The 54,672-nt window shown below is 40.7% G+C and overlaps 4 non-coding genes and 8 pseudogenes across 4 annotated transcripts; all 12 read left to right on the forward strand.

Moving 5' to 3' along the window:
* Positions 1 to 184: 184 nt before the first annotated feature.
* Positions 185 to 299, forward strand: LOC120041933 (annotated as a pseudogene).
* Positions 300 to 993: 694 nt separating this feature from the next.
* LOC120041928 lies at positions 994 to 1,143 on the forward strand (annotated as a pseudogene).
* A 672-nt stretch (positions 1,144 to 1,815) lies between these two features.
* On the forward strand, positions 1,816 to 1,934 carry LOC120041932. Its single transcript, XR_005475991.1, has one exon. It is a non-coding gene; the product is annotated as a 5S ribosomal RNA (ribosomal RNA).
* A 1,464-nt stretch (positions 1,935 to 3,398) lies between these two features.
* Positions 3,399 to 3,517, forward strand: LOC120041931. The gene has a single exon (XR_005475990.1). It is a non-coding gene; the product is annotated as a 5S ribosomal RNA (ribosomal RNA).
* Positions 3,518 to 4,983: 1,466 nt separating this feature from the next.
* On the forward strand, positions 4,984 to 5,102 carry LOC120041921. Its single transcript, XR_005475987.1, has one exon. It is a non-coding gene; the product is annotated as a 5S ribosomal RNA (ribosomal RNA).
* Positions 5,103 to 6,588: 1,486 nt separating this feature from the next.
* Positions 6,589 to 6,707, forward strand: LOC120041927. Its single transcript, XR_005475989.1, has one exon. It is a non-coding gene; the product is annotated as a 5S ribosomal RNA (ribosomal RNA).
* Positions 6,708 to 7,414: 707 nt separating this feature from the next.
* LOC120041924 lies at positions 7,415 to 7,564 on the forward strand (annotated as a pseudogene).
* A 7,033-nt stretch (positions 7,565 to 14,597) lies between these two features.
* On the forward strand, positions 14,598 to 14,747 carry LOC120041923 (annotated as a pseudogene).
* Positions 14,748 to 23,542: 8,795 nt separating this feature from the next.
* On the forward strand, positions 23,543 to 23,696 carry LOC120041926 (annotated as a pseudogene).
* Positions 23,697 to 29,321: 5,625 nt separating this feature from the next.
* LOC120041922 lies at positions 29,322 to 29,470 on the forward strand (annotated as a pseudogene).
* A 1,456-nt stretch (positions 29,471 to 30,926) lies between these two features.
* On the forward strand, positions 30,927 to 31,075 carry LOC120041925 (annotated as a pseudogene).
* Positions 31,076 to 32,533: 1,458 nt separating this feature from the next.
* Positions 32,534 to 32,683, forward strand: LOC120041929 (annotated as a pseudogene).
* Positions 32,684 to 54,672: the final 21,989 nt, after the last annotated feature.

Raw genomic sequence — 54,672 nt, forward strand, 5'->3', positions numbered from 1 at the left:
TGTTTGCAAGGTTTGTTTGTATTTCATCCCAACTATCTGTGCTAAAAGTGATGGCTACAGTATATGTAATTTCTTCCACTTTTTGAGTGAGCAAAGTTCAAGCTGCTTATCTAATTGGTGAGAATGCATGTCTGTTTATCAGACTCACTTTGACTTTATATGGTGTGCCAAGAGATGCACCTTCGCTTACGCCATACCAGCCTGAATACGCCCGATTCGCGATCTCGGAAGCTAAGCAGGGTCGGGCCTGGTTAGTACTTGGATGGGAGACCGCCTGGGAATACCAGGTGCTGTAGCCTTTTGTCCACTAGGGGGTGTGGGCATTATTTCATCAGCAACACTGCCTTGTAGTAAGCATTTGATGCTGAATTGACTAAATGCAGCTTCTATGGGCTAGTCTCCCCTGCACTTTTAATACGATCAAAGTTCCTTGTGTTGTCAGGGAGCAACTGCCTTTTATTTATAAGACAAATAAGAATATTGTTACTGAATGCAGCTTGTGTGTGCTCTGTGCTCCCTCGCCTGTTCAAATGATCAAAGGAAATAATGCTGGTGAGGAGTGGAACTGGACTGGGGTCTGATGGCCCTGTGTTTTCCATGTTGGAATTACAACCCTTCTTTATGGAGTAAATCAAAAGCACAAGAGAATCTGAGATGTTTATCGATAATAAATCAATTGGTTTCATGCATTTGTCTGTGTTGTGTGTGTGTGTGTGTGTCTGAATGTGATTGTATTTTGTCATATCGCAAACATTTGTGATATCAGATAGGTTAAGATATTAAAAGTAATTGGTGATTTTTTCGACAGTGTTGCATGATGGGAATCTAGTGGTTCACTGATATAATCTAGTAAACAAAATAACTACTTTTTCACTACTCTGTGTGCAAGTGCATTCCTAAACGGCTTTAACGCAGGTCGATGTGATATGATATTATCAGAACACAAAGTGGTTACCGTTAGCGGAAAATGTTGGCACTGGAGAGACTTTTCCTCCACTAAGCAGAAGAGATACCGTGAAAAATAAGGTGGTTCACCCGGTGTGGGGCTCAGCTATTGCACTCTGGCTGTGCTGACCCCTTGTGAATTTTCCAAATGTGGGAATCTTGATTGCAAAATTTATGGTAGTGCTCGTTTGCGCTTTACCCTGATGTCTTTGTTAATGATAAACCGTTGCTTGGCGGCAGGCTTAAGGATGACTTGATTCAACTGACTGTGCTTATGGAGATCTTTGAAGTCAGTTGTGAAGGAGACTTTGTGGACCAATCGAAAGGTGGAAACATTTGTTTGTAGCAAAATATTGTTGGCATTTTGTCAAAACATTATGTTGCGAAATGCAGCATTGTATTTATGCCACGCTGGTACTTCAATCAGGAGATAGTTGAGAAGCCACTCTAACCCCCCCCCCGGTCATGATGTGTCATGCGCTTCCAATATGAAATTGTCCATACATGCGTTCCTCCTTAGCACAGAACAATGCAATAGGTTTTCAACATCCAGAGCTTTTGTGTATTTATTGTGGCTAGTAGGATAGCTGCATGGGAAACTGTTGCTGATGATGTATTTGTCAGAAGTCATTGTATTTGTCCGTTTTTTCCCACAAGGCTGAAATATGTGCCCTCGCTTAGAAATGTTAGCAAGGTTTGTTTGTATTTCATCCAACTATCTGTGCTAAAAAGTGATGGCTACAGTATATGTAATTTCTTCCACTTTTTGAGTGAGCCAAAGTTCAAGCTGCTTATCTAATTGGTGAGAATGCAATGTCTGTTTATCAGACTCACTTTGACTTTATATGGTGTGCCAAGAGATGCACCTTCGCTTACGGCCATACCAGCCTGAATACGCCCGATCTCGTCTGATCTCGGAAGCTAAGCAGGGTCGGGCCTGGTTAGTACTTGGATGGGAGACCGCCTGGGAATACCAGGTGCTGTAAGCTTTTTGTCCACTAGGGGGTGTGGCATTATTTCATCAGCAACACTGCCTTGTAGTAAGCATTTGATGCTGAATTGACTAAATGCAGCTTCTATGGGCTAGTCTCCCCTGCCCTTTTAATACGATCAAAGTTCCTTGTGTTGTCAGGGAGCAACTGCCTTTTATTTATAAGACAAATAAGAATATTGTTACTGAATGCAGCTTGTGTGTGCTCTGTGCTCCCTCGCCCTGTTCAAATGATCAAAGGAAATAATGCTGGTGAGGAGTGGAACTGGACTGGTGTCTGATGGCCCTGTGTTTTCCATGTTGGAATTACAACCCTTCTTTTATGGAGTAAATCAAAAGCACAAGAGAATCTGAGATGTTATCGATAATAAATCAATTGGTTTCATGCATTTGTCTGTGTCTGTGTGTGTGTGTGTGTCTGAATGTGATTGTATTTTGTCATATCGCAAACATTTGTGATATCAGATAGGTTAAGATATTAAAAAGTAATTGGTGATTTTTTCGACAGTGTTGCATGATGGGAATCTAGTGGTTCACTGATATAATCTAGTAAACAAAATAAACTACTTTTTCACTACTCTGTGTGCAAGTGCATTCCTAAACGGCATTTAACGCAGGTCGATGTGATATGATATTATCAGAACACAAAGTGGTTACCGTTAGCGGAAAATGTTGGTTCACCCGGTGTGGGGCTCAGCCATTCCACTCTGGCTGTGCTGACCCCTTGCGAATTTTCCAAATGTGGGAATCTCAATTGCAAAATTTATGGTAGTGCTCGTTTGCGCTTTACCCTGATGTCTTTGTTAATGATAAACCGTTGCTTGGCGGCAGGCTTAAGGATGACTTGAGTCAACTGACTGTGCTTATGGAGATCTTTGAAGTCAGTTGTGAAGGAGACTTTGTGGACCAATCGAAAGGTGGAAACATTTGTTTGTAGCAAAATATTGTTGGCATTTTGTCAAAACATTATGTTGCGAAATGCAGCATTGTATTTATGCCACGCTGGTACTTCAATCAGGAGATAGTTGAGAAGCCACTCTAACCCCCCCCCCCGGTCATGATGTGTCATGCGCTTCCAATATGAAATTGTCCATACATGCGTTCCTCCTTAGCACAGAACAATGCAATAGGTTTTCAACATCCAGAGCTTTTGTGTATTTATTGTGGCTAGTAGGATAGCTGCATGGGAAACTGTTGCTGATGATGTATTTGTCAGAAGTCATTGTATTTGTCCGTTTTTTCCCACAAGGCTGAAATATGTGCCCTCGCTTAGAAATGTTTGCAAGGTTTGTTTGTATTTCATCCAACTATCTGTGCTAAAAAGTGATGGCTACAGTATATGTAATTTCTTCCACTTTTTGAGTGAGCCAAAGTTCAAGCTGCTTATCTAATTGGTGAGAATGCAATGTCTGTTTATCAGACTCACTTTGACTTTATATGGTGTGCCAAGAGATGCACCTTCGCTTACGGCCATACCAGCCTGAATACGCCCGATCTCGTCTGATCTCGGAAGCTAAGCAGGGTCGGGCCTGGTTAGTACTTGGATGGGAGACCGCCTGGGAATACCAGGTGCTGTAAGCCTTTTGTCCACTAGGGGGTGTGGCATTATTTCATCAGCAACACTGCCTTGTAGTAAGCATTTGATGCTGAATTGACTAAATGCAGCTTCTATGGGCTAGTCTCCCCTGCCCTTTTAATACGATCAAAGTTCCTTGTGTTGTCAGGGAGCAACTGCCTTTTATTTATAAGACAAATAAGAATATTGTTACTGAATGCAGCTTGTGTGTGCTCTGTGCTCCCTCGCCCTGTTCAAATGATCAAAGGAAATAATGCTGGTGAGGAGTGGAACTGGACTGGTGTCTGATGGCCCTGTGTTTTCCATGTTGGAATTACAACCCTTCTTTTATGGAGTAAATCAAAAGCACAAGAGAATCTGAGATGTTATCGATAATAAATCAATTGGTTTCATGCATTTGTCTGTGTGTGTGTGTGTGTGTGTGTGTCTGAATGTGATTGTATTTTGTCATATCGCAAACATTTGTGATATCAGATAGGTTAAGATATTAAAAAGTAATTGGTGATTTTTTCGACAGTGTTGCATGATGGGAATCTAGTGGTTCACTGATATAATCTAGTAAACAAAATAAACTACTTTTTCACTACTCTGTGTGCAAGTGCATTCCTAAACGGCATTTAACGCAGGTCGATGTGATATGATATTATCAGAACACAAAGTGGTTACCGTTAGCGGAAAATGTTGGTTCACCCGGTGTGGGGCTCAGCCATTCCACTCTGGCTGTGCTGACCCCTTGCGAATTTTCCAAATGTGGGAATCTCAATTGCAAAATTTATGGTAGTGCTCGTTTGCGCTTTACCCTGATGTCTTTGTTAATGATAAACCGTTGCTTGGCGCCAGGCTTAAGGATGACTTGAGTCAACTGACTGTGCTTATGGAGATCTTTGAAGTCAGTTGTGAAGGAGACTTTGTGGACCAATCGAAAGGTGGAAACATTTGTTTGTAGCAAAATATTGTTGGCATTTTGTCAAAACATTATGTTGCGAAATGCAGCATTGTATTTATGCCACGCTGGTACTTCAATCAGGAGATAGTTGAGAAGCCACTCTAACCCCCCCCCCCGGTCATGATGTGTCATGCGCTTCCAATATGAAATTGTCCATACATGCGTTCCTCCTTAGCACAGAACAATGCAATAGGTTTTCAACATCCAGAGCTTTTGTGTATTTATTGTGGCTAGTAGGATAGCTGCATGGGAAACTGTTGCTGATGATGTATTTGTCAGAAGTCATTGTATTTGTCCGTTTTTTCCCACAAGGCTGAAATATGTGCCCTCGCTTAGAAATGTTAGCAAGGTTTGTTTGTATTTCATCCAACTATCTGTGCTAAAAAGTGATGGCTACAGTATATGTAATTTCTTCCACTTTTTGAGTGAGCCAAAGTTCAAGCTGCTTATCTAATTGGTGAGAATGCAATGTCTGTTTATCAGACTCACTTTGACTTTATATGGTGTGCCAAGAGATGCACCTTCGCTTACGGCCATACCAGCCTGAATACGCCCGATCTCGTCTGATCTCGGAAGCTAAGCAGGGTTGGGCCTGGTTAGTACTTGGATGGGAGACCGCCTGGGAATACCAGGTGCTGTAAGCCTTTTGTCCACTAGGGGGTGTGGCATTATTTCATCAGCAACACTGCCTTGTAGTAAGCATTTGATGCTGAATTGACTAAATGCAGCTTCTATGGGCTAGTCTCCCCTGCCCTTTTAATACGATCAAAGTTCCTTGTGTTGTCAGGGAGCAACTGCCTTTTATTTATAAGACAAATAAGAATATTGTTACTGAATGCAGCTTGTGTGTGCTCTGTGCTCCCTCGCCCTGTTCAAATGATCAAAGGAAATAATGCTGGTGAGGAGTGGAACTGGACTGGTGTCTGATGGCCCTGTGTTTTCCATGTTGGAATTACAACCCTTCTTTTATGGAGTAAATCAAAAGCACAAGAGAATCTGAGATGTTATCGATAATAAATCAATTGGTTTCATGCATTTGTCTGTGTGTGTGTGTGTGTGTGTGTGTGTGTGTGTGTGTGTGTGTGTCTGAATGTGATTGTATTTCGTCATATCGCAAACATTTGTGATATCAGATAGGTTAAGATATTAAAAAGTAATTGGTGATTTTTTCGACAGTGTTGCATGATGGGAATCTAGTGGTTCACTGATATAATCTAGTAAACAAAATAAACTACTTTTTCACTACTCTGTGTGCAAGTGCATTCCTAAACGGCATTTAACGCAGGTCGATGTGATATGATATTATCAGAACACAAAGTGGTTACCGTTAGCGGAAAATGTTGGTTCACCCGGTGTGGGGCTCAGCCATTCCACTCTGGCTGTGCTGACCCCTTGCGAATTTTCCAAATGTGGGAATCTCAATTGCAAAATTTATGGTAGTGCTCGTTTGCGCTTTACCCTGATGTCTTTGTTAATGATAAACCGTTGCTTGGCGCCAGGCTTAAGGATGACTTGAGTCAACTGACTGTGCTTATGGAGATCTTTGAAGTCAGTTGTGAAGGAGACTTTGTGGACCAATCGAAAGGTGGAAACATTTGTTTGTAGCAAAATATTGTTGGCATTTTGTCAAAACATTATGTTGCGAAATGCAGCATTGTATTTATGCCACGCTGGTACTTCAATCAGGAGATAGTTGAGAAGCCACTCTAACCCCCCCCCCCGGTCATGATGTGTCATGCGCTTCCAATATGAAATTGTCCATACATGCGTTCCTCCTTAGCACAGAACAATGCAATAGGTTTTCAACATCCAGAGCTTTTGTGTATTTATTGTGGCTAGTAGGATAGCTGCATGGGAAACTGTTGCTGATGATGTATTTGTCAGAAGTCATTGTATTTGTCCGTTTTTTCCCACAAGGCTGAAATATGTGCCCTCGCTTAGAAATGTTAGCAAGGTTTGTTTGTATTTCATCCAACTATCTGTGCTAAAAAGTGATGGCTACAGTATATGTAATTTCTTCCACTTTTTGAGTGAGCCAAAGTTCAAGCTGCTTATCTAATTGGTGAGAATGCAATGTCTGTTTATCAGACTCACTTTGACTTTATATGGTGTGCCAAGAGATGCACCTTCGCTTACGGCCATACCAGCCTGAATACGCCCGATCTCGTCTGATCTCGGAAGCTAAGCAGGGTTGGGCCTGGTTAGTACTTGGATGGGAGACCGCCTGGGAATACCAGGTGCTGTAAGCCTTTTGTCCACTAGGGGGTGTGGCATTATTTCATCAGCAACACTGCCTTGTAGTAAGCATTTGATGCTGAATTGACTAAATGCAGCTTCTATGGGCTAGTCTCCCCTGCCCTTTTAATACGATCAAAGTTCCTTGTGTTGTCAGGGAGCAACTGCCTTTTATTTATAAGACAAATAAGAATATTGTTACTGAATGCAGCTTGTGTGTGCTCTGTGCTCCCTCGCCCTGTTCAAATGATCAAAGGAAATAATGCTGGTGAGGAGTGGAACTGGACTGGTGTCTGATGGCCCTGTGTTTTCCATGTTGGAATTACAACCCTTCTTTTATGGAGTAAATCAAAAGCACAAGAGAATCTGAGATGTTATCGATAATAAATCAATTGGTTTCATGCATTTGTCTGTGTGTGTGTGTGTGTGTGTGTGTGTGTGTGTCTGAATGTGATTGTATTTCGTCATATCGCAAACATTTGTGATATCAGATAGGTTAAGATATTAAAAAGTAATTGGTGATTTTTTCGACAGTGTTGCATGATGGGAATCTAGTGGTTCACTGATATAATCTAGTAAACAAAATAAACTACTTTTTCACTACTCTGTGTGCAAGTGCATTCCTAAACGGCATTTAACGCAGGTCGATGTGATATGATATTATCAGAACACAAAGTGGTTACCGTTAGCGGAAAATGTTGGCACTGGAGAGACTTTTCCTCCACTAAGCAGAAGAGATACCGTGATCAAGAAGTTGTTTCACCCGGTGTGGGGCTCAGCCATTGCACTCTGGCTGTGCTGACCCCTCGCGAATTTTCCAAATGTGGGAATCTCGATTGCAAAATTTATGGTAGTGCTCGTTTGCGCTTTACCCTGATGTCTTTGTTAATGATAAACTGTTGCTTGGCGGCAGGCTTAAGGATGACGTGAGTCAACTGACTGTGCTTATGGAGATCTTTGAAGTCAGTTGTGAAGGAGACTTTGTGGACCAATCGAAAGGTGGAAACATTTGTTTGTAGCAAAATATTGTTGGCATTTTGTCGGAACATTATGTTGCGAAATGCAGCATTGTATTTATGCCACGCTGGTACTTCAATCAGGAGATAGTTGAGAAGCCACTCTAACCCCCCCCCACCCCGGTCATGATGTGTCATGCGCTTCCAATATGAAATTGTCCATACATGCGTTCCTCCTTAGCACAGAACAATGCAATAGGTTTTCAACATCCAGAGCTTTTGTGTATTTATTGTGGCTAGTAGGATAGCTGCATGGGAAACTGTTGCTGATGATGTATTTGTCAGAAGTCATTGTATTTGTCCGTTTTTTCCCACAAGGCTGAAATATGTGCCCTCGCTTAGAAATGTTTGCAAGGTTTGTTTGTATTTCATCCAACTATCTGTGCTAAAAAGTGATGGCTACAGTATATGTAATTTCTTCCACTTTTTGAGTGAGCCAAAGTTCAAGCTGCTTATCTAATTGGTGAGAATGCAATGTCTGTTTATCAGACTCACTTTGACTTTATATGGTGTGCCAAGAGATGTACCTTTGCTTACGGCCATACCAGCCTGAATGCGCATTTCCTGATTGGAGAAGTGACGACAGGTGCGAGTGTCTGAGCTGTGAGTGAGTGTTTGCTGGAGAGTGTTTGCTCGAGAGCTATTTTTGTTAATTAATTGGTTTTTGCAATATAATTTATTATTTTCTTCAGTTGAATAGTTTAAAGTTTGGTTAGTCTTCCCCCTTGCAGTTTTTCTGCTTGGGGGAGAGTTTTTTTTTTGGATTCATTTTTACTATGACGGACAACATGGAAAAGACAAACGGAATGGACAAAGACAACGAAAAGGCGCAACGGATGAAAAAGGAAGATAAAGAAGGGATGAAATATGGAAAAGAATACACGGTGGCAATTGAGTTGGAAGGAGAAGACAAAGTGACGACAATGGAACTACTAAGAGCAATTAAGGAGGTGTGTGGAGAGGTGGTGGGATGCCGAATGAAAGGAGAAAAGAAGTACGAAATTACGATGAGAAATGAAAAAGGAAAAGAACGGTTAATGGATGGATTGCGAATAAAGGACACAAGGATTCTGGCGAGAGATATTAATGTGAAGGAATTGGTGGTGTCTTTTATGAATCTCCCAGTATACGTAGAAGATGGTGTGATACTGGGCAAGCTGAGTAGCTGGGGAGTGGCGGCCGTCTCGGAGATAAGGAGGAGAGTTTGGCCAGGAACGGAGGTGGTTGACGGGACACGTTTCTGCAACGTCAAGTTCACAGAAAAAGTGACATCATTACCTTATTCTACAAGAATTGAGACGTTGGAGGGAGCAGAATATTTCAGAGTCATTCATGACAAACAGGTCAGAGTGTGTCGGTTGTGCATTCAACCCGGGCACATAGTAAAAGACTGCCCGGAATTTAAGTGTTTTAAGTGTGGCAATCAAGGACACTATGCGAGAGAATGTGATGGAGAGAAGGAAAGGAATTTTTGTGGTGGATGTAGAAAGAGATTGGCGGAGTGCAACTGTGGAGAGGTTAGGGCTGAAGAGGAGAGTCAAACAATATTCGAGGAAGCAGTGGTATTGTCGCAAGAAGGAGAAGAAGATGGAGGAGAGGACGTGGTGGAAGGTGGAGAGACGGAGGAAGGAAGAAGGAAGAAGGACCAGAAGATAAATGAAATTGGGAGCAGTATGGACTCGGAAATAAGAAGAGGGAGTTTTCAGGAGGAGGGGGGGAGTGGACTGGGGGGAAGCACGGGGGACTCACAGGTTTTGGGGGAAAGCACAGCACTAACAAGTACCTCGGGGGGTGAAGAAATGGAGAGGGTTTTGGGTTTGAGGAAAATAACGGAGGCGGAGATGAGCACGGGGAGCACAACGGCGACTGTACATGAGATGGAGACGAGCACGGGGAGCACAGCGATGACGGTGGCAGAAACGGAGATGAATACGGGGAGCACAACGGAGGTGGATGCCAAGAGTGGGTGTTGGCTGGATAGCATGGACTTGGAGGAGATATCGGACACAGAAGATGGGGAAAAGATTGAAAGAACGAGGGAAGGATACAGGAAGAGGAAAGCGGTGGGAAGAGGGGGAGAGAAAGGGTGGAAGAGGAAAGAAACTGGATAATAGGTAAAGGATAATGGAATTATATTTTATTATTTTATTATTTATTAGAATGGTTAATTTAATGTCGATAAATGCAAATGGTTTGAGAACAATGGGAAAATTTAATAGAATAGTACAAATGAAGAATTCAGATATTTTATGTATTCAAGAAACACACTGGGATAATGTATGTGTTTTAGAAGTAAAAAAAATATGGAGGGATTTTATTTATGTAAACAATGGCAGAGGGAATTCAAGTGGGGTTACAATTTTATTAAGGAAGGATGTAGTAGAAAATGTGAAGAAGATATATAATGATAATAATGGGAGGATTTTAATATTGGATTTTGAATATATGAATAGGGTTTTTAGGATTATAAATATTTATGCGCCGAATAATGAGATAGAGCGGAGGGATTTATTTTTAGAAATAGGGAAATGGTGCAGGGGTAACTGTATTTTAGTTGGGGATTTTAATGTTAAAATGAATAGATTAGATATGGCAAGGGGAGCTATTTTTAGAAGTGACGTATCTAGGGGGGTTTTAAGGAAGATTATGTTGGAAAACAATTTGATTGATATATGGAGGGATGAGAATCCGAACAAGAGAGAATTTTCTAGAAGGCAGGTGGTTTTAGGGGAGTTGAAACAGACACGGATAGATCTGGTTTTAGTAAATGAAGGGTTAAGGAATTTTATGAAGGATATTAAGTATATTTTTACAACTTTTAGTGATCATGCTGGGTTAACATTTTCGGTGGGGTTAGATAGGGAGGGGAAAGGGGGGGGAGTGTGGTGTATGAATGCAAGGTATCTAGGTGATGAGGAATATGGAATACAACTTAAATCTTTGATAGAACATGAAATGGAGGATAAGCAAAAAGGGAATGATAAGTGCCAGTGGTGGGAAAATGTTAAGAAAAAAATAAAAGATTTTAGTATTAGATATGCAAGGAAGAAGAGGAGTAGGATGACAAGAGAAGAAAATTATTTAAGAGCAACATTGAATGAAGAAATGAGGAAATGTGATATTGATCCTATTTATAATATTGAAAGGTTTTTAGATTTAAAGGCACAATTGAGCAAATGTGAAATAGATAAATGTAAGGGGGCATCTATTAGAAGTAGGGCAAAGTATGTTTTAGAAGGGGAAAAATGTACGTCTTTTTTTCTTGGTTTAGAGAAAACTAAACAGACGAAATCATATATTAGTGAGATAGAAAATGTAAAGGGTGAAGTGGTAAATGATTATGTTGAGATATTAGAAACTGTACAGAATTTTTATAAGGATTTATTTAAGAAAGGGGAGGTGGATGAAGAGTGTGTAAAGGAGATTTTAGGTAGTGTGGATGTGCAAATTGGTGTTGAGGATAAGCAAATATGTGATAGGAAGATAACAGTGGATGAAGTGAAAGATGCAATTAAGGGATTACAAATAAATAAAAGTCCTGGAGTAGATGGACTAATTGCAGAGTTTTACAAAATGTATGAAAGTTTTTTAGCACCGATTTTAATGGAAGTGTATCAATACATGGAAGATAATAATACTGTTTCAGACTCCATGGTGACAGGACTGATATCGGTTTTATATAAAAATAAGGGGAGCAAAATGAAATTAGAAAATTATAGGCCAATTAGTTTATTAAACTCAGATTACAAGATTTTAGCTAAGATATTGGCGAATAGGATGAAGATGGTTTTAAATGATATTATAGCACCTACACAAAATTATAGTGTGCCTGGAAGAGACATAGCTGATACCATCATTACACTTAGAGATGTGATAAATAAAATGAATAGCGATAAGAGAGGGGGAATTGTTTTAAGTATAGATTTTAATAAAGCTTTTGACAGGGTGGAACATGATTTTATGTTTAGGGTACTGGAAAAATATGGGTTTGGAAATAGAATAATAGGATGGATAAAATTATTATATAGAAAGGCAAAAAGTAGGGTAAAATGTAATGGGGTTTTAACAGATTCTTTTATTATTGAGAGATCAGTGAGACAGGGGTGCCCTTTATCAGCATTATTGTATGTTTTATCGGTAGAACCCTTAGCGGCATACCTTAAAAAAGATCATTTTATAAATTGTGTAGAGACTCCGCAAGGAGGTTTTAGTTTAATTCATCAATATGCAGACGATACCACAATAACAGTTAGAGACGAGGAAAGTGTTAAAAGGGTGATGGAGTGTTTTAAAGTATATGAGAAAGCCTCAGGAGCAAAAGTGAATATGGAGAAGTCAGTAATAATGTACGTTGGAAAGATTAATGAGGAGATTTTTCCTTTTAAAATGGTAAATGATTATTTTAAGGTGTTAGGTGTGTTTTTAGGGGTGAAGGAACAGGAAGCTAGGGATATGACATGGAGTGGAGTTATAAACAAAGTTAGGAAGGTGGTAAATATGTGGAGGGGGAGGTCTTTGAAATTAAAAGGGAAAGTAATTGTCATAAATTCATTGTTGATGTCAATTTTTAATTATGTAATGAATGTTTTGGATATGCCAGAATGGGTTTTATCTGAAATGAATAAAATTGTAGTTGATTTTTTATGGGAAGGGAAGGGGGTGAAAATAGCTTTTAAAACTTTGATTGCAGGTTATGAGGAGGGGGGTTTGAAGTTGGTGGATTTAAATGTGAGGAAAACAGCAATTAGAGTCAAAATGGTACGTAAATATTTATATGGGGAATTAGATTATGGATGGAAAAGATTTTTTAAGGAGTATTTGCAGGAGGTTGGGAGGATGGGGGACAATGGTTTATTGATGTGTATGAAAAAGGAAATGTTAGGTAATATACCTTTGTTTTATAGAGAAGTGTTTGAGGCTTGGGGGGAGTTTTTACCAAAGATTTATTATGAGTGTACCATTTTAGACAATATTTTAAATCAGCCAATTTTTTTAAATCCCAAGATACAGTATAATAATAAGATGTTGTTTTGTAAATATTTTATGAGGGCTGGGATGAGACAGATTGGGGACATCTTATATGAGGTCATTCCGGGGTTCCTTCCATGTCAGGCAATATTTGATAATGTGGTTGAAGAAAATGATGAAATAAGTAGAACTACTGTGGAGAACATGTATAAGAGAATATTAGGATGTCTTCCTGGGGAATGGGGTGTTTTAATAAATAAAGAGGTGGCTACAAGAGCTAGGGGTTTACCGGTTTTATATTATGAAAGTAATGGGAAGAAGTATGATTTGTCAGGTTTGAAAGTTAAAAAGGTATATGAAAAATGTATTTTAAGAGAGATAAAAACTCCTGCTTCGGAAAAAGTGTGGTCTAGGGTGTTTGCAAATATAGATGTGAAATCAATATGGAAGAATGTAAATGTAAAATATAATTCTATAGAATGTGAAGACAATGATTTTAAATTGAAACATAATAGGATTTTTACGAACGTGGTTTTACATCAAATAAATAGAGATATTAAAAGAGAATGTGATATTTGTGATACGGGGGTGGAAAATTTTATGCACTTTTTTGTTGAATGTAGTAGATTAGAAGAGTTTCATAAGTTTTTAAAGAGGATTTTAGTACAACATTGGGGAGAAGAGATTGTTGATGGGGTTGAGTGGAGGAGGTTGTTTCTTTTTGGGTTAACTGGGAAAAGCAAAGTTTTTAATTTTAATTTGATGAATTTTGTTCTTAGTCATGCCAGATACGCTGTAAGACAAAGACGGAATTTGGGACATTATGAAGGGAAAATTGTGAGTGTGGAGGTTTTATTTAGAAGTATTTTAGAGAAAGATATAGAAGTAATATATAAATATGGTGGATGTAATTTTGAAAAATTGTTTGTGTGGGGGAGCACTTTTATTGAAATTGAGTCGAATGGAAAACTTGTTTTTAATTATTAATTGGTTTTGGTGGATGATTGTGTTTTTTTAATAGGTTTCATTTTTCTTTTTTTGATTTTGAAAAGGATGAATTGTTCATCCTTTTTGATTATTGATTGAATGTTGTAAATATTATGTGTTTTTTCATAATAAAAGATAAAAAAAAAAAAATACGCCCGATCTCGTCTGATCTCGGAAGCTAAGCAGGGTCGGGCCTGGTTAGTACTTGGATGGGAGACCGCCTGGGAATACCAGGTGCTGTAAGCCTTTTGTCCACTAGGGGGTGTGGCATTATTTCATCAGCAACACTGCCTTGTAGTAAGCATTTGATGCTGAATTGACTAAATGCAGCTTCTATGGGCTAGTCTCCCCTGCCCTTTTAATACGATCAAAGTTCCTTGTGTTGTCAGGGAGCAACTGCCTTTTATTTACAAGACAAATAAGAATATTGTTACTGAATGCAGCTTGTGTGTGCTTTGTGCTCCCTCGCCCTGTTCAAATGATCAAAGGAAATAATGCTGGTGAGGAGTAGAACTGGACTGGTGTCTGATGGCCCTGTGTTTTCCATGTTGGAATTACAACCCTTCTTTTATGGAGTAAATCAAAAGCACAAGAGAATGTGAGATGTTATCGATAATAAATCAATTGGTTTCATGCATTTGTCTGTGTGTGTGTGTGTCTGAATGTGATTGTATTTCGTCATATCGCAAACATTTGTGATATCAGATAGGTTAAGATATTAAAAAGTAATTGGTGATTTTTTCGACAGTGTTGTATGATGGGAATCTAGTGGTTCACTGATATAATCTAGTAAACGAAATAAACTACTTTTTCACCACTGTGTGCAAGTGCATTCCTAAACGGCATTTAACGCAGGTCGATGTGATATGATATTATCAGAACACAAAGTGGTTACCTTCAGCGGAAAATGTTGGCACTGGAGAGACTTGCCCTCCACTAAGCAGAAGAGATACCGTGATCAAGAAGGTGGTTCACCCAGTGTTGGGCTCAGCCATTGCACTCTAGCTGTGCTGACCCCTTGCAATTTTTCCAAATGTGGGAATCTCGATTGCATAATTTATGGTAGTGGTCGTTTGCGCTTTACCCTGAGGTCTTTGTTAATGATAAACCGTTGCTTGGCGGCAGGCTTAAGGATGACTTGAGTCAACTGACTGTGCTTATGGAGATCTTTGAAGTCAGTTGTGAAAGAGACTTTGTGGACCAATCGAAAGGTGGAAACATTTGTTTGTAGCAAAACATTGTTGGCATTTTGTCGAAACATTATGTTGTGAAATGCAGCATTGTATTTATGCCACGCTGGTACTTCAATCAAGAGATAGTTGAGAAGCCACTCTAACCCCCCCCGGTCATGATGTGTCATACGCGCCCCATGCGCTTCCAATATGAAATTGTCCATACATGCGTTCCTCCTTAGCACAGAACAATGCAATAGGTTTTCAACATCCAGAGCTTTTGTGTATTTATTGTGGCTAGTAGGATAGCTGCATGGGAAACTGTTGCTGATGATGTATTTGTCAGAAGTCATTGTATTTGTCCGTTTTTTCCCACAAGGCTGAAATATGTGCCCTCGCTTTGAAATGTTAGCAAGGTTTGTTTGTATTTCATCCAACTATCTGTGCTAAAAAGTGATGGCTACAGTATATGTAATTTCTTCCACTTTTTGAGTGAGCCAAAGTTCAAGCTGCTTATCTAATTGGTGAGAATGCAATGTCTGTTTATCAGACTCACTTTGACTTTATATGGTGTACCAAGAGATGTGCCTTCGCTTACGGCCATACCAGCCTGAATGCGCATTTCCTGATTGGAGAAGTGACGACAGGTGCGAGTGTCTGAGCTGTGAGTGAGTGTTTGCTGGAGAGTGTTTGCTCGAGAGCTATTTTTGTTAATTAATTGGTTTTTGCAATATAATTTATTATTTTCTTTAGTTGAATAGTTTTAAGTTTGGTTAGTCTTCCCCCTTGCAGTTTTTCTGCTTGGGGGAGAGTTTTTTGGATTCATTTTTTTACTATGACGGACAACATGGAAAAGACAAATGGAATGGACAAAGACAACGAAAAGGCGCAACGGAAGAAAAATGAAGATAAAGAAGAAATGAAATATGGCAAGGAATACACGGTGGCAATTGAGTTGGAAGGAGAAGACAAGGTGACGACAATGGAACTACTAAGAGCAATTAAGGAGGTGTGTGGAGAGGTGGTGGGATGCCGAATGAAAGGGGAGAAGAAGTACGAAATTACGATGAGAAATGAAAAAGGAAAAGAACGTCTAATGGATGGATTAAGAATAAAGGATACAAAGATTCTGGCGAGAGATATTAATGTGAAGGAAGTGGTGGTGTCGTTCATGAATCTCCCAGTATATGTAGAAGACGGTGTGATACTGGGCAAGCTGAGTAGCTGGGGAGTGGCGGCTGTCTCGGAGATAAGGAGGAGAGTTTGGCCAAGAACAGAGGTGGTTGACGGGACACGTTTCTGCAAGGTCAAGTTCACAGAAAAAGTGACATCATTACCTTATTCTACAAGAATTGAGACGTTGGAGGGAGCAGAATATTTCAGAGTCATCCATGACAAACAGGTCAGAGTGTGTCGTATGTGTATTCAACCCGGGCACATAGTTAAAGACTGCCCGGAATTTAAGTGTTTTAAGTGTGGCAATCAAGGACACTATGCGAGGGAATGTGATGGAGAGAAGGAAAGGAATTTTTGTGGTGGATGCAGAAAGAGAGTGGCGGAGTGCAACTGTGGAGAGGTTAGGGCTGGAGAGGGGAGTCAAACACTATTCGAGGAAGCAGTTGTATTGTCGAAAGAAGGAGAAGAAGATGGAGGAGAGGACGTGGTGGAAGGTGGAGAGACGGAGGAAGGAAGAAGGGAGAAGGACCGGAAGATGAATGAAATTGGGAGCAGTATGGACTCAGAAATAAGAAGAGGGAGTTTTCAGGAGGAGGGGGGGAGTGGACTGGGGGGAAGCACGGGGGACTCACAGGTTTTGGGGGAAAGCACAGCACTAACAAGTACCACGGGGGGTGAAGAAATGGAGAGGGTTTCGAGTTTGATGACAATAACAGAAACGACAACGATGACAATACCAGAGACGGAGATGAACACGGGGAGCACAACAGATGTGGATGTCAAGAGTGTGAGTTGGCTGGATAACATGGACTTGGAGGAGATATCGGACACGGATGATGGGGAAAAGATTGAACGAACGAGGGAAGGATACAGGAAGAGGAAAGCGGGGGGAAGAGGGGGAGAGAAAGGGTGGAAGAGGAAAGAAACTGGATAACAGGTAGAGGATAATGAAATTATATTTTATTATTTTATTATTTATTAGAATGGTAAATATAATGTCAATAAATGCAAATGGTTTGAGAACAATGGGAAAATTTAATAGAATAGTACAAATGAAGAATTCAGATATTTTATGTATTCAAGAGACGCACTGGGATAATGTATGTGTTTTAGAAGTAAAAAAAATATGGAGGGATTTTATTTATGTTAACAATGGCAGGGGAAATTCAAGTGGGGTTGCAATTTTATTAAGGAAGGATGTAGTAGAAAATGTGAAGAAGATATATAATGATAATAATGGGAGGATTTTAATTTTGGATTTTGAATATATGAATAGGGTTTTTAGAATAATAAATATTTATGCGCCGAATAATGAGATAGAGCGAAATAATTTATTTTTAGAATTAGGGAAATGGTGCAAGGGTAACTGTATTTTAGTAGGGGATTTTAATGTTAAAATGAATAGACTAGATATGAAAAGGGGAGCTATTTTTAGAAATGACGTATCTAGGGGGGTCTTAACAAGTCCAATACAGCATATGAAAGGTACACATCTTGTGAATCAAGCCAACATGTCCGATTTTTAAAATGTTTTACAGGGAAGACAAAATATGTAAATCTATTAGCTAACCACGTTAGCAAAAGACACCACTTTTCTAACTCCATCAGTTTCTTACTCCATCAGGTGCTATCACCAATTCGACCAAATAAAGATATAAATAGCCACTAACCAAGAAAAAACTTCATCAGATGATAGTCTGATAACATATTTATTGTATAGCATAGGTTTTGTTAGAAAAATGTGCATATTTCAGGTATAAATCATAGTTTGCCATTGCAGCCACCATCACAAATCTCACCAAAGCGACTAGAATTACTACAGAGAGCAACGTGTATTACCAATTTACTCATCATAAAACATTTCTTAAAAATAGACAGCGCATAGCAATGGAAAGACACAGATCTTGTGAATTCAGACAACATTTCAGATTTTCTATGTGTTTTACAGCGAAAACACAATAAATCGTTATATTAGCATACCACATGTGCAAACGTTACCCGAGCATTGATTCAAGCCAAAGAGAGCGATAACGTAATCATCGCCAAAATATATTAATTTTTTCACTAACCTTCTCAGAATTCTTCCGATGACACTCCTGTAACATCATATTACAACATACATATAGAGTTTGTTCGAAAATGTGCATATTTAGCCACAAAAAAACGTGGTTATACAATGACAATACTAGCAAAACTGGCCTGAAAATGTCGGGCGCCATCTTTCACAGTGATCTTGTCTCATGAATAACTATTCATAAACTTGACTAAAAAAATATAAGTTGGACAGCTATCGAAAGACAAATTAGTTCTTAATGCAATCGCTGAATTACATTTCTAAAATTATCCTTACTGTGCAATACAGGGTTCGCCAAGCGAAGCTATACCAAAAAAAATGGCGGAATGTGCGTTTAACATTTTTCTACAGAACAACGATTTATCATCTTAAATATTTCTTACTATGAGCTGATCTTCCATCAGAATCTTGGGCAATGTATCCTTTCTTGGGTCTAATCTTCTTTTGGTCGAAAGATGTCCTCTTGTCCGTCGAAATGCCCACTAACGTTCGACCGGTACTGGAAACGTGCCCGGCGCTTCAAAGTGCATCACAAAGCAATGCCTCAAAATCGCACTAAACGGATATAAATTGCTATAAAACGGTTTAAATTAACTACCTTATGATGTTTTTAACACCTATAACGAGTAAAAACATGACCGGCGATATATAAGTGGCTAAACCAACGCTTGGAAAGAGAGCCAGTCCGACGTCCATCGTGCGTCAGGCGCAGCAGGAAAAGAAAGCAACTTCCGCCTTGTGCTCTTTTATACAGGCCCTGATTGCGCAATCGACTCCATTCAAATTGTCACCTCTTACTGACATCTAGAGGAAGGCGTGGGCAGTGTTTGTATCCTCATAGCATTTACAGGGACTTTAAAACTGACCTGGGACCAGAGGCCAAGATTTCTGAAATCTCACTCCCTGTCAGGAAAAGTGCTGTAGAATGAGTTCTGTTTCACTCAGAGACATAATTCCAACGGTTATAGAAACTAGAGAGTGTTTTCTATCCAATAGTAATAATAATATGCATATTGTACGAGCAAGAATTGAGTACGAGGCCGTTTGAAATGGGCACCTTTTATCCGGCTACTCAATACTGCCCCTGCAGCCCAAACAGGTTAAGGAAGATTATGTTTGAAAACAGTTTGATTGATATATGGAGGGATGAGAATCCGAACAAGAGAGGAATTTCTAGAAGGAAGGTGGTTTTAGGGGAGTTGAAACAGACGCGAATAGATCTGGTTTTAGTAAATGAAGGTTTAAGGGATTTTATGAAAGAAATTAAGTATGTTTTTACAACTTTTAGTGATCATGCTGCGTTGGTATTTTCTTGTGGAGTAAGGACACCTACTAAATCTGGTGGGCTGTGGTGTTTAAATAATAGCTTGCTAGAGGAGGAAAATTATATTGAGATGATATCAGAATGCATTGGGAAGGCCAAAAGACAACAGTTAATGGAGGAGAATATGGGGTTGTGGTGGGAGGAGCTGAAAACCAAATGTAAGGAATTGACTATAAAATATGCTGTTAAGAGGAATTATTTTTTGAAAAAGAAGGAGAGGGAACTACGTAAGAAGGTTCAACATGAACTTGAGTGTATAGAAAAGGATGAAGGTCATGGGGTGGAGGATTATTTACTGGCTAAGGATGTACTTGATGAATATGAGAAGAAGAAATGTTATGCGGCGATTGTAAGGAGTAGAGTGCAATATGCGATAGAGGGGGAAAGGTGTACTTCATTGTTCTTGAATTTAGAAAAAAGAAGACAAGAGAAGATTTATATTACGGAGTTAATTAATGATAAAGGGGAAAAGGTAAATGATTTGGTGGGGATTCTGGATACGGTCGAGAGATATTATGAATGCTTATTTAAAAAAGAAGAGGTTAATGATTCCTGTATGGATAAGGTGCTTGAACATGTGGATACTAAGTTAACAGAAGGGGAAAAAAACATGTGTGACGAAGATATGAGTCTAACTGACATTAAGGAGGCCATATTAGCTGCTAATTGCAATAGGAGTCCGGGGTCTGATGGCCTAACTGCAGAATTTTATAAATCTTTTGCAGATTTGTTGGCTCCAATTTTAAGAAAACTGTATGAATATATTGAAAAGACTCAAGTGGTGCCAGATTCGCTGGCCACAGGAGTTTTAACCATACTGTATAAAAATAAAGGGAGTCGTGTAAATTTGGATAATTATCGACCGTTGACACTTTTAAATTGTGATTATAAGATCTTAGCCAAGGTCTTAGCTAATAGAGTTAAAAAAGTTATGGGAGAAGTAATAGCAGAGACACAAGGATATAGTGTACCAGGGAGGGATATTTCTGACACAGTGGGAACAATAAGGGATGTGATAAAGCATATGGGGGAGGAAGGGGGGTTTGTGATGAGTTTGGATCTAAATAAGGCTTTTGATAGAGTTGATCATTCCTTTTTATTGCGTACACTTGGGAAATTTGGTTTTGGTGAAAGAATGATAGGTTGGATTAGATTACTGAATGGATCTGCAAGGAGCAGAGTAAAATGTAATGGGATTTTAACAGATTCTTTTCCTCTGGAGAGATCTGTTAGGCAGGGATGTCCGTTATCAGCTGCTCTTTATAGTTTATCGGTGGAGCCGCTTGCAGCAATGATTAAAGCAAACAAATTAATTAGAGGTATACGGATACCGGATGGGGGGGGAGAGTGTTATACAGCAATATGCGGATGATACTACATGTACTGTGATAGATGTTGAAAGTGTGAAGAATGTAATGGAGTGTTTTGAGGTATATGGCAAGGCATCAGGGGCAAAACTTAATGTTGAAAAATCTGAAATAATGTATGTGGGGATAGATGAAAAAGTGGACTGTGGATTCCCTTTCAAAAAGGCTGAAGGTTATATAAAGACTTTAGGGGTGGTTTTGGGGGTGGATAAAGAAGGGACGAGAGATGAGACATGGACTGGGGTTTTGAATAAAATAAAACATACTCTATCCTATTGGAAGGCAAGAAAACTGTTTTTGAGGGGGAAAGTGGTGGTGATTAATTCATTGGTGGCATCCAAATGTATCTATGTTTTAGGCTCGTTGGATATGCCACAATGGGTGTTAAAAGAATTCAATGGTTTGGTTACAGATTTCCTATGGGAGGGGAAGGGGACTAGGATTGCAAGGGCAACTCTTATCTCGGATTTAAAGGATGGGGGGTTGAAATTGGTGGATTTGGATGTGAAGAGAAAAGCAATGAGAATAAAAACTGTGCAAAAATACTTATATGGGGAGGTAGATTATGGATGGAAAAGGTTTTTTAAACATTTTTTGTACAGAAGTGGGGGTTGTGAAGAAAGTGGATTATTGATGTCATGGAAGAAGGATATGTTGGAGGGTTTGCCTGAGTTCTATAAAGAGGTGTTCTTGGCATGGGGGGAATTTCTTCCTCAGATTGAGTACACATGTACAAATAAGGACAACATATTTAATCAGCCTGTGTTTTTGAATCCGAAAATAGAGAGTGGTGGGAAGGTGCTGTACAACAAAATGTTTATGAAGGCTGGGTTAATATTGGTAAAAGATTTTCTTTATGAGGTTATACCGGGTTTTTTAAGGGGGCAGGCAATTCTGGATACTGTGTGGGAGTTTGATGATACAGTGGAGAGAAAATTAGTATTACAGATATACGAAAGAATTAAATTATGCATTCCGGGTGAGTGGATAAAAGTGATAAATGGGGAGGGGGAATATGAGGACTTGTATGTGCTGCCAAGTCTCTATGTGGGTAAAGGATCGGGGAAACAATTATTATCAAAAGTAACACAGAAAAGATTGTACAAGTGTATGTTGAAGTCTGTGTGTGTGAGGCCTGCGGCTGAGAGGATGTGGATAAAAATGTTTATTGATTTGGATGTTTCTTTGATGTGGGAGAATTTGGTTTTGTTTGGGAATAAACGAAATTGTGAGAACATGGATTTTATGTTACGGCATAATCGTATATACACAAATATTATTTTACATCAGATAAACCGCGATGTACGGCGGGAATGTGATGTGTGTATGATGAAGCCAGAGTCTTTGTTGCATTTATTTGTTGAATGTCCATGTCTGACAGATTTTTTCAATGAAGTAAAACTTTTGTTGTGGAGGCACTGGAGAAAATAGTTTTTAGAAAGCTTTGCATGGGATAGGTTAATATTATTTGGAGTAGTGGGGAAATGTTTGGGTGTGAATGTGTACCTGTTGAATCTTGTTTTGAGTTTTGTGAGGTATGCAATTTACTGTAGAAGGAATATGAAACATTTTGAAGGGAAAAAGGTGAATGTCTGGGTAATCTTTAAAGCAGGTTTAAGAAAGCAGGTGGAATTAATGTATAATGCAAAACTAGAGAAATTTGAAAGTATGTTTATAAAGGGGAGTACTTTAGTGTCTATGGAGGAGGGAGGAGAGGGAGTTAGGGTTAACTTCTGAAATGGTGTATGTCTAATGTCTATATTAGATTATGTATTTTATGTTGATTAGTGAATAAGGATGGTGTAATTATGTTTTATTTGTTGTATTGTTTTGTTGATTTTGTTTTTTGTTATTTGGGTTGTTGGTGTTTTGGAAAATGTTTTTTTTTTGCTGATGTACAAGGATTGTTAGTATTAATGTGAATTGGTTGTAAATTACTTTGACATTATTATAATAAAAAAATAAAAAAAAAATAATAAATACGCCCGATCTCGTCTGATCTCGGAAGCTAAGCAGGGTCGGGCCTGGTTAGTACTTGGATGGGAGACCGCCTGGGAATACCAGGTGCTGTAAGCCTTTTGTCCACTAGGGGGTGTGGCATTATTTCATCAGCAACACTGCCTTGTAGTAAGCATTTGATGCTGAATTGACTAAATGCAGCTTCTATGGGCTAGTCTCCCCTGCCCTTTTAATACGATCAAAGTTCCTTGTGTTGTCAGGGAGCAACTGCCTTTTATGCATAAGACAAATAAGAATATTGTTACTGAATGCAGCTTGTGTGTGCTTTGTGCTCCCTCGCCCTGTTCAAATGATCAAAGGAAATAATGCTGGTGAGAAGTGGAACTGGACTGATGTCTGATGGCCCTGTGTTTTCCATGTTGGAATTACAACCCTTCTTTTATGGAGAAAATCAAAAGCACAAGAGAATGTGAGATGTTATCGATAATAAATCAATTGGTTTCATGCATTTGTCTGTGTGTGTGTGTGTCTGAATGTGATTGTATTTCGTCATATCGCAAACATTTGTGATATCAGATAGGTTAAGATATTAAAAAGTAATTGGTGATTTTTTCGACAGTGTTGCATGATGGGAATCTAGTGGTTCACTGATATAATCTAGTAAACAAAATAAACTACTTTTTCACCACTCTGTGTGCAAGTGCATTCCTAAACGGCATTTAACGCAGGTCGATGTGATATGATATTATCAGAACACAAAGTGGTTACCTTCAGCGGAAAATGTTGGCACTGGAGAGACTTGCCCTCCACTAAGCAGAAGAGATACCGTGTTCAAGAAGGTTGTTCACCCAGTGTGGGCCTTAGCCATTGCACTCTGGCTGTGCTGACCCCTTGCGAATTTTCCAAATGTGGGAATCTTTATTGCATAATTTATGGTAGTGGTCGTTTGCGCTTTACCTTGATGTCTTTGTTAATGATAAACCGTTGCTTGGCGGCAGGCTTAAGGATGACTTGAGTCAACTGACTGTGCTTATGGAGATCTTTGAAGTCAGTTGTGAAAGAGACTTTGTGGACCAATCGAAAGGTGGAAACATTTGTTTGTAGCAAAACATTGTTGGCATTTTGTCGAAACATTATGTTGTGAAATGCAGCATTGTATTTATGCCACGCTGGTACTTCAATCAAGAGATAGTTGAGAAGCCACGCTAACCCCCCCCGGTCATGATGTGTCATACGCGCCCCATGCGCTTCCAATATGAAATTGTCCATACATGCGTTCCTCCTTAGCACAGAACAATGCAATAGGTTTTCAACATCCAGAGCTTTTGTGTATTTATTGTGGCTAGTAGGATAGCTGCATGGGAAACTGTTGCTGATGATGTATTTGTCAGAAGTCATTGTATTTGTCCGTTTTTTCCCACAAGGCTGAAATATGTGCCCTCGCTTAGAAATGTTTGCAAGGTTTGTTTGTATTTCATCCAACTATCTGTGCTAAAAAGTGATGGCTACAGTATATGTAATTTCTTCCACTTTTTGAGTGAGCCAAAGTTCAAGCTGCTTATCTAATTGGTGAGAATGCAATGTCTGTTTATCAGACTCACTTTGACTTTATATGGTGTGCCAAGAGACGTACCTTCGCTTACGGCCATACCAGCCTGAATGCGCATTTCCTGATTGGAGAAGTGACGACAGGTGCGAGTGTCTGAGCTGTGAGTGAGTGTTTGCTGGAGAGTGTTTGCTCGAGAGCTATTTTTGTTAATTAATTGGTTTTTGCAATATAATTTATTATTTTCTTCAGTTGAATAGTTTAAAGTTTGGTTAGTCTTCCCCCTTGCAGTTTTTCTGCTTGGGGGAGAGTTTTTTTTGGATTCATTTTTTACTATGACGGACAACATGGAAAAGACAAACGGAATGGACAAAGACAACGAAAAGGCGCAACGGAAGAAAAATGAAGATAAAGAAGGAATGAAATATGGAAAAGAATACATGGTGGCAATTGAGTTGGAAGGAGAAGACAAAGTGACGACAATGGAACTACTACGAGCAATTAAGGAGGTGTGTGGAGAGGTGGTGGGATGCCGAATGAAAGGAGAAAAGAAGTATGAAGTTACGATGAGGAATGAAAAAGGAAAAGAACGGCTAATGGATGGAATACGGATAAAGGACACCAAGATACTGGCGAGAGATATTAATGTGAAGGAAGTGGTGGTGTCGTTCATGAATCTCCCAGTATATGTAGAAGATGGTGTGATACTGGGCAAGCTGAGTAGCTGGGGAGTGGCGGCTGTCTCGGAGATAAGGAGGAGAGTTTGGCCAGGAACGGAGGTGGTTGACGGGACACGTTTCTGCAAGGTCAAGTTCACAGAAAAAGTGACATCATTACCTTATTCTACAAGAATTGAGACGTTGGAGGGAGCAGAATATTTCAGAGTCATTCATGACAAACAGGTCAGAGTGTGTCGTATGTGTATTCAACCCGGGCACATAGTTAAAGACTGCCCGGGATTTAAGTGTTTTAAGTGTGGCAATCAAGGACACTATGCGAGAGAATGTGATGGAGAGAAGGAAAGGAATTTTTGTGGTGGATGCAGAAAGAGATTGGCGGAGTGCAACTGTGGAGAGGTTAGGGCTGAAGAGGGGAGTCAAACAATATTCGAGGAAGCAGTGGTATTGTCGCAAGAAGGAGAAGAAGATGGAGGAGAGGACGTGGTGGAAGGTGGAGAGACGGAGGAAGGAAGAAGGAAGAAGGACCATTAGATAAATGAAATTGGGAGCAGTATGGACTCAGAAATAAGAAGAGGGAGTTTTCAGGAGGAGGGGGGGAGTGGACTGGGGGGAAGCAAGGGGGACTCACAGGTTTTGGGGGAAAGCACAGCACTAACAAGTAGCTCGGGGGGTGAAGAAATGGAGGGGGTTATGGAGTTGATGACAATACCAGAGACGGCGATGAGCACGGGGAGCACAACGGATGTGGATGTCAAGAAGGGGAGTTGGCTGGAAAACATGGACTTGGAAGAGATATCGGATACGGATGATGGAGAAAAGATTGAAAGAACGAGGGAAGGATACAGGAAGAGGAAAGCGGGGGGAAGAGGGGGAGAGAAAGGGTGGAAGAGGAAAGAAACTGGATAACAGGTAGAGAATAATGAAATTATATTTTTTTATTTTTTTATTTATTAGAATGGTTAATATAATGTCAATAAATGCAAATGGTTTGAGGACAATGGGAAAATTTAATAGAATAGTAAAAATGAAGAATTCAGATATTTTATGTATTCAAGAGACGCACTGGGATAACGTATGTGTTTTAGAAGTAAAAAAAATATGGAGGGATTTTATTTATGTAAACAATGGCAGAGGGAATTCAAGTGGGGTTGCTATTTTATTGAGGAAGGATGTGGTGGATAATGTGAAACAGATATATAATGATAATAATGGGAAGATTTTAATTGTAGATTTTGAATATATGAGTATGGTTTTTAGAATTATAAATATTTATGCGCCTAATACTGAAATAGAGCGCAAAGATTTATTTTTAGAAATAGGGAAATGGTGTGAGGGAAACTGTATTGTAGTTGGGGATTTTAATGTTAAAATGGATAGACTGGATATGACAAGAGGAGCTATTTTTAGAAGTGATGTATCTAGGGGGGTTTTAAAGAAGATGATGTTAGAAAAAGGAATAATTGATATATGGAGAGAGGAAAATCCAGAAAAAAGAGAATTTTCTAGAAGGCAGGTGGTTTTAGGGGATTTGAAACAAACGAGGATAGATCTGGTTTTAGTAAAAGAAGGTTTAAGGAATTTTATGAAAGATATTAAGTATGTTTTTACAACTTTTAGTGATCATGCAGGTTTAACATTTTCAGTGGGATTAGATAAGGAAAGAACAGGGGGTGGAATATGGTGTATGAATGCAGGGTATTTGGGAGATGAGGAATATGGGAAACAACTTAAATCTTTGATAGCATGTGAAATGGAGGATAAGCAGAAAGAGAATGATAAGTGTTCATGGTGGGATAAGGTTAAGGAAAAAATAAAAGTTTTTAGTATAGGATATGCAAGGAAAAAGAGAGGTAGGATGAAAAGAGAAGAAAATGAGTTGAGAGCTAAATTGGATAAAGAAATGAGGAAGTGTGACAGTGAACCTAATTATAATATAGGAAAGTTTTTGGAATTAAAAGCACAATTGACTAAATATGAAATAGATAAGTGTAAGGGTGCAATTATAAGAGGTAAGGAAAAGTATGTTTTGGAGGGGGAGAAATGTACTTCATTTTTTCTTGGTTTAGAGAAGAATAAACAGAGGAGAACATATATTAGAGAGATCGAAAATATAAAGGGTGAAGTTGTCAATGATTATGTAGAGGTTTTAGAAACAGTGCAGAATTTTTATAAGGATTTATTTAAGAAAGGGGAGGTGGATGAGGGGTGTGTAAAGGAGATATTGGATAGTGTGGATGTGCAAATTAATGTAGAGGATAAACAAATGTGTGATGGGAAGATAACATTGACTGAAGTTAAAGATGCGATTAAGGGTTTACAAGTAAATAAGAGTCCTGGAGTAGATGGAATAATTGCAGAGTTTTATAAAATATATGCCAGTTTTTTAGCACCTATTTTATTGGAAGTTTATCAATATATGGAGGATAATGATAGTATTTCTGAATCTATGGTGACAGGACTGATAACGATTTTATATAAAAATAAGGGGAGTAAATTAAAATTGGAGAATTATAGGCCAATTAGTTTATTAAATTCGGATTATAAGATTTTAGCAAAGATACTGGCAAATAGAATGAAGCAAGTTTTAAATGATATTATAGCACCTACACAGAATTATAGTGTGCCTGGTAGAGATATTGCGGATACAATTAATACAATTAGAGATGTGATAAATAAAATGAATCATGATAAGATGGGGGGAATTGTTTTAAGCATAGATTTAAATAAAGCTTTTGATAGGGTGAAACATGATTTATCAGGTCTAAAAGTTAAAATGGTTTATAGAAAATGTATTTTAAAAGAGATAAAAAGTCCTGCTGCGGAGAAAGTGTGGTCTAGGGTGTTTCCAAACATGGATGTAAAATCAATATGGAAAAATGTAAATGTAAAATATAATTTTATAGAATGTGAAGACAATGATTTTAAATTGAAACATAATAGGATTTTTACAAATGTGGTTTTGCATCAAATAAATAGGGATATTAAAAGAGAATGTGATATTTGTGGTAGGGGGGTGGAAAATTTGATGCACTTTTTTATTGAATGTAGTAGGTTGAAAGATTTTCATGAGTTTTTAAAAGGACTTTTAGTAAAACATTGGGGAGAAGAGATTTTTACTGGGGTGGAGTGGAGGAGGTTGTTTCTTTTTGGTTTAAATGGGAAAAGTAAAGTTTTAAATATTAATTTGGTGAATTTTGTAATAAGTCATGCTAGATATGCGATAAGATTAAGAAGGAATTTAGGTCATTATGAAGGGAAAATTGTGAGTGTGGAAGGTTTTTTTAGGAGCATATTAGAGAGAGATATAGAGATAATATATAGATACGGTGGAGGAAATTTTGAAAAATTGTTTGTGTGGGGGAGTACTCTTATTGAAATTCTGTCAAATGGGAAACTTGTATTTCATTATTAAGTGGATTTAGTGGATGATTGTGTTTTTTAATAGGTTTTATTTTATTTATTTTTGATTTTTTGATTTTGTAAAAGGATGAATTGTTCATCCTTTTCTATTATTGATTGAATGTTGTAAATATTATGTGTTTTTTCATAATAAAAGATAAAAAATAAAATAAAATACGCCCGATCTCATCTGATCTCGGAAGCTAAGCAGGGTCGGGCCTGGTTAGTACTTGGATGGGAGACCGCCTGGGAATACCAGGTGCTGTAAGCCTTTTGTCCACTAGGGGGTGTGGCATTATTTCATCAGCAACACTGCCTTGTAGTAAGCATTTGATGCTGAATTGACTAAATGCAGCTTCTATGGGCTAGTCTCCCCTGCCCTTTTAATACGATCAAAGTTCCTTGTGTTGTCAGGGAGCAACTGCCTTTTATGCATAAGACAAATAAGAATATTGTTACTGAATGCAGCTTGTGTGTGCTTTGTGCTCCCTCGCCCTGTTCAAATGATCAAAGGAAATAATGCTGGTGAGAAGTGGAACTGGACTGGTGTCTGATGGCCCTGTGTTTTCCATGTTGGAATTACAACCCTTCTTTTATGGAGTAAATCAAAAGCACAAGAGAATGTGAGATGTTATCGATAATAAATCAATTGGTTTCATGCATTTGTCTGTGTGTGTGTGTGTCTGAATGTGATTGTATTTCGTCATATCGCAAACATTTGTGATATCAGATAGGTTAAGATATTAAAAAGTAATTGGTGATTTCTTCGACAGTGTTGCATGATGGGAATCTAGTGGTTCACTGATATAATCTAGTAAACAAAATAAACTACTTTTTCACCACTCTGTGTGCAAGTGCATTCCTAAACGGCATTTAACGCAGGTCGATGTGATATGATATTATCAGAACACAAAGTGGTTACCTTCAGCGGAAAATGTTGGCACTGGAGAGACTTGCCCTCCACTAAGCAGAAGAGATACTGTGTTCAAGAAGGTTGTTCACCCAGTGTGGGGCTTAGCCATTGCACTCTGGCTGTGCTGACCCCTTGCGAATTTTCCAAATGTGGGAATCTCGATTGCATAATTTATGGTAGTGGGCGTTTGCTCTTTACCCTGATGTCTTTGTTAATGACAAACCGTTGCTTGGCGGCAGGCTTAAGGATGACTTGAGTCAACTGACTGTGCTTATGGAGATCTTTGAAGTCAGTTGTGAAAGAGACTTTGTGGACCAATCGAAAGGTGGAAACATTTGTTTGTAGCAAAACATTGTTGGCATTTTGTCGAAACATTATGTTGCGAAATGCAGCATTGTATTTATGCCACGCTGGTACTTCAATCAAGAGATAGTTGAGAAGCCACTCTAACCCCCCCCCCCGGTCATGATGTGTCATGCGCTTCCAATATGAAATTGTCCACACATGCGTTCCTCCTTAGCACAGAACAATGCAATAGGTTTTCAACATCCAGAGCTTTTGTGTATTTATTGTGGCTAGTAGGATAGCTGCATGGGAAACTGTTGCTGATGATGTATTTGTCAGAAGTCATTGTATTTGTCCGTTTTTTCCCACAAGGCTGAAATATGTGCCCTCGCTTTGAAATGTTAGCAAGGTTTGTTTGTATTTCATCCAACTATCTGTGCTAAAAAGTGATGGCTACAGTATATGTAATTTCTTCCACTTTTTGAGTGAGCCAAAGTTCAAGCTGCTTATCTAATTGGTGAGAATGCAATGTCTGTTTATCAGACTCACTTTGACTTTATATGGTGTACCAAGAGATGTGCCTTCGCTTACGGCCATACCAGCCTGAATACACCCAATCTCGTCTGATCTCAGAAGCTAAGCATGCTCGGGCCTGGTTAGTACTTGGATGTAAGCCTTTTGTCCACTAGCGGGTGTGGCATTATTTCATCAGCAACACTGCCTTGTAGTAAGCATTTGATGCTGAATTGACTAAATGCAGCTTCTATGGGCTAGTCTCCCCTGCCCTTTTAATACGATCAAAGTTCCTTGTGTTGTCAGGGAGCAACTGCCTTTTATTTACAAGACAAATAAGAATATTGTTACTGAATGCAGCTTGTGTGTGCTTTGTGCTCCCTCGCCCTGTTCAAATGATCAAAGGAAATAATGCTGGTGAGGAGTGGAACTGGACTGGTGTCTGATGGCCCTGTGTTTTCCATGTTGGAATTACAACCCTTCTTTTATGGAGTAAATCAAAAGCACAAGAGAATGTGAGATGTTATCGATAATAAATCAATTGGTTTCATGCATTTGTCTGTGTGTGTGTGTGTGTCTGAATGTGATTGTATTTCGTCATATCGCAAACATTTGTGATATCAGATAGGTTAAGATATTAAAAAGTAATTGGTGATTTTTTCGACAGTGTTGCATGATGGGAATCTAGTGGTTCACTGATATAATCTAGTAAACAAAATAAACTACTTTTTCACCACTCTGTGTGCAAGTGCATTCCTAAACGGCATTTAACGCAGGTCGATGTGATATGATATTATCAGAACACAAAGTGGTTACCTTCAGCGGAAAATGTTGGCACTGGAGAGACTTGCCCTCCACTAAGCAGAAGAGATACTGTGTTCAAGAAGGTTGTTCACCCAGTGTGGGGCTTAGCCATTGCACTCTGGCTGTGCTGACCCCTTGTGAATTTTCCAAATGTGGGAATCTTGATTGCATAATTTATGGTAGTGGGCGTTTGCTCTTTACCCTGATGTCTTTGTTAATGACAAACCGTTGCTTGGCGGCAGGCTTAAGGATGACTTGAGTCAACTGACTGTGCTTATGGAGATCTTTGAAGTCAGTTGTGAAAGAGACTTTGTGGACCAATCGAAAGGTGGAAACATTTGTTTGTAGCAAAACATTGTTGGCATTTTGTCGAAACATTATGTTGTGAAATGCAGCATTGTATTTATGCCACGCTGGTACTTCAATCAAGAGATAGTTGAGAAGCCACTCTAACCCCCCCCCCCCCGGTCATGATGTGTCATGCGCTTCCAATATGAAATTGTCCACACATGCGTTCCTCCTTAGCACAGAACAATGCAATAGGTTTTCAACATCCAGAGCTTTTGTGTATTTATTGTGGCTAGTAGGATAGCTGCATGGGAAACTGTTGCTGATGATGTATTTGTCAGAAGTCATTGTATTTGTCCGTTTTTTCCCACAAGGCTGAAATATGTGCCCTCGCTTTGAAATGTTAGCAAGGTTTGTTTGTATTTCATCCAACTATCTGTGCTAAAAAGTGATGGCTACAGTATATGTAATTTCTTCCACTTTTTGAGTGAGCCAAAGTTCAAGCTGCTTATCTAATTGGTGAGAATGCAATGTCTGTTTATCAGACTCACTTTGACTTTATATGGTGTACCAAGAGATGTGCCTTCGCTTACGGCCATACCAGCCTGAATACACCCAATCTCGTCTGATCTCAGAAGCTAAGCATGCTCGGGCCTGGTTAGTACTTGGATGTAAGCCTTTTGTCCACTAGCGGGTGTGGCATTATTTCATCAGCAACACTGCCTTGTAGTAAGCATTTGATGCTGAATTGACTAAATGCAGCTTCTATGGGCTAGTCTCCCCTGCCCTTTTAATACGATCAAAGTTCCTTGTGTTGTCAGGGAGCAACTGCCTTTTATTTACAAGACAAATAAGAATATTGTTACTGAATGCAGCTTGTGTGTGCTTTGTGCTCCCTCGCCCTGTTCAAATGATCAAAGGAAATAATGCTGGTGAGGAGTGGAACTGGACTGGTGTCTGATGGCCCTGTGTTTTCCATGTTGGAATTACAACCCTTCTTTTATGGAGTAAATCAAAAGCACAAGAGAATGTGAGATGTTATCGATAATAAATCAATTGGTTTCATGCATTTGTCTGTGTGTGTGTGTGTGTCTGAATGTGATTGTATTTCGTCATATCGCAAACATTTGTGATATCAGATAGGTTAAGATATTAAAAAGTAATTGGTGATTTTTTCGACAGTGTTGCATGATGGGAATCTAGTGGTTCACTGATATAATCTAGTAAACAAAATAAACTACTTTTTCACCACTCTGTGTGCAAGTGCATTCCTAAACGGCATTTAACGCAGGTCGATGTGATATGATATTATCAGAACACAAAGTGGTTCCCGTTAGCGGAAAATGTTGGCACTGGAGAGACTTGCCCTCCACTAAGCAGAAGAGATACTGTGATCAAGAAGTTGGTTCACCCAGTGTGGGGCTCAGCCATTCCACTCTGGCTGGGCTGACCCCTTGTGAATTTTCCAAACGTGGGAATCTTGATTGCAAAATGTATGGTAGTGGTCGTTTGCGCTTTATCCTGATTTCTTTGTTAATGATAAACCGTTGCTTGGCGGCAGCCTTAAACAAGCTTATATTTTGGGTTCTGAAAGAGAATGACAGTTGAACTAAGTTCATGAGGCATTTATAAATTATATAATTTTCTGAATCAGTGGGTAGATATCATTCATTTCTAAGTTCAAAAATTTATGTGGATCCAAAAATGCACCTTTAACATAAACACAGACACTAGACACAGACACTGGAAATTAGATGTATATACAGTGGGGCAATAAAGTATTTAGTCAGCCACCAATTGTGCAAGTTCTCCCACTTAAAAAGATGAGAGAGGCCTGTAATTTTCATCATAGGTACACTTCAACTATGATAGACAAGATGAGAAAAAAAAATCCAGAAAATCACATTGTAGGATTTTTAATATTTTTATTTGCAAATTATGGTGGAAAATAAGTATTTGGTCAATAACAAAAGTTTATCTCAATACTTTGTTATATACCCTTTGTTGGCAATGACAGAGGTCAAAGGTTTTCTGTAAGTCTTCACAAGGTTTTCACACACTGTTGCTGGTATTTTGGCCCATTCCTCCATGCAGATCTCCTCTAGAGCAGTGATGTTGTGGGGCTGTTGCTGGGCAACACGGACTTTCAACTCCCTCCAAAGATTTTCTATGGGGTTGAGATCTGGAGACTGGCTAGGCCACTCCAGGACCTTAAAATGCTTCTTACGAAGCCACTCCTTCGTTGCCCGGGCGGTGTGTTTGGGATCATTGTCATGCTGAAAGACCCAGCCACGTTTCATCTTCAATGCCCTTGCTGATGGAAGGAGGTTTTCACTCAAAATCTCACGATACATGGCCCCATTCATTCTTTCCTTTACACGGATCAGTCGTCCTGGTCCCTTTGCAGAAAAACAGCCCCAAAGCATGAGGTTTCCACCCCCATGCTTCACAGTAGGTATGGTGTTCTTTGGATGCAACTCAGCATTCTTTGTCCTCCAAACACAACGAGTTGAGTTTTTACCAAAAAGTTATATTTTGGTTTCATCTGACCATATGACATTCTCCCAATCTTCTTCTGGATCATGCAAACGCTCTCTAGCAAACTTCAGACGGGCCTGGACATGTACTGGCTTAAGCAGGGGGACATGTCTGGCACTGCAGGATTTGAGTCCCTGGCGGCGTAGTGTGTTACTGATGGTAGGCTTTGTTACTTTGGTCCCAGCTCTCTGCAGGTCATTCACTAGGTCCCCCCGTGTGGTTCTGGGATTTTTGCTCACCGTTCTTGTGATCATTTTGACCCCAAGGGGTGAGATCTTGCGTGGAGCCCCAGATCGAGGGAGATTATCAGTGGTCTTGTATGTCTTCCATTTCCTAATAATTGCTCCCACAGTTGATTTCTTCAAACCAAGCTGCTTACCTATTGCAGATTCAGTCTTCCCAGCCTGGTGCAGGTCTACAATTTTGTTTCTGGTGTCCTTTGACAGCTCTTTGGTCTTGGGCCATAGTGGAGTTTGGAGTGTGACTGTTTGAGGTTGTGGACAGGTGTCTTTTATACTGATAACAGGTGCCATTAATACAGGTAACGAGTGGAGGACAGAGGAGCCTCTTAAAGAAGAAGTTACAGGTCTGTGAGAGCCAGAAATCTTGCTTGTTTGTAGGTGACCAAATACTTATTTTCCACCATAATTTGCAAAAAAAATAATAAAAAAAATAAATTCATTAAAAATCCTACAATGTGATTTTCTGGATTTCTTTTTCTCATTTTGTCTGTCATAGTTGAAGTGTGCCTATGATGAAAATTACAAGCCTCTCTCATCTTTTTAAGTGGGAGAACTTGCACAATTGGTGGCTGACTAAATACTTTTTTGCCCCACTGTACAGTACCAGTCAGACATTTCCACCGGTCTAATGTGCAATACTAATTTCTTGGCCCAAGTAAGTCGCTTCTTCTTATTGGTGTCCTTTAGTAGTGGTTTCTTTGCAACAAGTTGACCATGAAGGCCTGATTAATGGAGTCTCCTCTGAACAGTTGATGATGAGATGTGTCTGTTACATTTATTTAGGCTGCAATCTGAGGCTGGTACTGTAACTCTAATGACGTTAGAGGTTCTTCCTTTCCTGTGGCGGTCCTCATGACAGCCAGTTTCATCATAGCGCTTGATGGTTTTTGCGAATGCACTTGAAGAAACTTGACATTTTCCGTATTGACTGACCTTCATGTCTTAAAGTAATGTTGGACTGTCATTTCTCTTTGCTTATTTGAACTGTTCTTGCCATAATATGGACTTGGTATTTTACCAAATAGGGCTATCTTCTGTATACCACTCCTACCTTGTCACAAAACAACTGATTGGCTCAAACGCATTGAGAAGGAAAGAAATGCCACAAATTAACTTTTAGCAAGGCACACCGGTTCATTTAAATGAAGCTGGTTGAGAGATTGACCACTACCGGTGTAGTCTCCGGGAGGACGTCCGCAGGGAGCTAGCGTGTCGGGACACCGCTCTTTCCCTGGATGAGCTGATTGACATGTCCATCCGACTGGACAATCTGCTGGCTGCCCGCGGGCGTTCGGAGAGGGTCCTGTGCGTTCCACCACCCAGCACCTCCGCTCCCATTCCGATGGAGTTGGGAGGGGCCGTGCCGAGGGGTACCTGAGGAGGAGGCTCCCCCTGCACCAGCTGTGGTCGGAGAGGACACACGGCCGATCGGTGCTGGGGGGGTCCGTCTGGGAGTCGAGATGGCAGGCGGAACGCTTCTCGATCACCCCAGGTGAGTCAGCACCAAACTCACCCAGAACCCCCTGTTGGTCACATGTTTGATTGAATTTTTTCCCTTACATTTTTTCCCTCTTCCCAGCATAGGGCGCTAGTCGATTCAGGCGCAGCTGGGAACTTTATGGATTGCGGACTCGCTCTTAAGTTAGGTGTTCCGCTTGTGCCGATAGATTCTCCCTTTCCCGTGCACTCCCTAGATAGCCGGCCATTAGGGTCAGGGGTGGTCAGGGAGACCACGGTTCCCCTGGACATGGTGACGCAGGGGAATCATAAGGAGCGTATCAGTCTTCATATTATTGATTCGCCTGCGTTTCCAGTGGTGCTAGGGACTCCCTGGCTGGCCCGGCACAATCCTAAAATTTCGTGGAGACAGGGGGTTCTCCAGGGGTGGTCAGAGGAGTGTTCTGGAAGGTGTCTGGGAGTTTCCATCGGTGCCACGTCGGTGGAAAGTCCAGACCAGGGTCCCACGCTGTGCATTCCCCCCGAGTATGCCGATTTTGGCAATCGCTTTCAGTAAAAAGAAAGCGACTAAATTACCACCTCATCGACTGGGAAGGGATTGTGCGATAGATCTCCAGGTAAACGCTGCGCTTCCCAAGAGTCACGTGTACCCATTGTCCCAAGAGGAGACGTTGGCTATGGAGACATATGTCACTGAGTCTCTGGGACAGGGGTACATTCGGTCCTCCATCTCACCCGTCTCCTCGAGTTTCTTTTTTGTGAAGAAAAAGGAGAGAGGTTTACGTCCGTGTATTGATTATAGAGGTCTAAATGCCATCACAGTGGGGTTTAGTTACCCACTACCTCTCATCGCTACGGCTGTGGAATCATTTCACGGAGCGCAGTTCTTCACAAAACTGGATCTCAGGAGCGCGTATAGTCTGGTGCGTATTCGGAAGGGAGACGAGTGGAAAACTGCATTTAGTACCACATCGGGCCATTATGAGTACTGCGTCATGCTGTATGGGTTAAAAAATGCTCCAGACGTTTTCCAATCCTTTGTAGATGACATTCTCAGGGACCTGCACGGGCAGGGAGTGGTTGTTTATATCGATGACATTCTGATCTACTCAGCCACTCACGCCGTGCATGTGTCTCTGGTACGCAAGGTGCTTGGTAGACTGCTGGAGCATGACCTATATGTCAAGGCTGAGAAGTGTGTGTTCTCCAAACGAGCCGTCTCCTTTCTGGGTTATCGCATTTCCACCTCGGGGGTGGTGATGGAGGGTGACCGCATTAACTTCTTATCCTGTTTGGGCTGCAAGCCCGAGGTCGGTACACTTATGACAACATCCAGCTCAATTGCAGGGCGCGAAATTCAAAATCTATTTTTTTTTAATATTTAACTTTCACACATTAACAAGTCCAATACAGCATTTGAAAGATAAACATCTTGTAAATCCAGCTAACGTGTCCGATTTTTAAAATGTTTTACAGCAAAAACACCACGTATATTTATGTTAGTTCACCACCAAATACAAAAGAGGACAGACATTTTTCACAGCACAGGTAGCATGCACAAAGCCAACCTAACTAACCAAGATCCAACCAAACAAACCTAGAAACAACTTCCTCAGATGACAGTCCTATAACATGTTACACAATAAATCTATGTTTTGTTCGAAAAATGTGCATATTTGAGCTATAAATCAGTTTTACATTGATGCTACCATCATAGCTACAGTCAGAAATAGCACGGGAGTAGCCAGAGTAAATACAGACACCAACGTCAACTACCTAATTACTCATCATAAAACATTTCAGAAAAATATATGGTGTATAGCAAAATGAAAGACAAAGATCTTGTGAATACAGACAATATTTCCGATTCTTTAAGTGTTTTACAGCGAAAACACAATATATCGTTATATTAGCTTACTGCAATAGCTAACACACAACAGCATTGATTCCAAGTAATCGGTAGCGATAGCACAGTTCGACAGATATATGAAATAGCATCCCAAATTGGGTCCTTATCTTTGTTGATCTTCCATCAGAATGTTGTAAAGGGGTCCATTGTCCAGAACCGTCTTTGTTTGGATCCAGAACGAACTATTTCCCTCTTGAATTAGCAAGCACACTGGCCGTGCGGCGCTAACCTCTCCTTCTTGAACAAATTCTTCCAACGCATCACGTCTAAAGTCCCGAATAAATTTCAATAATATAATTAAACTATATTGAAAAAACATACTTTAGGATGATATTGTGACATGTATCAAATAAAATCGAAGCCGGAGATCATATTCACCTATAACGACGGTTTTCCAGGAGGCAATTCCAGGTCCAACTTCGCGCCTTCGGAAAAAAAAATAATGGCGCACCTCTCACTCCAAGAGGCTGTATTCAATCCCAGAACGAGATAATCAAGTCATTTCTGCTCTCACTTCCGCATGACACCCAAGGGAAGGTGTATGACGTGTTTCTATAGTCCCAAGTGACATGCCCTTTTATAGACAAGCTCTTGAAAAAAGACCTCGCTTTTGGAAATCTCACTTCCGGATAGGAAATGGGCTGCAGAAAGAGTTCTGGTTCACTTAGAGAAATAATTCAAACGGTTTAAGAAACTAGAGAGTGTTTTCTATCCAATAGTAATGATAATATGCATATTGTACGAGCAAGAATTGAGTAGGAGGCCGTTTGAAATGGCCACCTCTTTCCAGGTTACTCAATGCTGCCCCTTGCAGCCATAAGAAGTTAACTCCAATGTTTGTAATTATTGTTTTTAAAAGACTGTAAATGCTCCAAACATGGTTAAAACTATAATTTTTGTACCATGGACGGTCAGTCCTTGCATCTGTAACTCTGTCTAAACATTTTAGTGGTTACATTTCTCCAGCCCCATGACAGATTTTTACCAAAACAGTGTCTGGAGAGCACTATGTTATTGTTTCAACGCCTCATTAAGGGGTTGTTACTTTGGAAGATATTGGTACCCATCATACGGAAGAGAATTTTTATAATTAACAAAATGTATGGTGTTTAAGGTATATGGACAATTGTTGCATTGTCTATTGTTATGCTGTCAATTGATTTTTAATGGTTGCAACAAAATGAACTAACAAATATTGTATATTTTGCAATTCGGAGTAATTACTACTTCAGTAAGGATATACACTTTATTCAGTGACCTTAGGTATAGAAACTGATGGTCAGTTCAACACATGGATTCAATTTTTTTTATTGCAATTGCTAAATCATTCCAATAGATGACAGCCTAAGACCATGAATGAAATCTCAGAAGATCCGTTTTCACTCTGGATACATCACGCTCTCCCCCTCCCCCCTCACAGAAAAACTCCTGAGTGCACTTTTTTCTGTCCCTTTCCACACTGTTAACGCAAGAGGAAGGACCAACACATAATTTTTAACAGATAACTGTGAATTACTATAATGATGATTCATGTTTATTATTACATATTTTCATGCTCATGTTTTACAATTATACTTGAATACTATTTCAATAACGGAGATCAATAAGCCTGAACATTAATTCAGTCACCTCTGGTCAGTAAACGTATTTTCCTAGTACATTCATTGTCTAATTCATCAAGCATGCTGCCATCTATTGGAGATATTTAGCAATTAAACGTTTTTAATTCACATAAAGACATTGGTGAGGCATCTGAGAAATAAAGTGTATTTCTCTTATTAATTCCTCAGATCAGTCTCAAAACTACGACACCTATTCCACACCAATTTCTGGACTTTCACATGGAGGTTACTAGGTCACACCCAGTTTAAACCCCATTTGAAAAATAAAACATAACATTTGGCAATAATAAATATAATAAAAAAACTAATAACAAAAATGCTTACATAGGTTTTGAAGTAAAACATTTAAATACATTTTTTGTACTATTTAGTACTATTTACTCTTGTTTAGTACTATTTACCTTTTAGTACTTTAATGGTATATACTAACATGATATTATTACTAAAATTGCTTCCAAAAGTGTTCTAGGCTACCCTACCCTAGAATTAGGTTTAGGATTTAGGGTTACGGTGTTACGGTCGTTGTAATCCTCCTCCTCGGACGAGGAGGAGAGGCGAGAAGGATCAGACCAATATGCGGAGTGGTTTGTGTCCATGATTATTTTAATGAACAAATCACTGAACACTTACACATACAAAACAACAAACGTGACAAAACCGAAACGAACCGACAAACAGTCCCGTGTGGCACGAATACAGACACGAGATACAAACACCCACAGCAACCACGTGAATCACAGGCTGCCTAAGTATGATTCTCAATCAGGGACAACGATTGACAGCTGTCTCTGATTGAGAATCATACCCGGCCGAACACAAACAACCCAACAAGAAAATAACACCTCGACAACCCACCCCAACTCACGCCCTGACCAACTAAATAAACACAAGAAAAAGGAAAAACAGGTCAGGAACGTGACATAACCCCCCCCTTAAGGTGCGAACTCCGGGCGCACCAGCATAAAGTCTAGGGGAGGGTCTGGGTGGGCGTCTGTCCACGGTGGCGGCTCTGGCGCTGGTCGTGGTCCCCACCCCACCATAGTCAAACCCCGCTTCCTTGGCCTCCTCCCAATAACCACCCTCCATGTCAATCCCACTCTACCAAAGGGCAGCACCGGACTGAGCGGCAGCACCGGACTGAGGGGCAGCACCGGACTGAGGGGCAGCACCGGACTGAGGGGCAGCACCGGACTGAGGGGCGAATCCTGGCTGGCTGGCTCTGGCGGATCCTGGCTGGCTGGCTCTGGCGGATCCTGGCTGGCTGGCTGGCTCTGGCGGATCCTGGCTGGCTGGCTCTGGCGAATCCTGGCTGGCTGGCTCTGGCAGCTCCTGACTGGCTGGCTCTGGCAGCTCCTGACTGGCTGGCTCTGGCAGCTCCTGACTGGCCGGCTCTGGCAGCTCCTGACTGGCCGGCTCTGGCAGCTCCTGGCTGGACGGCTCTGGCAGCTCCTGGCTGGACGGCTCTGGCTGGTGCTGGCTGGACGGCTCTGGCTGGTGCTGGCTGGACGGCTCTGGCTGGTGCTGTCTGGACGGCTCTGGCTGGTCCTGGCTGGACGGCTCTGGCTGGTCCTGGCTGGACGGCTCTGGCTGGTCCTGGCTGGACGGCTCTGGCTGGTCCTGGCTGGACGGCTCTGAAGGCTCAGTACAGACGGACAGCGCTGGGCAGGCAGACAGTTCAGACAGCGCTGGGAAGGCAGGCAGTTCAAACAGCGCTGGGCAGGCAGGCAGCTCAAACAGCGCTGGGCAGGCAGGCAGCTCAAACAGCGCTGGGCAGGCAGGCAGCTCAAACAGCGCTGGGCAGGCAGGCAGCTCAAACAGCGCTGGGCAGGCAGGCAGCTCAGACAGCGCTGGGCAGACGGGCAGTTCAGGCGCCGCTGGGCAGACGGCAGACTCTGGCAGGCTGAGACGCACTGTAGACCTGGTGCGTGGTGTAGGCACTGGCTGCGCTGGAGAGGAGGAAGGCTCTGACAGCGCTGGACAGGTGGGAGCAGCTGGAGAGAGAACCCGGAGAGACAGCCTGGTGCGGGGGGCTGCCACCGGTGGACTGGTACGTGGAGGTGGCACCGGGTATACCGGACCGTGAAGGAGGACACGCGCTCTTGAGCACCGAGCCTGCCCAACCTTACCAGGTTGAATGGTCCCCGTAGCCCTGCCAGTGCGGCGAGGTGGAATAGCCCGCACTGGGCTATGCTGGCGAACCGGGGACACCATTCGTAAGGCTGGTGCCATGTATGCCGGCCCGAGGAGACGCACTGGAGGCCAGATGCGTTGGGCCGGCTTCATGACATCCGGCTCGATGCCCAACCTAGCCCTACCAGTGCGGCGAGGTGGAATAGCCTGCACTGGGCTAAGCACGCGTACTGGGGACACCGTGCGCTTTACCGCATAACACGGTGTCTGACCAGTACGACGCCCTCTCACTCCATGGTAAGCACGGGGAGTTGGCTCAGGTATCCTACCCGGCTTTGCCACACTCCTCGTGTGCCCCCCCCAAGAAATTTTTGGGCTGACTCTCGGGCTCCCAACCGCGTCGCCGCGCTGCCTCCTCATACCAGCGCCTCTCTGCCTTCGCTGCCTCCAGCTCCGCCTTGGGACGGCGATATTCCCCTGGCTGAGCCCAGGGTCCTTTGCCGTCGAGGATCTCCTCCCAAGTCCAGGAGTCCTGGGTTTTTCCCCACTGCTGTCGCCTCCCTTCTCCACTCCGCTTGGTCCTTTGGTGGTGGGTGTTTCTGTTACGGTCGTCGAAATCCTCCTCCTCGGACGAGGAGGAGAGGCGAGAAGGATCAGACCAATATGCGGAGTGGTTTGTGTCCATGATTATTTTAATGAACAAATCACTGAACACTTACACATACAAAACAACAAACGTGACAAAACCCGAAACGAACCGACAAACAGTCCCGTGTGGCACGAATACAGACACGAGATACAAACACCCACAGCAACCACGTGAATCACAGGCTGCCTAAGTATGATTCTCAATCAGGGACAACGATTGACATACCCGGCCGAACACAAACAACCCAACAAGAAAATAACACCTCGACAACCCACCCCAACTCACGCCCTGACCAACTAAATAAACACAAGAAAAAGGAAAAAACAGGTCAGGAACGTGACATACGGCTAAAATAGATTATACCTATTGTTAGGGGTTAGGGCTAAAATAGGTTATACCTAGGGCTAAGGTTAAAACTAAACTAGGTTATGCTTCACTATATGGATCACTCCAATATATTGGTATCACTCCGCAGCGGAGGGATACATCCGAGATGAGGATTTACAGATTTAGGTTTCATGCATGTTAACATTAGAAGCCTCCTCCCTAAGTTTGTTTTATTCACTGCTTTAGCACACTCTGCCAACCCGGATGTCCTAGCCATGTCTGAATCCTGGCTTAGGAAGACCACCAAAAACCCTGAGATTTCCATCCCTAACTATAACACTTTCGGACAAGATAGAACTGCCAAAAGGGGCGGAGTTGCAATCTACTGCAGAGAAAGCCTGCAGAGTTTTGTCTTACTATCCAGGTCTGTACCCAAACAATTCTACTTTAAAAAATCCACCTTTCCAGAAACAAGTCTCTCACTGTTGCCACTTGCTATAGACCACCCTCTGCCCCCAGCTGTGCCCTGTACACCATATATGAATTGATCGCCCCCCCAGCTATCTTCAGAGCTAGTGCTGCTAGGTGACCTAAACTGGGACATGCTTAACACCCCGGCCATCCTACAATCTAAGCTTGATGCCCTCAATCTCACACAAATTATCAATGAAGCTACCAGGTACAACCCCAAATTCGTGAACACGGGCACCCTCATAGATATCATCCTAACAAACTTGCCCTCCAAATACACCTCTGCTGTCTTCAACCAAGATCTCAGCGATCACTGCCTCATTGCCTGCATCCGTAATGGGTCTGCGGTCAAACGACCACCCCTCATCACTGTCAAACGCTCCCTAAAACACTTCTGCGAGCAGGCCTTTCTAATCGACCTGACCCGGGTATCCTGGAAGGATGTTGACCTCATCCCGTCAGTCGAGGATGCCTGGTTGTTCTTTAAAAGTAATTTCCTCACCATCTGAACCTGTTTGGGCTGCAGGGGCAGTATTGAGTAGCCAGATAAAAGGTGCCCATTTCAAACGGCCTCGTACTCAATTCTTGCTCGTACAATATGCATATTATTATTACTATTGGATAGAAAACACTCTCTAGTTTCTAAAACCGTTTGAATTATATCTGTGAGTAAAACAGAACTCATTTTGCAGCAAACTTCCAAACAGGAAGTGGAAAATCTGAAATCGATGCTCTGTTCTAGGGCCTGCCTATAAATGTCCATGATATATATCAGTATACATGCACTTCATACGTCTTCCACTAGATGTCGACAGGCAGTGAGAGAAGAAATGGAGTGTATAACTTGATCTGGGGTCAAATAAATGCTCTTTGTATGACGTGTCACCAGTTTCCTGTTTTCTGGAGAGCGCGTGAAGGGACCTGGTTTTGCCTTCTGTACAGCTGTCGTTATAGACGACTAATATCTCCGGCTTTGATTTTATTTGATACGTGACAATATCATCGTAAAGTATGTTTTTTCAATATAGTTTTATTAGATTATTGAAATGTTTTCGGGACGTTAGGCGTGTTGCGTTGTCTGCGTTTGTTCACGAAGGAGAGCTTCGCGCCACTTTGCTAGCTTTCTGTGCTAATTGACTGGAGAAGAGGACATTCTAAATCCAAACTACGATTGTTCTGGACAAAGGACCCCTTGTACAACATTCTGATGGAAGATCGTCAAAAGTAGGACCCATTTTATGATGTTATTTCATATATCTGTCGAACATGTTGTGCTAGTAGTTTGCGGCCAGGTTTGGGCACGCTCTCGCCATAACGTAAACTGCATACCGTAATGAAGTTATTTTTAGAATTCTAACACGGCGATTGCATTAAGAACTAGTGTATCTATCATTTCCTATACAACATGTATTTTTTAGTTATGTTTATGAATAGTTATTTGGTCAGAATAGGTGAGTGTCATAAAAATATCCGGACGTTGTGGGAAAAAGATGCTACGTTAGCACAATGTATAACCACTGATTTCAGCTCTAAATATGCACATTTTCGAACAAAACATAAGTGTATGTATAACCTGATGTTATAGGACTGTCATCTGATGAAGCTTATCAAGGTTAGTCAAAAATTATATATATTTTGCTGGTTTGTTACGATCGCTAACTTTTGCTGCTGGGGAATGGCTTGTGTTTCTGGCTATTGTGGTAAGCTAATATAATGCTATATTGTGTTTTCGCTGTAAAACACTTAATAAATCGGAAATATTGGCTGGAATCACAAGATGCCTGTCTTTCATTTGCTGTACACCATGTATTTTTCAGAAATGTTTTATGATGAGTATTTAGGTATTTGACGTATTTGACGTATTTGACGTTGGTGTCTGTAATTACTCTGGCTGCTTCGGTGCCATTTCTGACGGTAGCTGTGATGGTAGCTGCAATGTAAAACTGATTTATAGCTCAAATATGCACATTTTTCGAACAAAACATAGATTTATTGAATAACATGTTATAAGACTGTCATCTGATGAAGTTGTTTCTTGGTTAGTTTGGTTAGTTCTTGGTTAGTTAGGTTGGTTTTGTGCATGCTACCTGTGCTGTGAAAAATGTCTGTCCTTTTTTGTATTTGGTGGTGAGCTAACATAAATATACGTGCTGTTTTCGCTGTAAAACATTTTAAAAATCGGACATGTTGGCTGGATTCACAAGATGTTTATCTTTCAAATGCTGTATTGGACTTGTTAATGTGTGAAAGTTAAATATTTCTAAAAAATATATTTTGAATTTCGCGCCCTGCACTTGAAGTGGCTGTTGTCATATTGTGCCCGGCTTCGGGCTTTTAGCCAGAAGAAGTTAAATAAGCATGCCCCTTTCAAATAATTTAGAAATAAGAACAGATATAGCCCCTGGTTCACTCCAGACCTGACTGCCCTTGGCCAGCAAAAAAACATCCTGTGGCGGACTGCAATAGCATCGAATAGTCCCTGCGTTTTTGCAACTGTTCAGGGAAGTCAGGAACCAATACACACAGTCAGTCAGGAAAGCTAAGGCTAGCTTTTTCAAACAGAACTTTGCATCCTGTAGCTCAAACTCCAAAAAGTTTTGGGACACTGTAAAGTCCATGGAGAACAAGAGCACCTCCTCCCAGCTGCCCCCTGCACTGAGGCAAGGCAACACTGTCACCACCGATAAATCCATGATAATCAAAAATTTCAATAAGCATTTCTCTACGGCTGGCCATGGCTGGCCATGCTTTCCTCCTGGCTATCCCAACCCTGGCCAACAGCCCTGCACCCCCCGCAGCTACTTGCCCGAGCCTCCCCAGTTTCTCCTTCACCCAAATCCAGATAGCAGATGTTCTGAAAGAGCTGCAAAACCTGGACCTGTACAAATCAGCTGCGCTAGACAACCTGGACCCTCTCTTTCTAAAATTATCCACCTCCATTGTTGCAATTCCTATTACCAGTCTGTTCAACCTCTCTTTCGTATCGTCCGAGATCCCTAAAGATTGGATAGCTGCCGCGGTCATCCCCCTCTTCAAAGGGAGTGACACTCTAGACCCAAACTGTTATAGACCTATATCCATCCTGCCCTGCCTTTCTAAAGTCTTCGAAAGCCAAGTTAATAAACAGATCACTGACCATTTCAAATCCCACCGTACCTTCTCCTCTGTGCAATCCGGTTTCCGAGCTGGTCATGGGTGCACCTCGGCCACTCTCAAGGTACTAAACGATTTCATAACCGCCATCGATAAAAGACAGTACTGTGCAGCCGCCTTCATCGACCTGGCCAAGGCTTTCGACTCTGTCAATCACCGTATTCTTATCGGCAGACTCAATAGCCTTGGTCAAATGACTGTCTCGCCTGGTTCACCAACTACTTCGCAGACAGAGTTCAGTGTGTCAAATCGGAGGGCCTGTTGTCCGGACCTATGGCAGTCTCTATGGGGGTACCACAGGGTTAAATTCTCAGGCCGACTCTTTTCTCTGTATATATCAACGATGTCGCTCTTGCTGCGGGGGATTCCCTGATCCACCTCTACGCAGACGACAACATTTTATATACATCTGGCCCTTCTTTGGACACTGTGTTACCCTTTACTGCTCCAGCGTTCCGCCAGCGGAACTCCTCCCACATTCCACTGAAAAGGCAGAGCGCGAAATTCAAAAGATATTTTTTAGAAATATTTAACTTTCACACATTAACAAGTCCAATACAGCAAATGAAAGGCACACATCTTGTGAATCCAGCCAACATGTCCGATTTTTAAAATGTTTTACAGCGAAAACAGCACGTATATTTATGTTAGCTCACCACCAAATACAAAAAAGGACAGACATTTTTCACAGCACAGGTGACAACCTAACTAACCAAGAACCAACCAAACTAACCAACAAACAACTTCATCAGATGACAGTCTTATAACATGTTACACAATAAATCTATGTTTTGTTCGAAAAATTTGCATATTTGAGATATAAATCAGTTTTACATTGCAGCTACCATCACAGCTACCGTCAAAAATAGCACCGAAGCAGCCAGAGTAATTATAGAGACCAACGTGGAATACCTAAATACTCATCATAAAACATTTCTGAAAAATGCATCGTGTACATCAAATGAAAGACAAGCATCTTGTGAATCCAGCCAATATTTCAGATTTTTTAAGTGTTTTACAGCGAAAACACAATACAGCATTATATTAGCTTACTACAATAGACTACCACACTACCGCATTCATTCATCAAGGCACGTTAGCGATAGCAATAGGCACGTTAGCGTTAGCGAATAAACCAGCAAAAGATATTAATTTTCACTAACCTTCATAAACCTTCCTCAGATGACAGTCCTATAACATCAGGTTATACATACACTTATGTTTTGTTCGAAAATGTGCATATTTAGAGCTGAAATCAGTGGTTATCCATTATGCTAACGTAGCTTATTTTTCCCAGAATGTGCGGATATTTCTATTAGACTCTCACCTATTCTGACCAAATAGCTATTCATAAACATTACAAAAAAATACATGTTGTATAGGAAATGATAGATACACTAGTTCTTAATGCAATCGCAGTGTTAGAATTCTAAAAATATCTTCATTACGACATAAGGCTTATGTTATAGCGAGAGAGTGGCCAAAACCTGGGCGCAAAACTACTAGTACACAGTTCGACAGATATATGAAATAGCATCACAAAATGGGGCCTACTTTTGGTGATCTTCCATCAGAATGTTGGACAAGGGGTCCTTTGTCCAGAACAGTCGTTGTTTGGATTTAGAACATCGTTTTTCCCTCTTGAATTAGCAAGTACACTGGCCAAGTGGCGCGAAGCTCTCCATTCTGAACAAAGGGCACACAACGCAACACGCCTAACGTCCCGAATAAATTTCAAAAATCTAATAAAACTATATTGAAAAAACATACTTTACGATGATATTGTCACATGTATCAAATAAAATCAAAGCCGGAGATAGTAGTCACCTATAACGACAGCTTTTCAAAAGGCAATCCCACTGTCCTCCTCGCGCCTTCCTGAAAACATGAAATCGGTGACACGTCATTCCAAGAGGACGTATTCCATCTCAGACCAAGATAATCACCTAATTTCTTCTCTCACTGCATCTTGACATCCAGGGGAAGGTGTATGACGTGCATGTATACTAATAGGTATCATGCCCATTTATAGGCAGGACTTAGAAGAGAGCCTCGATTTCAGACTTTCCACTTCCTGGTCAGGAAGTTTGTGCCAAATGAGTTCTGTTTCACTCACAGATATAATTCAAACGGTTTTAGAAACTAGAGAGTGTTTTCTATCCAATAGTAATAATAATATGCATATTGTACGAGCAAGAATTGAGTACGAGGCCGTTTAAATTGGGCACGTTTTTCCCCCAAAGTGACAACAGCGCCCTCTGTCCTCATCAGGTTAACTAACCTCCAAATGAGCTTCAATGCCATACATCACTCCTTCCGCGGCCTCCAACTGCTCTTAAACGCTAGTAAAACCAAATGCATGCTTTTCAACCATTCACTGCCCACACCCTCCAGCCTGACTAGCATCACTTGACTAGCATCACTACTCTAGATGGTTCTGACCTAGAATACGTGGACAACTACAAATACCTAGGTGTCTGGCTAGACTGTAAACTCTCCTTCCAGACTCATATCAAACGTATCAAATCTAGAATTGGCTTTCTATTTCACAACAAAGCCTCCATCACTAACGCTGCCAAACTTACCCTAGTAAAACTGACTATCCTACCGATCCTCGACTCCGGCGATGTCATCTACAAAATCGCTTACAATACTCTACTCAGCAAACTGGATACAGTCTATCACAGTTCCATCCGTTTTGTTACCAAAGCCCCTTTTACCACCCACCACTGCGACCTGTATGCTCTAGTCGGCTGGCCCTCGCTACATATTCGTCGCCAGACCCACTGGCTCCAGGTCATCTATAAGTCTATGCTAGGTAAAGCTCCGCCCTATCTCAGCCCACTGGTCACGATAACAACACCCACCCGTAGCACGCACTCCAGCAGGTATATCTCACTGGTCATCCCCAAAGCCAACACCGCCTTTGGCCGCCTTTCCTTCCAGTTCTCTGTTACCAGTGACTGAAACGAATTGCAATAATCGCTGAAGCTGGAGACTTACATTTCCCTCACTAACTTTATAAATAGATATTGCCAGATGTTCACTGTGTGAGGAACAGGCCATGGAAGCTTTATTGCTTGTAAAAGTGTCCATAACCAGAGGTAATTAAACTGTTCTGTATTATTTTGCTCCATCTCTGCCTGTCTTGTACATGGAACCTGTCTCACATGCATTAATTAAAAAACCCTTAAGATGTCAGCTGCTAATTTTCAGATTTACACCACATCAACACAGTCATTTTCACTGCACTATCTTATGCTACCTGTTGCCAAGTCATGATTTCCCTGGGCGTTAGCCTTGCAATAACCAAGTGGTGAGACACATAGCCCTCTATATTTAAATGTTTCAGGTACACTCCGATAGGTAACTGCGTCACATACAGTATCTTCTATTGACACTATCTTCTATTGTTTGTCCTCATGTGTCTGTTTTTCAGCATAAAGTATTCTGTAGCCACTTAGTGTGGATAGCAGGTGAGACCACACACACACAATAACAGTCTCTCTTCTTCACTTCATCCCTCTCCCCCTTCTCCCTAAATCCTCTAGGATTTATCAGCTGTTTTGGTGAACCGCATCTGAACTGGCTGACACAGAGGGCACAGCATGAGCATAGGTGAGAGGTCACTTGGTCGGGTCAACAGGAAGTATTATTACAGAGATGCTTTACATTGAAATACAGACAGAGATGTAGTAGTCCCAGAGATAATGATCCAAGGTCAGTTTTGCATTTCACCTCCTGATTTAAGATGACTGACCGTGTTAGAATAAAAAAAACAAGGCTTAATCATGCTCTCTCTCTATCCATCTGTCACTCGTCTGCAGGTATGTTTTGATGTCAGAGAGGAATCCAGTCCCGTCATTGCCACCTCACCCGCTCTCGCCTGCCAACGCCTAATCGGCCCAAGGCTGATTAGGAGACACCGCAATTGTGATGAACTGAGAGAAAATTAGGGTAGCACTGTCATTTATGAATCATATGCTGTCTGCCGCTGTTCTTACCTCTTTCCCTTTCTGTCTTCTACACCTCTCCCCACCTCGTCTTTCTTCCTCGTTTTATAATGCACACCATATGTGCATTGAAGTACAGATTGAACTTGTATTTATAATATTACAATTATCTTAATTATAATGCATTTATGTATTTATAACACCTGGATAATGAACTTCTTTCAATAAAGTGTTTCACATTCCACTGGTTGAAATTAAGTATCTCATTGAAATACTATCCTGTGTCCTCAGATTAATGCAGATGAAAGGAGTTAGATATGCCTCGTTTTTTTCTGTATAGGGGTGATTATGCAGCTACGGGCACTTCCATGTTCTCGGGTCAATTTTGGGGATTTTATCCAAAATAAAACAAATACAAATATTTGTATGTTAAGTTCACACTGGAATCATCCCATACTTTTTTAAACACATCTCTATCAAGTATTTTAGCTACTTTTTAGATGCATTTTATACCTCAATTTCACAATTTTTCCCTTGTCCCTGACCCAGACTTTTAAGCTTCTACTATGTTTACTAGTAGTACTATGTTTACTAGTACTATGTTTACTCTACTAATAATTACGCATTATATAATGTTATGTACATTAATGTTATGTACATGGCTGCAGTGGACAGTTGTTCCAGATGTGATGTCCAGAAGTTTAAGAAAAGTCGAGGTAAATACTGTATTGCTTGTGTAGAGAATATTTTAATTGTCAGTCATTTCCAAACAGGCTATAATTTCTTTAATTTGGGGCAGAACTTTTGTATTTAAGGTAAACGATATACTAGCTGTAATACCAATCAAAGCATGCTAAGCTGTCTGTAAATTTTCTCCAGAAACTGTAGAAATGTCATTTCCATCACCGTCATTTCCATCACAAACTTAAGTGTAGTGGAAATTACAAAGTGGTGGAAATGACACAAATCCATTATCTTATTCGTTTTTACTTAACTTTTTTTTTAAACTTTAGGCTTATTTAATCATGTTTTAAATTAATTGAATCTAGAAAATGCTCCAAGTTAAAAACTAAGTAGTATTTGTCTTTATTTTTAGAAGATGCCACATAAAACAGCACAGAGGTCACAGACATATAGAAACAACATTTTAAAAATCCCATACGATACCAGGAACATCTGCAAAAAGACAGGGAGAGATACTGGAAGAAAAAAAGAGAAGGGAGAAGTGAAATCTATCTCTGAGCTTACAAAGCGAGAACAGAGAAACAAGAGAAGGCAATTAAAATGTAACCAACGGAATAGAAGACAGGCTTTAACTTCTTTGGGGCACCCCCCCTTCTTCTCAATTTCCGCCTAAAGACATACCCTAATCTAACTGCCTGTAGCTCAGGCTCAGAAGCAAGGATATGCATATTCTTGGTATCATTTGAAAGAAAACACTGAATTTTGTGGAAATGTGAATTGAATGTAGGAGAATATAACACAATAGATCTGGTAGAAGAAAATACAAGGAATTAAACATACGTTTTCTGTTTTTTATTGTTGCTGCATCATCTTTCAAATGACCAAGAACAGCCAAACATACAGATAGGATGCTGTGGATGATTTCAATGAAGAACATAAGATGGCAACAATAGCTGAGCAAAGTTTTAGACAGATAACTTAAAAAATGAGCGAGCTACATGACATTGAGCATGAAGTCACCCAGGTGTCCCACACAAATGTACCCAAGTGGCCGAATTGGTACCGTGATACATTTTGAAGGAAAGAACTATAAACAAAATACATACATGCTATTTTAACACACCCCCCAAAAAATATATATACACTTGAAAAAAATAATTTAAAAAAATGTATTATAATAAACAAACAAATAACAAGGGTTTTCTAACAATGCTCCAGTTACAGATTATGATCAAATGCATATACAGTATATATGTGTGTTTGAGATGTTTTTAATCCCTTAAGTCTCCTTTGGTTGTATTTACACATTTTCTATTTACAATATTGTGAAGACCCTAAGTCCTCTACACAATATTGTGCTGCTGGTGCCATGGCCCATAGCAATCTCTTTCTGCTGTAAAGCAGAGGCTTACTGAACAGGTGGTGCATGTGATGGGGCATTTCCTGTGACAAAGAGCTCAACGACGTCTCCCTACTGTGCCCTTTTTGCCCTGAGGCCCATTCATGCCTGCAGAGATTAATCTGGGCAGGTGAACACCACTGGTTGTGGTGTTCACAGACTCTAGACTTTGTTTTAGCTTTTCCTGATTTATTCGCCATAATTTAAATATATAAACTTGTTGAAAATGCTATTGAATATGTACTGCTATGCGTTACACTCATGGCTCCGTCAAGTAGGATTTGCAATGGCGAATGAACCTCTTTTACGCCAGAGTTTACGACAAAGGCTGGTCTTCAAACGTATAACCATTACATATTGCCGTTTACCTCAGCTCATTGGCTATCTTCCAAGCTAGATTTCAAGATGATCAGCGGTCATTGGTCCAAAATACAGTCAATCAACGATAGACCGGTCCTACCATTGGTGCGCAATGAGGTCATTGATTGGTGTCTTCCAATCGGTTTGTTTCGGTCAATACGTCCCGGGAAAAGAGCCATCATGTATGGTTGTGTTAGTAACAACCAGAGGATTGCAATGAAACCAACCATGACTGGATAAACGTTTGTTTAGTGTGTGTAATTACCACGAACGCTTCGTCCAAAGTTGAATGAGACGGAAATCACGACGCAACCGGTTTACAAATGTTTCGTGTTAGGCTATAAAAATGGATTTTTATCAAACAAAACAAACATTCACTGTGTAGTTAGGACACTTGGCATTGCCACCAGAGGAAGATCTTTAATGGTAAGCAATTTATTTTATTGTTATTTCTGACTTTTGTGACGCTAATGCTTGGTTGGAAAATGCTAGTAATACTTGTGTGTGTGGGGCGCCGTCCTCAGAAAATCGCATGTTTGCTTTTGCAGTAAACCTTTTTGAAATCTGACACAGCGGCTGGATTAATAAGACGTTCATCTTTTAAATGATGTAAGATACATGTATTTACAAGAATGTTTAATACAACGAATGGTGTATTTAAAATGTTAGCTCTCTACAGTTTCACCGGATGTTGGCCTGGTGGGACGTTAGCGTCTCACCTACCCTAGAGAAGTTAAAGAGAACAGTTGCAATGGAGACCTACCTATCAGCCAACACACCACCTCAGTCACCAGATGACTTGCAGCCAGAACATGAGGCTAACATACCTGCCCCTAACTTACCTACCCCTGATGCACACCCTGGTACCCCTTCCTCATCGTCTGCAACATGAATGAGAGGTCGAATACTTGCTGGAAGGAAAAAGGTTGGAAGAGGTCGCTCAAAAGCATACAGAGATCTTAGTATGACCAATGTCAAACTTGAAAATGCTTTACGGAAAGCTGAAAAATACAAAAAAAGGTATGATCGACCGATGAACAAAATGAAGAGACAAGATTCCCCAAAGACAAAGACAGAACACTAAATGAAGGGAACTCCGAAGAACTTGAGAAGGATTTTATTGTTTCAAAATGCCATCATTGCAGAGTTAAAATAAAAGTATAAAAAAATGTGCAGTGCCAAAGACAAACAAGTTGCTTCAAAAATTCTCAGAGGCAACATCCTGAGAAAGTATGGCCTGGTTAAAGCCGCAAACAGAGAATTTGGATTTTCAGCAAAAGCAATGAGGGCAAATGAAAACAGGCCCGCAAGTCTTCAATACTCCAGGAAAAATCAGTGTAACAGAACAGGGAAGAAGGACACACTAACGAGGAACAAGAAGAAAAGCAGAAGCACTTCTTGAATGGCACAATTCAGAACCTTTATCAGAAGTTTAAGAGGGAATATTCAGAAATAAAAATTTCCTACTGTGAATTCTGCAAAATTTGTCCTTTTTGGGTTGTCAAGCCAACAGTCCAGGATAGGGACACATGTCTCTGCAAAACCCACGCCAACCTCCAGTTCGTGGCGGACAAACTACAGCATCACAAAGTGATCAGCTGCAGCAACAATGAGAATGTTTTAGTCTTTGTCTTTGTGCTGTGAGAACCTGAACAAAGAGTGTATGTATAGAGAGTGCTCCCTTTGTCAAGCAAAAGAGCTTAAAACATCTGACTTTGATGCTGGTGAGCAGACATGGTGGTTTGAGTGGAAAAACAAAGCTGAAGAGAGAGAGAAGGAAAACAAAGAGGAAAACATGGAGAAGTTCACTGTACATTTGACAGTAAAAGAAAAGTTATGTGGCACACTGCAAATTCTATTGGAGGACTTCTCCAAAGGATTGAAAGAAAAGTTGGGGAACCACGTGTACAACATGTTCGACACCAATGCTCAACTGAGAGAATTAAGAGAATCTGGGGAAAGAGGAGATCATTGTGCATATTGACTTTGCAGAGAACTACCTGTGAAATCCAGGCAGTTCACTTTGGTGATTCTCACAAGCAGGTGACCCTCCACACCTGTGTTGGATATACCACAAATGATACAGTTTCACTTTGCTCACTGAGCTCTTCTATGGGCCCATCTCTCAAAAACACTGGCCTACTTCCTTGAGCTCTGCCCATCGGCTACTGCTGTACACTTTGTGAGTGATGGGCCTACAACCCAGGATATGTCTGAAATGTTTAACAATAGTTGTTCTTCAAAATGTTTGCAATAAAATATTGTTTTCATATGTTTTTTTTTTTTTACATAGATGTCATTTCCACCACACCTTCCATCACAACCCATATTTTGAGGTAAATTAGTATATTATGTATAATTTACATACATTTATTTGTTTTAGATATGGAAATCATATGGTTGTTATCATAATCTCATAAAAAGGTTGGATGGAAATATATTATTTTTCATGATAAATAAATGTTTTCAGCTTTCACCAAGGCAAGTTAATACATTCAGGCGTCTTGTTGAATTATTAATATTAGGAAAACCTTAAAAATCACTTTAAATAATATTCAATACAAGTTCATGTACAAATGTATAAGAAATCCGTTATAAATCAATTCTATGATA

The sequence above is a fragment of the Salvelinus namaycush genome, unplaced genomic scaffold (assembly GCF_016432855.1).
Source record: "Salvelinus namaycush isolate Seneca unplaced genomic scaffold, SaNama_1.0 Scaffold58, whole genome shotgun sequence".
In the NCBI taxonomy this organism is placed as follows: Eukaryota; Metazoa; Chordata; class Actinopteri; order Salmoniformes; family Salmonidae; genus Salvelinus; species Salvelinus namaycush.